At 35.8% G+C, this 72089-nt stretch overlaps 4 protein-coding genes, 1 non-coding gene and 1 pseudogene across 7 annotated transcripts in view; 5 read left to right on the top strand and 1 right to left on the bottom strand.

The window, feature by feature from the left end:
- The first annotated feature begins 13948 nt into the window (after positions 1-13948).
- LOC111368904 lies at positions 13949-15111 on the top strand (annotated as a pseudogene).
- Positions 15112-19175: 4064 nt separating this feature from the next.
- Positions 19176-25213, top strand: LOC111368456 (zinc finger MYM-type protein 1-like). The gene is made up of 3 exons (XM_022989691.1): positions 19176-19483; positions 19870-22004; positions 24379-25213. The coding sequence occupies exons 2-3, from the start codon at positions 19872-19874 to the stop codon at positions 24382-24384; spliced, it is 2139 nt and encodes a 712-aa protein (XP_022845459.1). The 5' UTR covers positions 19176-19483; positions 19870-19871; the 3' UTR covers positions 24385-25213.
- Positions 25214-27792: 2579 nt separating this feature from the next.
- Positions 27793-37352, bottom strand: LOC111368457. 2 transcript variants are annotated; one of them, XM_022989692.1, is made up of 9 exons: positions 37102-37348; positions 34043-36811; positions 33857-33960; positions 33401-33470; positions 31760-32545; positions 31332-31534; positions 30500-30623; positions 28968-29174; positions 27793-28150 (listed from the first exon to the last, which is right to left on the bottom strand). In XM_022989692.1, exons 1-9 carry the CDS (start codon positions 37255-37257, stop codon positions 28007-28009), a joined length of 4563 nt encoding a protein of 1520 aa, XP_022845460.1. In that variant the 5' UTR covers positions 37258-37348; the 3' UTR covers positions 27793-28006. The 2 variants fall into 2 exon arrangements, 1 of the variants encoding a protein (XP_022845460.1); XR_002697990.1 differs by lacking the exon at positions 27793-28150 and having other exon boundaries at positions 29031-29174; positions 31332-31542; positions 37102-37352.
- A 2036-nt stretch (positions 37353-39388) lies between these two features.
- On the top strand, positions 39389-55731 carry LOC111368905. Its single transcript, XM_022990414.1, has 9 exons — positions 39389-39816; positions 41861-42124; positions 42547-42648; positions 43592-43616; positions 43796-43851; positions 44038-44247; positions 46364-46692; positions 53495-53999; positions 54982-55731. Exons 1-9 carry the CDS (start codon positions 39669-39671, stop codon positions 55356-55358), a joined length of 2016 nt encoding a protein of 671 aa, XP_022846182.1. The 5' UTR covers positions 39389-39668; the 3' UTR covers positions 55359-55731.
- Positions 55732-56382: 651 nt separating this feature from the next.
- TRNAA-AGC lies at positions 56383-56455 on the top strand. Its single transcript has one exon. It is a non-coding gene; the product is annotated as a tRNA-Ala (tRNA).
- Positions 56456-71565: 15110 nt separating this feature from the next.
- LOC111368458 (respiratory burst oxidase homolog protein A-like) overlaps positions 71566-72089 on the top strand; it is a 12021-nt gene continuing 11497 nt past the window's right edge. Inside the window, exon 1 of one of the 2 annotated variants that reach the window (XR_002697991.1) lies at positions 71566-72089. This exon is cut by the window's right edge and continues 436 nt beyond it. Coding sequence is in view for 1 of the 2 variants with exons in the window: in XM_022989693.1 (XP_022845461.1) it covers positions 71853-72089 (237 nt within the window). In the remaining variant the exon portion in view is untranslated. The other variant, XM_022989693.1, reaches the window with a different exon arrangement.

A 72089-nucleotide genomic window follows, 5' to 3' on the forward strand; every position in this document is an offset into this window, starting at 1 on the left:
AAACCTGTCATAACCATTCGAGCGCTGAGCCTTTCCATGCTGAGCCTGTGGCCTTTCTTCATATTTGGCTTTGTAAATACATTTTATGTGTGCCAAGCATGAAGCCCTCTATAAGTTATTTACCCATAGCGCACAAATTGGCGCGTGGTAGGCCTCTGAATTTGTGTTCTTTCTTTTTAAATGCACTCTATAGAGGCATGGCTTTTCTTCAATCCCAATTGAAGAATGGTGCATCTCTCACTGGCAGTGGGCCTCTTTGGTTCACTCAAATGTGGTTGAGAGCCTATTTTCCATCGCTTGGTGCTCCATCCTTTTCCAGTCCTTCTGCTAGCTGCTATGGGCTAGACATTGATCCCCTGACTCCTATAAATATGTCCAGAAGGGACATTTTTTCATTCTTTTATACTTTGGATTCAATCCCTTCCTTTTTTCCTTTTCTTCCCTTTTTGACTCCAGATTATGTGCAACCTCCATCCACTCTGGATAGTGCGAACACCTCTCTGTTCGTTTGGATTCAGTTTTTGATCGGGAGGGAGTTGTTCCATGATATTTTGACTGGGAACAATGCCAAAGCTGGGGTTGAAATATATACTCCCCAATTTTTTGCTCGCCAACTTGGTTTTGGCCAAACTTGGCCCGTTCCCTCTTGCTATTCAAGAAATTTGATAGACCGCTTCCACACCATTAATAAGGCAGAGGCAAAAGCTATAGATGCTCGCAATATTCTTTTGACGAGCAACTTTTCATTAGCCCCTTTCAATCCTAGCCGTGCCATCCATCCTCTTTTTGAACGACTCTGGCCGTCAATGAAGCGCAGCTTGTTTGCAACTGATGCCAATCATGCTTTCCATTCACTGGACCAGCCAAACATTTCTTCCACCTCTCCTGTTTTGGTCACTCCTGTGTCCATTAGGAGTCCCTCTTTCCCTGCTCGTGCTAAACAGTCTGCTCATCCATCGACTTCTCTTCTTGTCAAGCCCACTGCAGCTAAAAGTGGCCCAAGCTGCAAACGGCCAGCCACAGCATCTCCCATTCTGGAGGATGATGATGATGATGATGATGACACCCTTTTTATCGTCAGAAGGAAGGTAATTAAATTGGTTTACTCACAAGCATACCGTTTCATACTTGAAACTTTTCTATGTGCTGATGGTTTATTTGGATTTCTCAGAAAAGTTCAGCCTCTCCTTTGAAGGCTTTGGTGTTGGCAGCTCCTGCTCCATCATCCTCTGCTGAGGCTGCTTCGTCCAAACCAGCTGATGAAGGGACTACGCTTAAAGAGAAATCTTCAGTCCCAGAATCTTCATCACAACCAATGGATGAGTCACCTTCTTCCCAGGGTGTTGACCCCCCAAACGTCGAAGCAGAAGGTAATTCATTTTTTGATACTTTACCTTTGCTTGTGCTATTGGTTTTTGATTTGTTGCTTTTTGAGTTTTGTAGATGCTCCCATGAGTCTGCCCGTTGCGGTAAGGTTTTCTTGCTTAGACAAGGGGAAGTCCTCACGAATGGTATAGCCACAGGTGGTAGATTTGGCTGGGGATATGCCACCTTCCAAGATTGCTGATGAAGTAATCTTTGCTTCACCTTTACTTTCACTTTATTTAGTGTAGTGAAAACCTTCAATGTTGGCATCTTTCTTTGCAGGATGTTGATAAAATTGTGCGTTCCATCCAAGACTTGTTCACTTCCTGGGGGCAAGTTAAGACATCTCGCCCTGCTTCAGCCAGTCGTCCTTCTGCTTTTTCAGAGGAAGATATGAAGTTCCTCAAGCAGTCGATATTTGAGTATGTGTCCTTCATGGATATGGACGTCGGTAAGGCTAGTGCTGCCAAGCATAAGGATACGCTTGAGCATTTGAATGCAAAATTGGAGCAAGCACTGACACTTCCGTCGCTCAATCTTTCTACAGATTTTAAAGCGACGTTGAAAGTTGTCCATTCCGAGGTCCTCTCCTTGCTGGCCAAAAATGTTGAACTGAAGGCCAAAAGTACTCAATATCTTCGCGCTGTATCTGAAAGAGAATCTTTGCTTCTGGAGATCAACAAAGTTGAGGACGAATTGAAAGAAATCTCTTCTGAAGTCATGATTGAAAACTCTTTGATGACCAATTTGGCTGCACAGATGAAGGAGCTTCAAACCAAGATGGACGACTGCAAGGTGAGAATGACTGCTAAAAAGCGTAATGCCTCCCAAGGTATTGAGCGAACCAAGCCTTTGGTCGAGCAGTACAAGAAGCTGGAAGTTGATGATGATGTTGTGGCTGAATTGAATATCACTTCTTCTCGGCAGAGCGAGGACTGGGGGAGACTTAGGGAAAGAATTCGTTTGGTATGGGGCGAATTGTAATTAAGACATATAATGCCTTAACTTTTTCTTTTTGTAATTTCGTATTGACTTTCCCTTTGTAACCTTGTACTGATATCCATTGCTAATTTTGATCATAACGGCAGCAATAATTGTTAATGAATAACTATTTTAACTTCTTGTGTATTTATTGACGTTTGTCTTTTAATAGTCAATCGCTCAAGCATTTAACTGCTTTATACTAAAATTTTTGCACATTTTCTCTTGGTATTTTCTGTCTCTTTCCCCAAGATTTCGGGCCATTTGATTCTAGTTACTAGGCACGAATGTGGCTATTCATATTCTGTCTCTTCACCTTCACGCCTCTATAAATGCACTTATATTCCACACTTGTCATTTTCACTTCCATTTTCTCCTTCAAAACCAATTTGCTGCCATTGTTTGGCATTTTGACAATCGATCCAAAACCTTCATCTTCCATGGAAATGGATCATTTGATCCCCCCATTTTGCCATCTTTCTTGATGTCACCTTTGGTATGGGAGATATAGGAAATATTCTTTGGCCAACGAAGTTCTTCCTATCGTCTCCATGTTCCTTACAAGGAGTTCGATAATGGAAGACAATTTTTGAGGACGCCTGCAAACCACCTTGCTTGTTGAGAGTACTTCTCAGCCTCCTTGCCCGTCATTGCAGCGATGCATTTAGGAATGCGATGCGAAGGTGCTTCATCTTCCTTTCTACTTGCTGAGAGTGCTTCTCGGCCTCTTTGGTTGCCTTTGCAGCAGTGCGATCGGGATGGCGATTAAGGCCAGTACACTCTCTTACTCAACGATCGATCGGGAGATTAGTTTGCTCTTAATTGTAGTTTATAGAGCATTTAGCATTTTGTATTTTGCAGCTTTGTAATGAACGTTTGACAATAAAGGAATTTATTTGAACGTATTTCGCTCTGGCCCTTTTTACTCTACGATCGTTCAATGCGATTTGATTACGCTTTTATATGTTCACTTTCCCATAAGGAATGAACATATTTTTTTAAATATTTGCCATTAATGAACCTCATGTGCTTGGTGCCATCTAAATCTTCCAAATGATAGGCTCCATTAGGCTACACTTTATTTACTTTATATGGTCCTTCCCAATTGGGCGATCATTTGCCATACTTTGGATCTTTGCTATCCAAAGGGAGTACTGTTTTCCAAACCAATTCGTCCAGGCTGAACGATTTGGTTATAACTTTTTTATTATAAAATTTAGCCATTCTTCGTTTTTGAACTTTCAATCTATCTAGGACGTCTAACTTTATTTCGTCCAACTCCAATAAGTTTTGAACAAGTGATTCGGTATGCTCATCACCATTTAACTTATATTGTAAACACACTCTGATTGATTGCACGTTGATTTCGATTGTCAAAACGACCTCTTGTCCATAAGTAAGTTGGAAAGGAGTAATTTTTGTACTTGACCGAGGCGATATCCTATAAGCCCATAAGGCCTTGTTTAGACATCCGTGCCAATTTCTGGCATTTTCATAATATTTTTTAGAATCTTATTAGAAGGTTCTGCTTGTCCGTTGGATTGAGCGTAATATGGTGTGGAGTTCACTAATTTAACCCCGAACTCGCTAAAGAATTTATTCACTTGATTCCCATTCAAAGATGTTTCGTGATCTACCATCAAAGTTTGTGGAATTCCAAATCTATAAATAATGTGATTGCGGATAAATTCTATGACATTCTTTTGGGTAATCTCCTTTAAAGGTACCGCCTTTACCCACTTAGTGAAATAATCAGTTGCAACTATAACAAAAGTATGTTGCTTGGACGATGGGGGATAAATCTTCCCTATCAGGTCTATCACCCAACCCTTGAACAGCCAATGTTTAATAATAGGTGTCATCTCTCGTGCTGGCGCCCTTTGTATTGGACCATACTTTTGGCATGCTAAACAACTCTTTGCATACTGAACACATAATTCTCCCATCTTTGGCAAAAAATATCCACTCTTAATAATTAACCATCTCATCCTTTGGCCAGCTTGATGAGCTCTAAATATCCCTTCGTGCACTTCAGTCATGATCGTCCTGGCTTCTTGCAAACTTACACGTTTTAGTAATATACCATCAGAGCGTTTCTTAAACAACTTTTCATCTATTAGTTTATAGTTTAGCAAACGTAGTTTTATTTTTCTACTATTTCCTTTATTAGATTTTTTAAGGAATCTTTTAATCTGTGTTCTCCAATCCATTGCATCTCCATCTTATATGCAATGAAATTCAATCATTCTCGCCCTTATTTGGATTACGGGCAATATGGTTCTATACTCATAAGTAGACTTCCAATTTAAAACCTTTGACTACCCTGAGGCCATCTGGGCCAACTCATTTGCCACGTCATTATATATCATATTAACGCATTGAAGTTCTACTTATCGAATTCTTCTAACAACTCTTGGGCGATTTCATATTGACTCATGATGGAATCACTTTGGCATTTAAAATGACCAATCAATTGGTGAATTACCAATTGAGTATCGCTTCTAATGATTACATTTTTTACCCCCATATCTATCATTAGTTCTAGGCCTACGATTAAAGCTTCATATTCGGCCTGATTGTTGGTGCACATCCTATCCAAAGTGAATGCGAACTTGTAGCAAATCCCTAAAGGATTTATCAATGTTACTCCTACTCCTGCACCTTTAAAGGTTTTTGACCCATCGAAATACAACACCCAAGGTTTTAGATCGAACGAATTGATTTCTAATTCAATTTCTTCAAGCATGTCAAGGCATGGATGATCGGCTAGAAAATTAGCCAAAGCCTGATTTTTGACTGCCTTTTGGGGTATGTTTTGTATTTCGAATTCTGATAAAGCTAACGTCCAAATGCCTACCCTTTGGTGTAAAATAGGGCGAGAGAACATATACTTAATCAAATTTACTCTAGAAATCAAATAAACGGTTAGGGCCGTAAATAAGCCCTTAATTTTGTACGTGTGAAATACAATGCAAGATATAATTTTTTGATAGCAGAGTAATTACATTCACATTTTATTAACCGTCTACTCAAGTAGTAAATCGCCCTCTCTTTGTCAAATTGGTCTTCTTGTGCGACCATTCCAGCTATTGATTCTTTTTCAGTCAATACATACACTTTTATTGGCCGTCCTTGGATTGGTGACATCAACACTGGTGGACTTGATAAATATGTCTTTAGGCTTTCAAAAGTCTTTTGATATTCTTCTTTTCAGACGAATTCGTCCTGATTTTTCAACTTTAAAAGTGGCGAAAAGACTTTAGTTCGCCCTACACAGTTAGAAATAAAGCGTCTAAAAAAGTTTATTTGGCCTAGAAACTTTTGCAATTTTTTTTTTGTTGTTCGGTGGTTTGGCCTCTAAAATTGCCTTCGCTTTATTTTTATCAAGTTCAATCCCTCTTTTGTTTACCAAGAAACCAAGAAAGTTCCCTACATTAACACCAAATACACATTTCAAGGGATTCAACTTTAACTTATATTATTTTATTCGCTCAAATGAACATCTTAACTGTTCGAAATGGTCCTCTTCTTTAATGGATTTGACCACTATATTATCTATATACACTTCAACAAACTTGCCTATCATATCATGAAAAATTAAATTCTTTGTCCTTTGATAAGTTGCTCCTGCATTTTTCAGGCCGAAAGGCATGACTACCCATTCAAAACATCCTAGAGACCCAGGGTATCTAAAGGCAGTTTTGTGTATGTCTTCCTCAACTATATAAATTTGATTGTATCCTGAATACCCATCCATGAAGGAATACATGACGTGTCCGGCAGTTGAGTCTACTAAAGAATCTACCGTGGGCATTGGATATTCATCTTTGGGTGTGGCTATGTTTAAATTCCTAAAGTCTATGCACACCCATAGTTTACCATTCTTTTTTAGTACTGGCATGATATTGGACAATCATTCGATATACCTGGCTGTTCTAATAAAGCTTGTTTTTAATAATCGCTCTATCTCTTTCTTAATCTCAGGGCGTACATTAGGAGCAAAACGTCTGGGAGGTTGCCTATGAGGTTTAAAATTAGGCTTAGTTGGTAATTTATGTTCCACCAAGTCTCTATCTAAACCAGGCATTTGTTCATATTTCCAAACAAAATAGTCTTTATACTCCTTTAACAAAGCGATTAATTTATCACCAACATCTTGATCGAGCATTTGGCTGATGAATGCTGGACGATCTTCTCATTCATTGCCAATATTCACTTTAATAAGAGGGTCTTGTGCTTGAGCCTATCCAGGCTTGATGATCCATATTACTTCATCGTCCAGTTCCCTTGTAGGCATTTCTTCTTCTAAACAATCCACCTTGTTGACTTCTCGGCCAATACTTTGTTCCAATTCGAATACTGTTAATTTGTTTTTCAACGCTTTCAGGGCTGCCTCTTCTTTCGTCTTGTCCTTGTATTCTTTATTGAAAGCCATTAATTTGGCTTTGAAGGCTTGAATATCGGTCATTTGCTTTAGTTGCTTAGAACTCATTCAAGACTCCTTGATTATTCTTTTGCCAATCGCTGGCTCTTCTAGGGCCACTATATTTGGCCTCATCTGACTGAACATTTCAATGAGTGCATTCACTGAAAATGGCTCTTCACTCTGCGAGACAATCTGAGTTTCTTCCCTATCTTGGACTACCCTGACAGGTCGAATAGTTTAGGCGCCTTAGGACGTGGCACTCCCTGTTGTTGCCTCATCATTCGTCCATAATTTCGTTGAAAACGCCTTTGTTGGGTTCTAGTCATCTCCTTGAAGGGTATTGCCTTTCCTGCATTGTACTGAAACGAATTCCATACATTTGGTTGGCGAGGTTGCGGCCTGAATGTTCTCCCATTATTTATTGGCCTGAACTGCCTCTCAAAAGGCGGTCCCTTATAGAACGATGTACCTCGCCCTCTACCAGGCTGAGCGTTTGGGAAGAAAGTAGGGCAATGGGAATGCTGCCATATCCCTGGTTTCTCCATATTCCCACTCACTTTTCTTTTACATCTTGCACACAAGACGTCTTCATCCTTTTTTGGCTCATTCCTTTTAATACACTCAAAGACACTAGGATGTGGTCCAGGGTCTTTTTCTCCATAATCTATAACCAACTTGAATTTTGGCAACTTGTTTTTGAAACCAGACGTCACCATATTCACTCCAAGTGGCTGTGGAAAAGGATTTTCTTCCATTGCCATCTTCTTCTTATCATCGAACGTAATTCGTCCTGATTCAATGGCATCCTGTAACACATGGCAAAAAACCAAGCAATTGTTAGTCAAATGTGACCATGCATTATGCCATTTACAATATTTTTTACCCTTAATTTGTTCAGGGCTTGGCAATTTATGCTTATCGCTCAGCTTTATCTGCTTATCGTTATATAATTTATCAAATATAAGGTTAGCTTTGATTACATCGAATGAGAACGTTCTAGCTTTTATGTTATCATCTTTCATAGGCTCACCATTGCCCGATGGTCTAGGCTTAACCATTATAGGACAAGTATACATGTCTCCTTTGACTAATTCGGTCAAACACATTTCGGTCGGATCGTATGCCTCGTTATTGATGGTATGAACATCAAAATTTGGGTCTCTATAATAAGTCCCCTTGCTAGAATTTTTTATCTGCTCTTCTTCTCTTAGCAATCGTTCATACCTAATCACGTTCGCACTCAATTGGAAAAGGTCAGGAAATTCATTGTCTTCGAATTTCTTTTTCAAATCAAAGTTTAAACAACCTTGAGCGATTTTGATAAACTCTTTTTTCTAGCAAAGGTACAAAACTTTTACTTTTTGCTATCTTGAACCTTTGGAGAAAACATTCTACCCATTTGTTTGGCATTTGCCGTAGATTTGTTAAATTGGCCAAAGTAATTTCAGACTCGGTCTTATAAAACTGAGCATGGAATAATTGTTCCAATTGTTGCTATATTTGAATAGAGTTCGCTGGCAAATTGATGAACCAGGAGAAAGCTACTCCTATTAACGAACTAGAGAAAAGCCTCATTTTATGATAATCAGTTACATCACCACTTTGCAGTGTGAATCGCCCTATGTGTTCTAGAGTAGACACCTCCCCTAAACCGATAAACAGTGAGAATTCTGGCACTTTATACCCTTTAGGCCATGGATATGCTTGGTCTACCAAATCAGGATATGGCTTTGTGTAAGTCGGCCTAATGACAGGACGTACCCCAAAAGACATCTGATCCTGTACGATTTCCATAATTTGTTTCCTCAACATGACGTTGGTGTCATATGAAATTCCTACAGGTTGGTTAACCGGTTGATTTGTTTGAGGCCTAATGTTTGGTCCTTGATTGGCAACAAAGTTACCATAATTTGAGTCATTGTTACCATTAGCTTGAACATTTATTCCCTCATTAACATGTGGGGTATTCTGCCCATTATTTAGAATATTATCTCTTACATTTGGATTATCCCCAAGTTAGGCGTACCACTATCATTATTCTGATTTGACATTACACCATCCCCTGGTTTGAAGTAGAGGGACCAAAAGGTAGTTCTACCCCTTGATTTGGATTTAGGACTGGGGGATTATATCCCACAATTGTCCTAGTTTGAAAGTGGTCCGCAAGAGGCATAAATGGTTGACAAATTTGGCCTACTAACTTATTCATTATTTCGTTCAAAGTATTCAGTTGTTTGGCCATGTTGTCATAATGTGCATTCCCATTCCCGATAAATCTTTCCATATTATGAATATTTCGAAGATTTACCTGTTCAACGACATCTTGTGTGAATTCTCCAAGTAGTGCACGCATAGTTCGAGAACTCAACTCTGTCATTGATTCGTAACAACTGTTACTGCTCTGATACTGTCCATCTGTTCATGGAGAGCTATGATGCTCCTTATATCGCTCGATCACAGACTGGACTCCTCCCTGACTTGTTGCTTCCTTATCGGATATTTGAGGCATATTGTTTCACCTTTTGTATTTTCAACACCAAACACCACTGTCTCACTGGGCGTGCCAAATTGTTTCGTGCGGGTTAGTCGCTAACAATTAAAAAGAGATCAGACGATTGTGTAAGGGACAAACCTCTTGAGACAAAGTCCCAAAAATGGGTGTTTTTATTGGTGATGACTTTACAATTGGAAAATAAAACAGAATGCCTCCAAGGGGCGCAAGCACACGGGTTACTGAAAAGAAGTGTTTAAATCTAAACTAAGAAATTGAAAGTTACATATTCTCTATTTGAGAGTGTTTGATTCGGGGTCCTTTACTCTATGTCTTTTCTTCCATTTATACTCCCTGGATGATCTCTTTGTGATCAACCACTTAAAAACTGCTTGATCGCTCTATAACTGTCCACTTTCTTCATAGTGGCCAACTTGTCATGGAACTGTCTTCTCTAACTGCTGCCATTACTTTTTGTCGTTCAACCGTCTTCAATTGAATTCCTTGAATCATGGAACGTGATAGAGTTACTCAATAACTGTTTCATTAACCGCACTTTTGGGTAACCATAACATCTTATGTTTGCTAAGATCCTGGGCAACTCGAAGGTTTGGGCGAGAATAGAATCATAGCTCTGGGCGACTGCATGGCAATCCATTCGTTCAAATCTTGGGCGACTTGCAAGTTTGGACGATGGTATTACAGCATTCATGGGCTTCCCTATTTAGGTCTTTATCCTGAATTGCCTGATTGGGCTATTCTTTGGGCTATCAAATTTAGGGATCCTCCAATTGAGTTTCATTCCTTGGGCTATTCGATTTGGGCTGAACTTTTTGTGTGTCAATACTTAGCTACAATTCTCGTATCTGTAACATATGTAAAAGAAGATTTGAACTTGAGAGAGTTGTGGTTCACTGGAAATACTCTAATTTCAGTCTTACATATAAAGCATTTTCTAATCAGTAATGCTCTTTACATTGTTGGTATACCAAATCTTCACGGAAAATCTAATTGTAGGACAGTCGTTACACCGTTCATGTGGATTGCTAATTACGCGACAAGGAATTTTGCTGCGAAGGCAAAAGTAATATATCAAAGTTGTCTGGAATAAAGGGATAATTAAATTTAGTTTAAGTGACTTCTAATTCTTAACCAAGCGTGCTGTTAATATTCTTCTTCCATAGGACTAGATTGTTGTAAAATTGTAGGACAATTTATTGATGATTCTTTGATCTTACTAGAATATCTAGCTAAGTCACATCTATTCCAAGAAAGTCTTTTTCACTCTAATTGTAACTCTCATTTTGAACCCTATAACATACGGGGCATTGATTCTCAGTGAAATATGTACTTGAGTTTTGACTCTCTCTACTTTCCATTTTATTCTTTTCTTATATTTCTCTCTTTTCCATTAAATTTTATAACATGTTGTCAACAAGAAGAAACTTACCCAAATATAGAGAAAAAAACAAGATCAACACTGCAGAAATTTGTAGAATCTGGACCTGTCTAACTATGATCAAAACGTTAACATTTCAACATTCCATTGTGCGGTCGTCATAAAAATTGGCAAAATGTTTAAAACTCGTTGTTCTTCAAATTTAACGATTAAAATTAAAATCCAATGGTCCATTAATGAGAAATCTGTAGTGAATAATAGTCAAATTCTTGTAAAAATAAAAAATAAAAAATCGGTGACTATAATGTCAAAATATATTTTGGAACGCGATGTATAGAATTCAATCACAAGATCATATATTCCTTTGAATTGGTACTTTAGTATAAGGATTCCATATTAGCCCAATTACACAAATTGAATGAGTAGATTAAATAGTTATTCTAGTGAATATCCATGTAGTAGGAAAAATATCGCATCATATACCAAGTTAAGGATATTATTTTAATTAAAAATTCAAATAAATGGATATTCTATGAATTATAAAGTCATATAGTATCAAACTGAGATAAAGGCAAGAAAAAGAATCTATTTGGAAATGAAAAATAGATTCTCGGTTAATAAAAATATAAAGCACCATTCAAAAATAATTCAATTTTCTTCTCTTCTCTATAGTGTAAAATTAAAATCCTCGACTTCAAACTTCTTTATAAAATAGAAATATAATGGACCATTAAAATAATTTTAATGTGTAGTTTAAAAGTAGGAACAATTTTAAATTTATGAGAAAAATATTTCTTTGTAAGAACGTGGTGTTGAAAATAATTTTCAGAAAAAAAAGTTTTAATTTTAATGGTTGTCAAACACACCCTAAATTATTTATAAATATTAAGTCAATTTTTATCTATACATGTTTGGTTAATTTACTATTCATCATCCATCACTCATTTCTATATATTTATAATGTTAACGTTTTGTAACTACTTTCCAAACTCTATTTATTACTATGTTCTACGAGCATGTTCAACAGGCTCTCTATTTTTAAAGAGCATCTATAAATTTAAAAAGCAAAAATTTTAAAGTGCTCCAATAGCCTCTGTATTTTTAACATTTAATTTTAGCATTCCCAATATGTATTTATTGTTTTTTTTTTTTCATTCTTTTATTTTTACCATCTTCCCTCCAATAATTATGCCATTTCCCTCCATTTTCTTTTTTATAACTCAACTGCTGGTCTTCATTTTCACGCCATTCTAAACAAATTCAAGGTCCATTCATTTAAGAAAAAAATTATTATATTTCTTATACAAGAAAAGAAACGCATTTGTGTTCTTTTTGAATATGTCTTCAAGTAGATTAATCAAATTAGTTCTTGATGACTCTGACTCCACTGATGATTTGGAGATGGCAATAGCATTCGTAGATGGAGAGTTGCTCAACAAAAGGAGACGGATACTACGTCAAGGCTCAATACAAGGTCATAAATACATATTCCGCAATAGAATTCTTGGTCACCACAAGCTTTTTAATGACTCTTTTGGAAAGGATCCTATGTATTCTCCAAATTTACTTCGAAGAAGGTTTCGAATGAGCCAATCCCTATTCAATCTACCATAGAAACCCATGATCCGTACTTTGTCCAAAGAAGGAGTGCAGCTGAAACTCTTTCTTTGTCTTCTCTACAAAAAATTACTGCTGCTATGAGGATGCTTGCATACGAAGTTGCAGCAGATTTTATTGATGAATACATAAGAATTGGTGAAAGCACTGCAGTTGAGAGTTTAAAAAAATTTGTTAAGACTGTGGTTTCAATCGTTTCAGATAGATACATGAGAACACCAAACAAAGAAGATGTTTCCAGATTGCTAAAAGAAGGCGAAAAACGCGAGTTTCCTGAAATGTTGGGGAGCATTGATTGTATGCACTGGAAATGAAAAAATTGTCCAGTGGCGCCGCGTGGAAAGGTATATACGTTAGGCATGCTCGTGAACCAACTATAATTCTTGAAGCTATAGCTTTCCATGATCTTTGGATAAGGCATGTAGTGGTGTGTCAGGATCACATAATGGTATAAATGTTCTAGGCAAATCATTTTTATTCAAAGACCTTATTGAAGGTCGTGCTCCCCCAGCCAACTACTCAATCAACGGTTATAACTATACAATGGGATACTACCTTGCTGATGGTATATATCTTCCATGGTCAACATTTGTGAAATCGATTCCATATCCAATAGATGACAAACATAAACAATTTGCTACAACTCAAGAATCTGCAAGAAAAGATGTTGAACGAGCATTTGGAGTGTTGCAATCACGATTTGCAATTGTATGTGGACCAGCAAGTTTTTGGCATCGTGAAACTCTAAAAGATATCATGAAAGCTTGCATCATATTACATAATATGATAGTTGAAGATGAACAACATACTACTAATATAAACTTTGATTATGATGCTGGATATTATATGAATTATAGTCATATAGTATCAAACTGAGCTAAAGGCAAGACAAAGAATCTATTTGGAAATGAAAAATAGATTCTCGGTTAATAAAAATATAAAGCACCATTCAAAAATAATTCATTTTTCTTCTCTTCTCTATAGTGTAAAATTAAAATACTCGACTTCAAACTTCTTTATAAAATAGAAATATAATGGACCATTAAAATAATTTTAATGTGTAGTTTAAAAGTAGGAACAATTTTAAATTTATGAGAAAAATATTTCTTTGTAAGAACATGGTGTTGAAAATAATTTTGAGAAAAAAAAGTTTTAATTTTAATGGTTGTCAAACACACCCTAAATTATTTATAAATATTAAGTCAATTTTTATCTATACATGTTTGATTAATTTACTATTCATCATCCATCACTCATTTTTATATATTTATAATGTTAATGTTTTATAACTACTTTCCAAACTCTATTTATTACTATGTTCTACGAGCATGTTCAACAGACTCTTTATTTTTAAAGAGCATATTCTACAATTTAAAGAGCATCTATAAATTTAAAAAGCAAAAATTTTAAAGTGCTCCAATAGCCTATGTATTTTTAACATTTAATTTTAGCATTCCCAATATGTATTTATTGTTTTTTTTTTCATTCTTTTATTTTTACCATCTTCCCTCCAATAATTATGCCATTTCCCTCCATTTTCTTTTTTATAACTCAACTGCTGGTCTTCATTTTCACGCCATTCTAAACAAATTCAAGGTCCATTCATTTTAGAAAAAAAATATTATCTTTCTTATACAAGAAAAGAAATGCACTTGTGTTCTTTTTGAATATGTCTTCAAGTAGATTAATCAAATTAGTTCTTGATGACTCTGACACCAATGATGATTTGGAGATGGCAATAGCATTCGTAGATGGAGAGTTTCTCAACAAAAGGAGACGGATACTACGTCAAAGCTCAATACAAGGTCATAAATACATATTCCGCAATAGAATTCTTGGTCACCACAAAGCACTGCAGTTGAGAGTTTAAAAAAAATTGTTAAGACTGTGGTTTCAATCGTTTCAGATAAATACATGAGAACACCAAACAAAGAAGATGTTACCAGATTGCTAAAAGAAGGCGAAAAACGCGGGTTTCCTGAAATGTTGGGGAGCATTGATTGTATGCACTGGAAATGAAAAAATCGTCCAGTGGTGTGGAAAGGTATGTACGTTAGGCATGCTCGTGAACCAACTATAATTCTTGAAGCTATAGCTTTCCATGATCTTTGGATATGGCATGCATTTTTTGGTGTGTCAGGATCACATAATGGTATAAATGTTCTAGGCAAATCATTTTTATTCAGAGACCTTGTTGAAGGTCGTGCTCCCCCAGCCAACCACTCAATCAACGGTTATAACTATACAATGGGATACTACCTTGTTGATGGTATATATCTTCCATGGTCAACATTTGTGAAATCGATTCCAAATCCAATAGATGACAAATATAAACAATTTGCTACAACTCAAGAATCTGCAAGAAAAGATGTTGAACGAGCATTTGGAGTGTTGCAATCACGATTTGCAATTGTTTGTGGAGCAGCAAGTTTTTGGCATCGTGAAACTCTAAAAGAGATCATGAAAGCTTGCATCATATTACATAATATGATAGTTGAAGATGAACAACATACTACTAATATAAACTTTGATTATGATGCGGTTTATGAAGTTCCAAACATATCGGTTTCACGTGACCATACAACATACTTTTTGAATTTATAGAGGGTCATCATCGTACTAGAGATAAAAATATTCACTCTCAGCTCCAAAGAGACCTTATGGAGCACATTTAGAATATACATGGAGCTCAAAGCATGTCTTAATCTTATGAATTAACTTCTAGAATTATATGTTATTATGTTTATCCCAATCTTAAGAGTTTCTCAAATGATTTATTTCCCTAAATCTCTTTTCTTTTATGCAAATGCTCTAAGAAATGGTTATTCCTAAGAGGGGCAGGGGAGGGGGAAACAAATGAGATTGACTCGAATTACATCCCATTCCTGCTAAGTTTCTATTTCTGATGTTGCAATAATTAATCACATCAACATAAGGAAGGCAAGAAGAAAAAGGAATTCAAGCTATATAAAGACAAATTAGTTGCTATTTTGATTAAGCTAAATTCATAGGCTAGAATATGTTGAATTTTACATAATGATGAAGATAGCAATTTCTACCATACGTCGGACTTTTACAGGAGAAAAAGAACCAGTTAACCCAAATATGTAAGCAAATACTCATGGACCTGCTTCAGCAGATTTTAATTACGCCCTTAATCAAGCTAAATTCAACGACCTACAGTTCTTTTTGCGAGAATTTCCTTCTGATATTGCATATATAAATCTGCAAGCATTTGAGGCATTCCAATTGTATCCATCATCATTATCCTTTCATCCTCTTTCATTTGTTCCAATTGAAGCTTTTCTTCCTCATAGGCAAGTCTCTTTTGTTCTTGAGCATATTGTCTTTCAAACATTTCTATTTTCTTCTTATTGAATTGTTTCTTTTCTTCTCTCATTGCTTGTAAGAAAGTCATACATGCTCTTGATGAGTCATTTCTAGTATCTTTATCCTTCATCTTCTTTCGATCTTTTTCGGCCTTTCTTCCAGGTGATCTTTCCAAGTCTACAGAGTTAGAATTTTGAATATTATCATCTCCAAGATCCACGCAAGTCCCTTGTGTTTGACCAATGGTGAAATCAGATGAAGAACTTGTGGTTTTCCTTCTTATCGGTTTTTTATTTTGGCAATCTTCCAACCACTTTGGCTGGTACCTTAGCATATTTAAGCAATGTTCAAATTTAAATGGATGCCTTTATTTAATTCTTGGTACAAGAGTTTTGCATTAGCAATCTGGAAAAAAAATAATAATAAAATATCAAACTAGAAGTGAATTATTAATGATATGTATATCAAAATAAACATGATTGTAAATATCTTATCTTGCTCGTTAACACCACTTTGGTTTCTAGATTCAATTTGGGCATAGCATCCACAAAATTTATTTGTAGCCAGTTGAATGGTTGACCAATGGTTCATCAAAGAAACTTGTGTTCCCGTAGATTCAAATTTCTTGTACTTGTGAAAGTATTCCCACAATCAGAGTCCAAAAGGCCTTTTGTTTCTGTTCATTTCCATGTTGTGCATCCAAACTAACATTGAGCCATGCTGACACAATGAGAATATCCTCTTCCACAGTAAAGTTCTCACCTCTTGATCTTTGAGAGTTGGTTCTAAAGGAGCATTTGACACATGAAATTGATCATCAAAATTGGGATATTGGGTTGAAAACTGTGGATTTTCATTTGTATCATTATATTGATTTTCATACATGCTTGTTTGAATATCCATGTTGAAGAAAAAGAATATACACACACACACAGCATAAATGAAATATATACATGTATTGCAGAAAATGGCCGTTGCAATGATTCAATAAAATGTGCATTGAAAGTTGGAATCTTTGAAGCAATAAATTATAGAGAAATGGGTTTGGCTTTCCAAATTTGGAGAGTCAAACCTACTCTTTATTTTAAAATGTTAAATTGAAGAGTCTCTTGGAATAAAATTAAAATTTTAAAGATTGACTCTTTAAAATAGAGAGCATTTCACTTTTAAAGAGGTTGTTGGAATTGCTCTAAAGGTCTACCAATTGCTAAGTATGCCTAAGCGCGGGACAGAGAGAAATGCCTCGCCTAGTGCCTGGGTAGGAAAAATGTGGTCAACGTAGATAAACTAAGGTGTGACAATGCAACAACCATGCTAGATATCCAGGTTTAGTGACAAATTTTCATTTCCATAAAATATTTGGCAATTTATCATTGGAAGTTGGAAAAAGAGAGAAAAACACTCAATCACAATTTGCCAAATCACCCTACTTTCTGCAGTCTATTTCCAATCCTTGTCCAACCAGCTTATTTGACTATGCAAAATTGGTGTGCACCTTTTTATTTGGCAAGATATATTTTTTAATTTTGAAGTTGAGTTTAAAAAAAAAATGTTTAATAATTTTAAAACAAAAAATGAAAATAATTCCAATAAAAAGTATATTCTAGTCCAGACCTAGACCACGAATAATATAGTTTTTGCTTACCAACAAAACATAATTGATATGTTTTCGTTGGAATTTTGAAAAATATTTTTACATTTCCTATATTCAAGGTATAAATTATTTTATATATTCATTGATTTAAAATACTTAAAATTATATAAAAATAGGTATAATGTCTTCTTACGCTTTGACTGTATCTGACTTCTTAGGTCCTGTTTGAAGCCCATCATTTGAAAAATTAAAGAATTTTGAATAATATTTTTAGCGAATGCATGGTTAAATAATAAGGAAACTTTATTAGTTTATGTGTAGAATATTTTATAGTATGAATGTATGGTGTGGAATGATACTATAACAAATAATTTAATTTTTTAAAGGTTGCCAAATAGGGGCTCAAAGCTTGAGGCTTGAACTTCGTGCCTTGTCCCTTCTTACAATTTTAAGAACTGCTTAAAATCTTAACAAACATGGTTTCTTAAGAGGATATTATTTAAACCATATTTGTATAAATTAAAATCTAAATTTTAATTTAAGTCAAATTCAACAATTAATTTTGACTACGTATTTTATGGGACTTACAATTGTTCAACAACTTTTATCAAAACTTCTAAAATTTTAATTTTAATCCCACCAAATAGGATTTTAATTATAGCCATGCCACACGAGCTATACAATTTTCAATTATCTTAGGTGTATAATATTTGTACATAGCAATTCATACAACCCTATCATGTGAAGGGACAGGGCCATGTGAAACTTGCTGATGCAACAAGCATCCAAACCCTGCAATTTTTTCCATTTCCCGATTTGCATCAAAAAGTCAAAAACCAAATCCCTCCCTATTCCACATAGTGCATAGCTCAATGCCTCAATCCAAAAGGCTATGGCGAATTTAATCTAGGGAAAATTGTAGTAGAGATTTCAAATCTTTAAAACATTAGCAAACTTTATCCAAACCTTTTATTTGTTGCGTCATCCAAAACTTTTCGAAACGTTGCGGCAGAGGCCCTTTTTGACGATTTTCATTCAAATGTCTCTTAGTTAACTAAAAAATTTGATTTTGACCATATTTTTAATATTTCTGAAAGGGTAAAATAGTAACTTTTCATTTATTACATTAAAATAAGTTAGAAATTAAATTTAAAAAAATAAGAAATTAGAAAATAAAGACCAATCATCCACCCCACCCAAAATTAGTTCCCGACCACCTCCACCTCCAAAACGATCCCCAACCATAAAAATCCAAACCAAAATGCATCCCATGGAAATATAAAGACAAATAAACCAAAATGTAACCCACAGATCTATGGTTCAAATAAAATGGATTTTCTGTAGGTCACCTCCAATATTAAGGATGTATGGTAAAATCATTGGAATGTTTCACAATCATAGATGCCGCTTCCTCTGTAATTTTTCAAGGGTTGTTGATTTTTTGTTGCTAGTAATGGGGTAAAATCAATGGAATGTTTCACAATCATAGATGTTGCTTCCTCTGTAATTTTTCAAGGGCTGTTGATTTTTCAAGGGCTTCCAGAAGACGATTGATTTTTATTTTCTAATTTCTTATTTTTTTTAAATTTAATTTCTAACTTATTTTAATGTAATAAATGAAAAGTAGCTATTTTACCCTTTCAAAAACATTAAAAGTATGGTTAAAGTCAAATTTTTTAGTCAACTAATAGCCATTTGAATGAAAATCCTTAAAAAGGACCTCTGTCGCAATGTTTCAAAAGATTTAGAATGACGATTACAATAAATTAAAAATTTGAAAAAAATATACTAATACTTTAAAGGTTTAGAACTTTCACTGCAATTTTCCGTTTAATCTACTATACAACTCCAATTCCACATAAATTCACGGGCGGACCGGGGGTCTTATAGGGTCACTTGACCCCTAGTTTTTGTAATTTTTTTTAAGTTTTAGGTCAAAGTTGCAAAAAATCAAAAGCCCTAAAATATAAATTGAAAACTGGAAGCAAGGGCACAACAGCAGCCAGCAGGCCTCCGTCTCCCACTCCCACTCCCACTCCCACTCCCGCACGCTGTATCTCTTTTCCACTCCCAGGGCAAGTCGGCAACTGACCAACGGTGGCAACTGGCAAGCCGCCTGTGCACTGCGACCGTGCGACGACTGCAGCTTTCCACGGTCTGTCGGTCCATCCCTGACGCCATGCAAGTTGCGACTGCGTGCGTCCGCCCTTAACTTCCGGCCGTCTCCAAACTCCAATCCATTCACAATCCACTCGACTGCCGTCTTCTTGAATCTTGAAGGTGTGTCACAACTCACATGTTCATCTGATTTTAGTTAATTTCTTCCAATTCCATTTTAGTGCTGTGTTACCCCTGATTTAGTGATTGACTGATTTCAATTCCATTTCTAATTTATATGCAACTCATTCCTTATTTATTTGGTTTCCCCTGAGTTAGTGATTTGCTATTAATTGTGTTTTCTAATTTTTGGTTTAGTTTTGTGTTTTTCGATTAAGGGATTTTTGATTTTAGGAATTTAGGGATTTCGATTTAGGGCTTTCTTATTTATATTCATATGTGAATTGATTTAGGAAGATTGGAACTTTGTTTGAATTTTGGTAGGTATGATTTAGAAGAAGAAACTGATTTGAGGATTTCTAATGTTGTTGATTTTTTGTTTGTATCAGTTATGGACAAATACTTTAAACGAAAATCTACGCATTCCTGTGACGATCAAAATATCATTGAAAGGAACGTTCGAGAGAAAAGGGATCAAAATAATGTTGATGTTGATATTGATGTTGATGTTGGAGATGTTGGGGATGTTGATGTTGCACAGCTTCCTTTGGATCCTGGATTAAGAGTTCCAATACAGAATTATGATGTTAACGTTCAAGACGTGATTCGAACAGCATATATGCAAAGGGGTCCTTGTCAGCCTCGCAGTCATGCATTTCCATCCACAAGAATGGGTAACAAAGATAGGCGGTTTTGTGTTTCGTGGTATAATGAGCATCCTACTTGGTTGGAATATAGTATAGCAAAAGATGCAGTGTTTTGCTTTTACTGCTATCTTTTCAGTTTGAGTGGTGGTTCATTTGTTAAAGAAGGATTTTCGAATTGGAAAAAGAAAGAATATATTAGAAAACACGTTGGGGCTTCAAGTAGTGCACACAATCAAGCTCGGGTGAAATATGAATTGTTCAAGAATCAAAAACAAAGTAGTCGAACCTGTCTGGTTAAGCAATCTCATCAAGCTCGAACTGATTTTCAAATTCGATTGAATGCATCAATTGATTGTGTTAGATTTCTTCTACGTCAAGGGATGGCATTTCGTGGATACGATGAATCCGAAGATTCAAACAATCAAGGAAATTTTCTTAAACTATTGCATTGGCTGTGTGATCATAATGCTGAGATTAAGGCCGTTGCTTTATTGAATGCGCCCGAGAATTTCAAATTAACATCACCAAGAGTGCAAAAAGATATTGTGAGTGCTATTGCTTCTGAATGTCTACATGTGATTATCAAAGATGTTCGTGACAGTTTCTTCTCAATTTTAGTTGATGAATCTCGAGACATTTCAATGAAGGAGCAAATGTCAGTTATCATTCGTTATGTGAAGAATGGGTGTGTATTGGAACATTTTATTGGTGTCATTCATGTTTTGAGTATCACGGCCGCCTCACTTAAGGTTGCAATTGATCAATTATTCTCAACGCACAACTTAAGCATATCTAATTTGAGAGGTCAGGGATATAATGGAGCTAGTAACATGCGAGGTGAATATAATGGCCTCAAAGCACTTATTTTGAAAGAAAACCCAAGTGCTTACTACATTCATTGCTTTGCTCATCAACTTCAACTAGCTCTTGTAGTTGTGGCACAGAAACATCCAAATATTGAAACTTTCTTCACTATAGTACACAAATTGGTGAATATTGTTGGGGGATCAGCTAAACGGAATGACCTTATTCAAGAGAACCAAAGATTGAAAATTCTTGAATCACTTAGTATTAGTGAAATATCAAGCAGATGGGGTCTCAATCAAGAAATTACACTTCAGCGTCCTGGTGATACACGTTGGGGCTCTCACTATAGTTGTTTAATTAACTTAATTGTCATGTTTCCAACTATAGTCGACGTTATTGAGATGATTGCTACCGACACTACAAGTACCGGAACAAGAGGTGATGCATGTATTTCGTTGGAGTTGATGTTAAGATTTGAATTTGCATTTAATCTACATCTCATGAAAATAATTTTAGGGATTTCAAACGAATTGTCAAGAGTATTGCAAAGAAAAGATCAAGATATTGTTAATGCTATGAGATTGGTGCAAATATGTAAAGCCCAGCTTCAAGCTATGAGGGATGATGGATGGGATTCCTTTTTTGAATTGGTTTGTTCGTTCTGTGAAACTCACTCGATCAATGTTCCCAATATGAATGATATGTTCATAACTTTAGGTCGTTCACAGCGTGAGACAGTGACAAATTTGCATCATTTTCGTGTGGAAATGTTTTATGCCGTCATCGATATGCAACTTCAAGAGTTGAATGATCGTTTTTCTGAGATAAACAATGACTTGCTCCTTTGTGTTGCGTGCTTGTCTCCAAATGATTCATTTACTGCCTTTGACAAGACCAAAGTGTTGCGACTATGTCAGTATTATCCAGTAGATTTTGATGCAGTAGATATCTTAAAACTTGAAGATCAACTAGATACATATATTCTTGATATGCGCACTTTCGGAGAGTTTGAAGGATTACAAGGCATTAGTGATCTTGCACAGAAGTTGGTTGCAAAAAATAAACATAAGGTATATCCATTAGTCTACAAGCTTGTGACATTAGCTTTAGTTCTTCCGGTGGCTACTGCTACAGTTGAGAGAGCATTTTCTGCAATGACTTACGTCAAAAATCGTCTATGCAATCAAATCGGAGATCAGTGGTTGAATGATAGTTTGATTGCATATATTGAGAAAAATGTTTTTGACAAGATTGAAAATGATGTAATTATGGAACGTTATCAAAGTATGAGAACACGTAAAGAACAATTGTAATAAGATATCTTTTACTTTAATTTTTTGTCACTTTTTTTTAAAGTTTGATTGTGAACCTAATCCAAAATGTCTACGTCCGTCCCTGCATAAATTCCTATCCAAATTACACCGCCAGCACAAACCATATAGCACAAGCTTTACAGGGAACTCGATAATGCTCTCTCTAATATTTGCAGCAAGAAACTCCTTGTCGTCGGTGCCATTGGCTACCAACGCAGTGGAAGCTGAGGCTCAGAAGTCTTCCATGACTCCAGCCAAATTGCTTCAGTTTTGTGTTGGCCAAGGTTTTGATTTGCACCAGCTTGAGTCGGGTTATCGGCTCATCATTGGTGTTATCAATATTCCTCATGATCGAGGTTGTGAAGCTCACTCCGATGGTAATCTATAACATCTATACATGCTTATGTGCGTGTTTATAAAAAATAATTCATTTTGGTATTTGCATTTTTATTGTTTGACTTTAATTTCATATTTTTTGATAAATTCAATTATGATGAATCTCAGTCCCAAATTTAGAGCAATGTTACAAACTACACACACGCTGTGTGCATTGTTATGTTGACTTTCTGCAACAAATTCCTCATCCCATTTGACTTTTATGTTTTGAAACTGAAACTGCACCGTTGTTGGATTGGTTCGTGATGCTGTTGTTCTTTAAAAAGATGTGAGAACTTAGTTTTCTGCAGTTGATCAGAATGCATAAAGTCACTGGTTTATGTATTACTGCTACCATTGATGAAAATTGTAGATGTGATGTCTCAAGTCCTTGATGATAAATCATAGAAGAATCCAACCTATATGTAAGGAAGCTTGTTAAAGATTCATTAGAAAAAAATAAACGTGTTGCTTCAGTGAAAGTTTAAGCTTTTAGATTAGGTGATTCTACTAACTTTGTAAAGTTGTCCATGCATGGTAAAGGAAAATGACATCAATGTTCCTCTTAAAAGGAGTAGGCATTCAGTAGAGAAAATTCTAGATTCGTCTGTGTTTGGGATTAGAGTAAGCACTAGAAGAAATTCGCTGTTGTTATTTCTCAATCTTAGCCTCTTTAGGTATAATTCTGTTATAGCCTGAATCTTGCAGTTTTTACCACCTTCCTTTTGATTTAGTGCTGAGAGAGGTTAAAGCTTGAGCTCACGTTGATGTAGGTGAATTAGCAGCTAACCACAATAAATCTTGAGTGTTCTTGCTGTTGTGATTGAATTTCTTTTGGTTGAATTGGGAAGATAACAGAGTCAGTCTAAGATAATGCACTTAACATACATATTATATTTAACATACATATTACATTTTCCCTCTTCCCAAGTCCCATATGAAAATGTGTCTTGTTTGGTCGAGTGATTTGTATAATGCTAGTTTACTTCTCAAAAGCATAGGCTTTCTATAATATTTTCTACGAATAGTGGAAATATTATGGAATATAACTTCAAAAAAGTAGCATACGGTTTGGACACTGTAATATTACAAAAATTGATAGAACATATTATTCCTGTTGCTTTTCTTGAGAGGTACAGTTTACTCTCATGTTTTCATAATGCATGTTAACCCTTATCAGGAATTTGAAAATGTGGAGATTGCATAGAACAAACACAACTGTGATTAAACAAAAATTTTTATCACTTGTAATAAGAGTCGATAAACAGCAAAGTCATGTGCAATTTTTCGAAAATGATTGTCAAAAAATTATTATTGAGGTTGATATAATTCTTGTTTTTCTAGGTGATGTATTGGTACATTGTGTAGTTGATGCTGTATTGGGGGCATTGGGACTTCCAGATATGCGGGAAATCTTTCCAGACAATGATTCTAAATGGAAAGGCGCGGCATCTTCCGTATTCATCAAAAGGAGCTTACAGCTTCTTTACTTTTTCTTTCTTATTTCTTAATTATAGTATATGGTGTCTTTTACACTGTTTACAATATTTATATTTAGATAATTTTTTTACTAGATTGCTTTGTTGTGCTAAGTATTCACCTTTTCTTAGCAAATTTGTTAGTATATTGTGTTTCAAGACTTTGACACCTTAATCTATATGTGAATTGGAGGTCTTGTGGATTTCTTTATTTGTCATTCACAAATTTTTTGCCTCGTTGATGCATAGTTTGCTGACTGAAACTATCTGCTTCTTAGATGTAGTACCAGGGGATAGATCTTGTTAATACTCATTGCAGTCACACGAGGTTGGATGGATCAAGACTATTAAGAAATCTGTTGAAGAATTCGTTGGAAATTACCAATGCAGTTTGTTTATAAGAACCCTTGTGACAAATGGGGTGCAAGCAAGTATGCAGTTGCAAAACCTTCACACACGCCCCTTGTCAAGCTCTTAGCTACTTTTATTATCAACTAATTGCTATTTTCTGATTTCATTTTTTTTTTTTTTTTAACGGTTTACATGTAAGAGCATTGAGATTATATTGACCACTTGATTTTTGTATATATTCCCCTTTACAATCTAAATTATTCTTGCGACATGGTTCATATTAGGTCCGGTTAATGCACGAGTCAGGTTATGAGCTTGGAAACTTAGATGCCACTTTGATTCTGCAAAGAACTAAAGTAAGCCCGCACAAGGAGGCGATCTGGGCTAATTCGTGCGAGTTACTTGGTGCAGACCCTTAAGTTGTAAACCTGAAAGCGAAAACTCACGAGAAAGTTGACAGTCTTGGGGACAATGGGAGTGTTGCAGCACATACGGTGGTTCTCCTTACGAGGAAGTATTAGGCAGGTTTGAAGTCACAATGTTAGGATTGTATGTGTTACTGCTAGTGGATATTCAATTGCGTAGTTCTTACAGTTGACCTAAAAGATGCAATTGATAGTCCAAATGTACGAGAAATTGTACTGATAATGAATCACAATATAATTAAGACTGTGTGCATAGATTTTACCGGTTGTGTCACATACACAATGATTTTACATAACAGTTTACATACATGTGATGTGGAAAGATATGATTGGATTAGAATTTCTTCAACTAGAAAAAAAAATTCTCCACTTTCTTTTTGATACCTCATTTGTATGTAAATTATTATCGAACTATTTGTACAAGTAACATTATTTCTTATTCACTTCTCTCGCTAGTAGTTCAACTACCCTCAAACCTTCTGCTGCTTAGAGAAATTCTGCCTTTAGTTAAAAGCTGCGGGGGCTGGAGTGGGAAACTTAACTAGCTCGAATGCCTATGTAACACCCAAATTTTCATAGACTCTAGAGTGTTACAAAGGATTTACCCTCTTTTTTTTTATTGTATTAAAGGCATGAAAATGAAATAAAATTCTTTATAAAAAAATATCTAGAACATTCATAAATTAAAATTAAAATTAAAATTTGAAAATTGTATCTTTGAAAATAAATATAATCAACTAACTATTAAATAGACATGTCTTTGAACATTAATTAAAAATTAATTAATAATCAATGAAAAGATTTAAAACTTAAGCTGCGTTTGATTGGAGGTGGAATTCCATGGAAAATGGAATTGGAATTTTACATTCCAATTTAATCTTATTTGATAGCATTTTTTTAGCCAAGAATTGAATTTCCATTTTGAGTTCACATAAGCTAAATTCCACCAATTCAAGGAATTGGAATTCTCACCAAAATGGTGAGAATTAGAATTCCCGATGATTGTAGCATTTATTTTTTTATTTTTGCAATGGAAACAAATTCTAAACCTTGTTTGGTCCCCATTAATTTTCATTACATTATATTTCATTTTTCTCTCTTATTTTCAACTACACAATCTTCCATAAAATAATATTATACGTAAATAGAAAATTTTTCTTTCTTTTTCAACCACTTATTTTTCAAAAAAATACTATTCCACTCATTAATGTTTCCATAAAGTGGGGGTCAAACAGGAGCTAAAAATTATTGTAAAAAAATATTTTCCTTTAATTAACAATTTTCATATAAAAACAAAGTCAAACGAACACCGAAAGATAGATGATTTTCTTAAAAAAATTTTTGGGCAATGGAAACAAATTTCATCCCCAATACCAATAAATTCTATCCTTTTAATTGACAATTTTCATGTAAAATAACGCGAAACGAATACCAAAAAATATTTTCATTTCAACATTTTTCACGTAGAAAATTATACCAATTAAATACAATAGTTTACAATTCACGGGAAAACAATTTCATGGCAATTCAATTCATTGGAATTCATTTTCTAGACAATTCAATTCCATCTCTGCAATCAAATGGATCCTTAATGTTTTTTGTTTTCGAATCCTATTGGCAGTCCACATCGTCTTACCACAATTCCAATAAACCTGAACTAACCTGAAAAATTACTGTAAGAGTGAGCATTTAAAAATACTTAATAAGATATGTGTAGTTTAAATAGAAAAATATATAACAATAAAATAAGTAATTCATACCACATATGTTTTGAGGTATATTGATGACCAAGTGAAACACCCATCAGTAGTATTTTGAATTCTCGAAAGATTTTACATTTCATTATAAAGAACTCAATAGAGCTTCATTTCATTAGGTCGAACCAGAAAGTCCACTGACAATTCATGTATATTTAATTAATTATAAAAATATACGAAAATAAATCGCTTGCACAAAAATATGTTACCCCATTATTGAAAGGTCGTAAAAAGAAAATAAAATCTTGCACATGAAAATTCTCCTATTATTTATCTATACTTTTCCTTTCTTTCTCTATCTCTCTACCATGACTCTCTTTATTCGCTGTGGTAAAATAATGAGAATTCCTATAATATTTATAGTGAAAATTCTCAATTGAATTTGTATTCAACTAGAATTGGAAAACTGTGTAATACAAAAAATTTGAATAAGAATTTATTTCAAATAATAGAATTATGATTACTATTAAAATTTATCAAAACCAATTTAAGATTACTATTAAACTTTATCCAAATCACCAAAAGATTACCACTATCAAAATCAACATTTCTCATCTCACAGGAGGATACCATAAATTAAATCATAAACTAAGTTTAATTAATTACCAATTAAAGATGACTTTTTTTTTTTTTTTTGTAAATTTTATATCCTAACTTATTTGAATTAATTTTTCTCGAGTTCATAATGCGTTATTTAATACGAACTATAAAACAAGTCCAATATTGATATGCTAAATCTCGCTCTATCAAAATTTAATTACTTGTCCCAAATAAAATTAAAATTAATACTATTTCGCTTTACCCCCTCAACTTTCAAAATATAGTATATAAAACATAAATTTTAGAGCTGTACTACCTGTACAGGCCCATTTGCACTGAGATTGTCACATGGGAGTGGATCCCACAATGCAAATGGGCCTGTGCAGGAAGCATTTTTCTAAATTTTATTCTATAAAATTTTCGGGGGGCGTTAGAGTCTTATGCTGACTATTCATGCCTGAAATGAATTCATGAACAGGTAAGGATTTGACGTGAAGATGTTGTTTCCTTTTTTTTCTTGGGGGAGCGGAGTTATCTTGCTCAATTCAACTCTTATGTTGAATGGAAACCGTCCAAATAAATATTTTTCCATGAAATTTCAAGGTTGAAGATTTAAATGTACAAAGAAAAAGGTCGAGCATTCAATTTGCAATTGATCCCATACTTTGGAAGACTATAACTGCAATTTTTTGTTGTTGTATGCATGCAAGTACAAGAGTTAAATTCCAAATAAATTTGGACATCACATCTCACACAAAAAGATTTCATCATGATAAAGAACAGCTAACTGGAATAGTCAAACAAAAATGTTCATCCTATGCAAAATCTTATAACTATAGCTGGAAGGTTCCCAACTCTTGGCCATGACGCGTAAGCTTAACTTTTCTTTCGCCAACCCACTCGAGCCTATAGGACAAATCAAGATTATGAATCAAGAGCATCAATCTGTCCATTTCACTCGAATCCTGGCCATTCCCCTGCAACATAATAAAGTGATGAATATGTACATTTGGTATTCAGGATGGAAAAAACTTTTCCTTGCCATGCCATGCCATGCCAATGAAGGAATTACTAAACGAAAAAAATAACAGAACGTAAAATTGAACTAGGCTAATGAGAAAACTTGATAAAGAGATTTTTAGCTAAGCTTCAAAATAGTGAAAGTTATTTTTAAGTAACCTTTTGTTTCCAAACATGTATGTGTACATTACTTTCTCTTACCTTTTATTAACTTACATTGAGAGTACCTCTTATTTCACTCTCAAAATAAAAACATATTTCCTACTTCGACCAAAATAAAATCAATTTATCTTTTAAAAATACTTATTTACCTATAAGTAAACTTTTTAAGCTTCCCCAAATGTATTAAAATATCAATGCCAATTATAAAAAGAAGTCAGGAAACGATGAGAGGCATTACATATATAGCCTTGACAGTGTACTGTTAGCCATTAAGAAGACATCTAGTTCAGAAAATAACCTACCGGATGAGGAGTTCTTAAATTAGTGGAAATCACTTATAAAAACTAAATATTTACATATGGTAATGTGAATCCTAGAACTTGACAAAATTGAAACAATCTATCAAATGCTCATGCATCACTAATTGCATTATAGATCAAAATATATTCTGTATTTCCTTCGTCATGCTCATTCATTTATATATTTGTTTTGGTTTAATTTCTCCTCTATTGTAGTCGTCCATCAGAAAAAATATTTTCCTAACCTACATGATGCATGAATACGCATGGATCGAAACATATAAAATGAAGCCAGAACCATATAAAATATTACCGGTGAATTGGCTTGCCTATCATTATCCAATGCACTCGCCATTATGCTGGATCTAGTAGAATTAGGTGAAAATCCCTCCCATGGGGGAACAAAGATCAGTTTCGTGCACTGTACAGGCACGGGATTTCGGCTAAGTTTCTCCCACCAAACAGATCCCAATGACCACCATCTGATCATCAAACCATTCTCAGAAAATGCAACTAGCCCCTGCAAGAGAACTGATCCTTAAAGAATTTCTAATGATCAACTTTAAATCCTTATAGAGCTTATCAACTTCAAGCATGTCTTTTTCTGGAAAGTAAGAATAGACTTATTTTTAGAATAGCAAGACTTTAAACTAAAAGTACCCCTCCCTATGCGTAAAAACTTGTAAGAAAGCCCAACTGTGTTTTGACAAAAAAATATTTTCTTTAGGCTTAACCAAAAGTGCTTGAGTCATTTCAGAAGTTTCATACAAGTACTGCAGAAGGTGTCACAAGTGAGCATTATAATGCGAAGAAATAAAATTAAAAATCCTATAAAAGGTCTACTAGGCACAAAAGCTTGTAAGCCCTAAGAACAATCTAACAAGGTCAATGCGAATTACCCTAAAGGATAATCGAAAATGAGTAAACAAAGATCTCTGAAGAGGAAAAGCATCAGCTTGGCGATATCGAAGGCAGAGACACAAATCTCTACAAGCAATCGAAGCAGAAAATGTTTGAATTAGGAAGAATCAATTGAATTAGTTTACTGATTGATACACACTTTTACTGGCCAATAGAATAAAGTAGGAATATGAAGTTTAATTTCAGATTCATTTTCGAACATACAAAATATTAAATGCCCTTCTATTAGAACGTTTAAAAAAGAAAAGAACACAAAAAATAATATAAAGCTGGTGTGAGGGAATGTGTAGGAAAAGTATTTGAGCAATTAAGGAAAAAAATGATTTCAGACGCGAAGTAAGAACTAAAATAAACTACTGACCTATGTCTGTGTACAAAATATGCATGCATGGAGGCACCATCGTTTATCAATCATATGGGTGTAAAACTAATGCTGACTTAAGATGATGTATGCAAATATCATATCCTTACAACAATACTAAACATTAAATACTAGAATCACCTTGCAACATATGGTGCAATATGTGAGACATGCTTTGCTTGAATTGCAATCTACTTATAGGCAAATTCAAATCCGTAGGGACTTACTGTAAAACAAATCTGTCGAACTTATAAAAGATAGAATGCTAGAACTTCCTAGACAGCATGTAACAAAGATAAATTACGAGCTTGTTTTATAGCAATAGTAATTAATCGTTGTTTTTTCAAGGTCATTTTTGAATTGAAAATAAGTTCGACTCTTGAAGAATGTGTTGGTTGCTTAAGTGTTGTGCACCGCATCAAATCTATTTAGTAGGGTGTTTTAATTGGAGTATCACAGTCGAACAAGTCCTGGTTGGAGCCAAGACAGGTATGCATGTCTCAAACAATTAGAGACAAACGAGCAAACGAAAAAAGAGTTCATAGTATATCGATCAGTGGTACCTCTCCATCCGGTGAAAAGCTTAGAGCTGTTATTGCAGTTGTTACAGCCATTTCCAAGGCCCCTCCAAGCAAACTTGGAAGTCCCGGAGGTCCACTTGCATCCAAGATCTTTATCTTGCTCATGCTACATGAAAGTTGCAAGTGACAAGAAGTTCAAATTGAGAAACTGGGTGAAAATCACATCTCCATGTCTACAAAAAAACATTTTGTGACATACATCCTTGCTAACATATACCTCATCATGGTCAGGCCTTTGAAGACCATTAAACAAAATAACAGTCACATACTACAGAAATAAGCACACAAAATGCTATATAGAGCTCAAGAAGGTATGAGTCAGCATCTTAGGCATAAAGAAGAAAGGGGAATCCAGAGAAGTTTTTTTATTTTGATCTCGGGCCTATATACAACACACACACACACACAAATAGGTTATTGTACGACAATCATTGCAATTGGTCATACCATCACCCTTATGTTTATGAAGGGTAGTAGCATGTCCATATTAGCCAAATTTCATGCATATTGGAAGGGTAGAATGTAACGATATATGTGCAAATTGGCAAACCCTATATCTCCAGTCCATAATTCTACTCCAGACATTATGAATCCATAATAATGCCATATATGTATATGTGTGTGTATATATATATATATATACACACACATATATATACATACGTATGTACGTACGTATACGTGTATACGTACGTATATATATATATATATATATACCTATATATATATATATATGTATGTATGTATGTATGTATGTATGTAGTTATGTATACATATATGTGTGTGTGTGTGCGCGCGCGCGCGCGCGTATTACCTTTGCATTTCATACACCCGAATACTCGAATTATTGATATCTCCAATTGCATCCCCAACAGCCAACCGGGTTGAATTATCATTTAGGGCTACCATAGGGAACATACGCACAACTTCCTTCAATGCAGCCATGGAAGTCAGAATGCAAGTTTTGCGCATGACTAGATTTCCAGGATCCATAGTCTGCAAAATGAAAGTGACCACCTGCAAACCTGTCTAGGTGTTAGAAATATAAAAAATTGATATTACTTCAATTTAAGCAGACTAAAGTATTGTAATAAAAATGCATCAATAGTATTGAACATCCTTTTTACAAGGTGAGATACCAGAGATCTGGGACTGCTGAACCAGATAAACAATAAGAGAAATTTGTGAGAGAACGATAATAAATATAATCATGTGAGTGATCAAATATTTGTTTCTACAAACCTTATCAAGGTATGGAGCTAAGCTTCTAGGCGAACCACGGACGACCCTTATCAAAGTCATGAGAGAAACCACGTGAACAGGTGAATCAGATGCAGTCGACCAGATTTGGCTTTCTATCACATGAAGAAATCCAGGTATGTCAGCCATTGCTAAACTAGGAAGAAGAATCCCAACCAAAGTTTCCCTAATGTTAAGAGATGCAGCTGAGTTTTGTGCTGATGCACCACTAACACACTCTACTTGAAAGAATATATCCCCAATAAGGCGAGGTATTTCAGAAGCGATACATGCTTTCCATGTACTCTCCATGCCTTCAGCCAGAATCTCTGCTGCAGTGCAACTATAACTTTCATTCGTGGCCATGACCAATTTCATCAACGGATGAACAACCACAATGGCAAGCCTTTGTTTCACAAGGCTAGAGTACCAGACAGCCAATGCAGCAGCAACAATTATTTGGGAAGCCCTTGCATCTTGACATGTTCCCCTTACGCAAGAAATCCAGTCTAGCATTTCATATGATTCTATCCATAAAGTTATTTCATAATCTTCTGCCTGAAACTCCCCTTGAGTTTCTATTTTCCCATCAGATATCAAAGATACAGTGGTTGGATCTTTATGTTCACTCTCTGCTATTCCAATGGGACAACTGACAAAGTTTGTGTGCTCAGTGATTTTTGGACAGCATAGTGGAAGTGGAATCGCCCGGGAAGCAGCACAGTAAAAGAGAGAGCGTGCAGCCATTTTCACATGTTCGAACTCATCTTGCCAAAAGCTTACCAGAAGCTATTGAAAAAGGAAGGGGGGGGGGTGACCATCCAATCAAAAAATATTAATCAGCAGGTATGAATTATTCTTTCCGTATCAAATCACAGATTCTCTATCAATGATATCACCCATCAGGTGTAAATTCCAACATGATGCAATGTACACAGAGTAGACAACCCACAGCTGAATGATCTAAAAAACTATAATGAATACATAAGCTAGACAGCCCAATGCTGGATGATGTAAGAAACTGTCTAAAGAGTGAATTTTGCTGGAGAAGATTTTACATATTGCATTGTTTGGATTCAAAGCATTTTATACAGTACACATTACACAACAAGCTTTTATTGTTTTTTCCCCCCCTCTTTTTGTGTTTCATTTATTGGAGTATGTTTGTGGGGCCCCCCAAAGAAAGAACAGCTTAGTGGAAACTTTATTGAGGAAACAGAATTAATACCTTGTTGAGTATTCCATTTGGCAAAATTTATAAACAGTCAAACTTAATTTTCAATCATATATTCCAATGGACACACAAATATTATCCACTTATCCACCCTCTAGTTTCTGTCTATTTATAAATTAAACCATTTATAAATTCTTCCCGAGCAGAGGCTAATACATATAACGATAGAGAAGAAAATATTTATTTACTGTAGATGTAGGCACCGTACATAGAAGGAAGATTTTTTCTTTTCTTTTATTTTCTCTAAGCATGACAACAATCAATGTTGGATTAAAGTAAATCTCAAGACATTTGAGTAATGCACTGACCACTCTTCCAGAATTTTATGATTTCACAGGAAAAGAATGGTTAAAACCAACTAAAGCCAATCATCAACAAGAATAACCAAAATCATATACATAATGTGTTACCTGAAGCAAAGGGGGCTTTATATCTGGGATCTTCTCTGCAAATTTCCTTGTATAAAATGCAGCTAATGCACTGCAGATAGGCATTACATAAATAGCCCCAGTTACCAGATGAAAATGGATGAGAGTTTGGAAGTAAAAGGTGCAAGAACCTTGCTTGTATTCCTGCGCCTCAAACGCATCTTCGAATCAAGCATATAAATAAACTCATTATGCAAGATCTTTTTAAGGTGTAAAACAATCCTTATGAATGTGGATGTGAACCCTAAGAAATTGTGTACAGACTCTATAGTGGCACCAGACAACTTTTGAGCAAAAGAATGAACTCAGCTACTCAATATATTCACCTGTGTAGCCAATTCCAAATTTACCTCAAACATAATAACAATGAAGGAAATAAGTTCACATTGAAATGTAACATCTCAAATACAATTTCAAAAAGTTCAAAACCTATCATACCTGCTGGCTGATGAACACGAGTGGGATAAGCTAATCAAGTGCTGGGCAAGGGATACCATCGTTAGTGATCTCATTGCGGAGTACACTGGTGATGATTTCCATAGCTGCAATAATAATATATCATGTCTAAGATGCAAATTGGAAAAATCAAGAACAACGCCAAACTCAATAAATTGATCGAAGTACCTCAAGAGTTGACGTTGAACCTGGAAATGTCAGTGTCAGAGATCCCCTGTCTCCGAGCAACCCAGAAGCTACAATAAAACAATCTGGTCTCTTTAGCTTCATTTCAGTAACTAACAAGTTGTCAAGCTCATGATCCACATTCCACAAGTGCAAAAATGACAAGCTAAATTGAAGTAGGCCTTCCTCAAGCAAGCGAACCCACTCATGATGTTCTATTGTAGGGGCCGAAGTCCCATCTAAAACAGAAATACTTTGCTGATTCACATGATAGGTGTTGTGCACCTCAGATCCCAGTTCCTTCAGAGGAACACTCTCTCTCATATGAGCATCATCTATGGGTGCATCAGTTCCAGCTTCTTTCACATGAGTTTTCTCTCTGATATTACTGCCACCTTTGAACAACTCAGGCTTTAAACAAAGAGACATCAAAGAAGTAAGATCAAAACACAAAGTGGCAATGCCAGGAAAAGGGCAAGAGCTTTTAATTAGGTGCTTGGCACGTTGGAAGACTGACAACGTAGGTTGAACTGATTTTGCAGCAGTTCCTTTTCTAGCATTAGATGCCGCTGAAGTACTGGGTTCAGTTCTGCTTGTAGTAACAGGGGAGATGTTTCGTGAAGAACTTGCATTTCCAAAATATTTTGAATAAGACTCTGAAAACTTTTCTTCCTCAGTTATTGGAAAATGTAAAGAGGAAGCTGAAGTATTTACATTCATCACAATGCCAGAAGGTTCATTTTTGTTGATAACCATACAGAAATGATCAAACATAGAATGAGCAGCAGCTCCGCGAAGCACTCGCTCCCGAGCACCTGTCTTTACATCCCAAATGTATAGCATGTCAAGTGCGTCCGACGTTTCTAAAGAGTTAGGGCAGAAACAGGCCACATATCCTCTTATGCCATCCCACATGACTTTTGCAGGATAGGAAGGGTGTCCAGGAAACATTCTCTCAACCCGCAAAGTCTCAAGTGAAGCAAGGGTAACAGATGAGTCATCTCCAACAGTGAGAAAGCAGTCACTCCATGGGTGTGCCGTTCGATGTGGGGGAAGAATTATTTGGCGTACTGGAGCTACATGCTGGTGCATTACCAAAATGGGATTACAAGTGTCAAGATCCCATATACGAACTGTGCAATCAATGCTTCCTGACAATAGAACATGATTCAAGCTGCATCCCCCAGATCTACTCATTATAGGGTGAGAAGCTAAACATAGAACTGCTCCTGTATGCCCTATGAGAGATTGTTTGGGTGCACATGCATCTGCTTCCTGGGATGGACTTTCATCATTTGAATCCAATCTCATAGAAAACATATTGAAACGTACCATTTCAATATCACCATTGAAGAACCCATACACGATGGCACATGGTACGAGGTAGGAATCAGATATGACCATTGAAGATGATACTGGCTGCCCTTCTTGTTGAGTACCATATCTCCAATTGCTTGTGCAAGCTCTATCTACATCGCTTGAAGAAAGAGAAGAACTTCGTAAGGTGGTCATATCATCATTCACACTTATTTCTCTTTGGCCAGCATTGATGTTTGGACCCTTAATTTCACATGAAGTGGAACTCATATCCCACACATCAAATAAACTGCCTTCACCAATCATTTCACACTCTCGACAGAGCTTCCCGTAACGTTGAGGCAATTGCCAGGCAGTAACATGAGGTTTCCAGAGTGAAGGTTCCTCACTGGAAAAGCAAATTGATTCAATGCGCAGCAGATACTTCTTGAAAGGAATAAATAAAATGGATAATCTCAAATCAGGAGGATACAATGCGGCAGGGATGGCAGCTAGACGCTCAAACACGAACATATTACATGAGTATGATATCCTGTATATAACAGCTGAACCTCTGTCATTCCATGCAGCAAATTCCTCCATAAAATCATAATTGGAATTCCAAGACTTAACTCTCATATTGGCTTCATCATCTCCGATAAACATACCACCTATTACATGCGACTTGTCTTCAAGACAAAGTTGGTCATCTGAAAAAGAAATCTTGCCAATAATAGTATCATCATCCATCAGCCTGAACGTGCAAAATGTTCTATATACAAGTGCTATCACCTGCCCACATTTTGCAAATGTCACTAGGAGTCCCTTTTCTTTTGACCCATTTACACAATTCATCAATTCCAAATGAGCAAAATCTTGTAGTGTGCCAGACTCGTTGTCCCCCTTCGATTCAAAGTTCTTCATTATAGGTAGATACTGTACCTTACCAAATGAATCAATCATCATCACTGACAATTTTTCCAACTCTCCAATGGGCACAATTATTGCCATAGACTTCAAAGGTCCAATAGACAAATTCCCATGAAAAACTGTCTGGACAATTGTAAGAGTGTACGAGTCGACGATTAGAACTGTATTCTTAGATGGTTTTCCCTGCTGTGATTCTTTGTCCTCCGAAGTCTCAGACTCTCCAACAGGATGGTCATAGTCACCAAAACAGCAGGCTATACATACAAATCTACTATCTTCAGGCAATGGTTGGAGCATGGACGGACTACCCACCCAAGGAGGCAGTTTTCTTCTACGTCTACAGTGTCCCATGGCTCTGCTCCAAACGCACAATACACCATCGGTGCATGCACTAATTAATGCACCATAGTCAACTGAGTTAGAGTTTGATAGCAAAGTACTCGGGTAATCTAACTTTCCAGTTCCCGCACTTGCAGCAGGAAAACAGATCGCTAGATCAGCTATGGAGGCAGCGTGACCGCACAATATAGCAATTGGTTTTATTTCCTGATCAGTAAGAGATAAATTAATCAAATGTCAGGCACTCCATGTGGGCAACAGACGAAATGCCACCTCCAGAAAACGAAATTGGACCGAAAAATATATAATTGCAAACTTCCACTCGTTAACTAATGTTGATACTATTAAACGCGCAATGTACAATGAATTAAGTATACATCATTCAATCCATGTGCAGAGGCCATATCGCGCAGATACCAACTTACATAACTAAAGGGCTGAATTAAGTGTACAGCATTCTATATATTTAAAATTTTATCAATTTTAATTTAGTTTACCTGTTTCTCGTGGGAGGAAATAAGGTTCCACCAGATGACGGAGCCATCGGATCCGCCGGTGTAGAGTGTCGGCGGCTGATCAAGTACGGTGGCGGCGGTGACTCTGTGAACCGGCGGCGAGGCAGACCATATGCAAGCCACCGATTTACACTTCATTACATATATGAAATTGGGAAGTAAGAATTCGATAAATTGGGACTTAGGGAGAAGGATCGAACCTGGAAGTTGAAAACGAATTTCGAGTTGTTTTTCTTGAACTAACGATTTTTATGATGTTATAACGCTTTTAGTTAAAATATTTTATGCTTAGACCCGTATGTGAGTGATTTTTCACCCAAAAATTGATTTTGTTATCGTTATTTCATTATTTCAACGGTAATTTTTTACTTCTTTTTTCACATCTGGTCCCTACTTTTTTACAAACGATCAAAAAATCAATTCTCAAAATCACTACCGAACAAGCCTTTAGTAATAAGCTAATTGCTGAAGTTTAAAAGCAGTGGACGCGTCCAATAAGGTGTCGCAAAAAAAAAAAAATTGTCAAAATCGATATTTGTAGGGACTCGTCTCGAGCGTGGCAAGGATTACACGTTTAATCTGGTATTCGAGTGGGAGGGGGAAAGGGATTTCGCCTCAATCGGATATGGGTAACAAGGACCCATCCTGTCCCATTTAACCTCCTCGTTTTATTTTTTATTAAGAATTTAATGCTGTAAATGAATAACTCCAAGAAATTTTATTAATTTTAATATAATATGACAATTAAAATTATTTAAAAAATATAATAAATAATAAAAATATTAGTTTACCAAATATATTTCAATAATTTAACTTTTAAAAATAACTAAATTGATTAAAAATTTTAATAACTATATTATTATTCCACTTTAATGAATGGGAGTAATAAAATAAATTATCGCCTCGCCATCCTGCTCGCCTCGTCTCGTCTTAAACGGATAACGTGACGGGTACGAGGGGAGGTTGTCCCGCCTCGAATCCATTATGTTGCCATCCCTAGTGCCCGTCGAATCCTTAACATGTGTTGTCATATTTTATTTTTTCAATTAATTCTAAGCTCTTGTTTGAGCTCCATTCTTTAAAAAAAAAAAAAAATATTTTGAATATTGTTTTGACATTATTTTAACTATATGTTTTTTAATAAAATAATATTACACGTAAATTCAAAATTTTTCTTTATTTTTAACTATACATTTTTCATCAATATATAATTCAAAATTATATTTTTTTTTTCTACAAAATGGATCCAAACAAGGGCTAAGTAATAAATAAATATTTCATATTTTGAAATTTATGAAATTTTAATTATAAACTTTATTGGATAGATTCATAAAAGTTATCCATTGTACAAAGAAGGTGTGCCAAAGGCATTCTAGAATCCCATATAACAGAACTCACTTTTACGGGGGTATTAATGACCCTTCATTGCCCTGAGAAATTTTACAAACTTCAGGCGCATTACTGACACGTGGTGGATTTCCAATGGCTATATCTATGGACTACGTAAGCGATTATTGCAGGTGAAAGTAACTCAGCTGACTAAATCCACGTGGGCTAAAACTATTCAGAGGGATCACGCGTACGCCATCCACACTGGAAAATACCCCACCGACGACAATACTTCGTAAAAATCATCGCAGGTCAACCCAACTTTGAGCAAAGTCTTATTTTAACCACACATTTTTAAAATTCAATTCATAATTCATCCTATGTTTAAAAACTCTCAATTCACTTTTTGTTCATATATTTCGAGGTATTCACAAATACAAATCCTTTATCAACAACTCATTTTTTTTAATTCATAATTTAAACCCTTTTTAAATAATTTCCAAACATGCTCTAATAAGAATTTATTCCAGAAATTAATGTAATTTCTTACATGACAAAGATTTTCTTGCATGAATACAATAGATGTTAATGAGACTTGTTAAATGTTTAGTTATGTAATAATCATATAATTTGATATTATGACAGTTCACATTTTAGTGTAATGTGATTCGTATTAAAATTGAGCTTGCATTGTTGTCCAATTTACCCACAAATAATGTCAAAAGGAGTCCACTAAGAAACTCTTTTGCTACATAGAAAATGAGGTTAAATTTGTGATTGAATGCTATTAGTGGCCAAACTCAAAAATAGGGTAATCGTGTTAGAATGAAAAATGATGTTTAGTGACTAAAATTAACTTTCAATGAAAGTTGGGTGACCTCCTGTGTTCTAACCAAGTCTACTCATTTTCTTCATTTCCCGAAAACTATAAATACTCTCCCTTCTGCCCCTTAATTTTTTGCCCTAGACTCTCTCTCCTCAGCCGCAACCACCTGAATTCCCTGATTTACCCCTCGAATCCTCTTCAACCTCCTCCATACCCGTGGTTATTCCGTCATTTCAGTGCCGACCAAGCTCGATAATTTCGACCCAGCAGAATTTTGATATGAATTGTTGAAAATTTGGGTTTCTTTTTTGTGTATTGTGGAGTTGAGATGAGATTAGTAAAAATTGTTTGGTTGAATTTGTGCGCGTTTGCGCGGTGGTGCTATCTGCGGTGAATGGAAGCGGCAGTGGAGGTGGTTCAGCGGGCGGCGGTGGCAAAGCTGATGGGATCGGTTGAGGGTTTTGGTGGTGCTAGGGGTGTTGTGGTGGACAAAGCCGAGGGTCCGCATAAGGAGATTGCTAGCAGTTTTGGGGTCCAAAAAGGTGGTTGCTTGAAAATAAGTGGTCGATTTTTTAGAGTATTTGTACTATTGTGTTTCTTTTAATGTGTGTCTATGATCATAGTTAAATGTGTTTTCTGGTGTATTTTCTGATATTTATTTCTTTTTTTCTTTTTTTTAGCTATTATTATTATTATTATTATTATTATTATTATTATTATTATTATTATTATTATTATTATTCTGTTTCTAGGAGATGACTTTTGAAGTTCAGGTATTCCCTTTACTTTTTTAAATTTTTAGGTAATATTATAATTTTCTTATTATAATTTTTTTTTTCTTTTCTCTTCTTTTATTAGATGACTTTTGAAGTTCAGGTATTCCCTTTACTTTTTTAAATTTTTAGGTAATATTATAATTTTCTTATTATAATTTTTTTTTTTCTTTTCTCTTCTTTTATTAGATGTCTTTTGAAGTTCAGGTATTCCCTTAACTTTTTAAAATTTTTAGTTAATATTATAATTTTCTTATTTTCTTTTCTTTTCTTTTCTTTTATCTTATCTTATTATTTTCCTTTAAAAAATTTGGGTTCTTCAGCTGTACTTGTGCGTATAGTGAAAATGTTACTCGATGATTGATTTTATGTTACCTTGCTAATTAATGTTTTAAATTGATTGCATTGTTCTATTCTGAATCTCTATTTATTGTTTGAGTTTTTTATTTTATTTTATTTTCTTTTGAAGTTCAGATATTCCCTTAACTTTTTAAAATTTTTAGTTAATATTATAATTTTCTTATTTTCTTTTCTTTTCTTTTCTTTTCTTTTATCTTATCTTATTATTTTCCTTTAAAAAATTTGGGTTCTTCAGCTGTACTTGTGCGTATAGTGAAAATGTTACTCGATGATTGATTTTATGTTAACTTGCTAATTAATGTTTTAAATTGATTGCATTGTTCTATTCTGAATCTCTATTTATTGTTTGAGTTTTTTATTTTATTTTATTTTATTTTTTGGAGACATTGGATGATTTGCCAAGCATGATACTTTGAGATAAAACTTTAAAAATATGTATAGCATTTCTTAGTTTTTCATTGGGCTAGTGGTAGGAATTCCAGTTAATGACTACAATATGATGCTTGTATTGTAAGTTTATCATTGAAGAAAACTGAAGATGACTGTCAAATGTAGAATGTTAGCCTTGCTAATGGTTGTATCGGCTCCGAGAAAGTTGCTTGAAGATTGTATTCACGTAACTGTATTAGTATGATAAGGTTTTAACTTTGAGGACTGGAGAAACTGCAACGGATTTAAACATTTGGGAGCTAAGAACTAGTACTAGAAGGAGCTTAAATAGTAGCCTTTTTTTTTGTCATGCTCTTTATGTTGTTCGTCACGTCAATATTAGCTGAAATTTATAACATAAGAGTCCTTTAACCTTTTTTTATTTCTTTTTCTTTTTCTGAGCTTCATCTGCCATAATGTTGGAATGCTTTACCTTCTATTAATTGTTATTTAATGTGAAAATTGTGACAAGAAAAGATGAAGATATGCATGAGCAATGAGTGAGCCGTTGACTTTATCTGTTTTCCCAAGTCGGTATCATCTTACTGCTATTTTCTTCATTCTTAATCACTCTTCTTGGAGCATAAACTACAGAATTTTAATAAAAATTGTAGTGGGTAAAGCCTTATTTCCTTAAAATTTTGCTTAATTAATTTCTTTTTTTTTTTTAGAGGAGAACGGGTAGTATTTAGATTCATGGGGTGGCTACCTTTAAATGTGAATGATTGTATATCATGAATGGTTTGACAATGTCTACTGGGGACCATGATGTAGCTCATTTTAATTCTTTTTCTGTCCTTTCTTTTCTTGGTTGTTCTCTTGATTTTCTCATCTTAAGATGTTGATATAGAAATTGCTTTTATTACTTTTGAATTTGTGTGTAATGCATTTCCCTGAACTCATTGTTTTCATGGAAGCAATATAGTTAAACCATCCGAAGTCTACCAATCCATATATGATTATACGCTAACTTTTGTAACTCATGGTTTCTTAAAATATGATTATGTCAATGAAATTCGTGCAGTTAATGCATCTACACCAGTTCTTTGGACCAAGGTGCCTGATTCTGAACTTCATAGGCAGGCCAGTCCAGTTTCAGGCTTTCCCAGTGATGACACCCCAAAAGACTCTGGGTTTAGGAGCATAACTTCTCTTTCTTTGAAGTCAGAGCCAGAGGATAAACTTTTGTCACGGAAATCAGGGAAAATATCAAGAAATAACAGTGGGTGCACTAAGAGATCCCGGATGGCACGGATAGAAGAAATCATTCATGTGGTGATGTGCAAAGGTTCTTGAGCTTTCTGTTTTACTTCCATTCATAGCTGCATTTTCAGTTTTCTTAATACAATGTGTTCAAGTTTGTACCCATTTGTTGCATTTCAACGTTCAACCTAGATTTGCATAATATTTCTCTAAATTTATGGGTCGGTCCTTCAAGTTTCGAAGTGCAGCCTGAACTTGCAATTTGAAGCAAGTGCATTTAATTCAGGTAAGAAAGCAATGCGCCTATTTTGCTTCCCTTTTTTTTTTTTTTTTTTTGGCATATCTCCTCACTAATTGATTAGTAAGAACTGGTAATTTCTACTCATTCACCAGATATTGATTACAGATAGGAATTTTTTTTTACTGTTCATCCCGCAAAAACATTTCAAGTTCTTTTCATTCGCTTGAGAGACTGCTAAAAGAGATCGCCTTTAAAGCATTTTCTAGGTGGGAATTCTAAGTTTGTTGGTTTGAGCTTTCAGTTAGTGTCTATACTAAATATAAATGCTGAGAGGAAAATGTTAATGCTCTTTCTAAGTATCAGCGGAGGTTTTCCAAACAAAATAGGCAAAAGTCTTGCATTCGAATTTCCTAAGGACGCTGGAATGTTGGAATCTGGAGCCCCTTTCACATTAAGGGGAGGAAAAATGAAAAACACTAAGGATTGATATCTCCTCCCTTTTCCGCACATCATTGCCATTCTCATATTCTTTCAGTTAAGCTCTCAGAAGAATAACATACTTCCCAGATCTTGAGTCCTGTTTAGACAGAAGTATCACCATAGATACCTGACGAGTCTAAATCTTGTCATCTTTTCTCTTTCTTTTTTTAAATTGTTTTAATTTCAGGTTTCTTGTGCCTGTCAAAAGCAATAATTAGACTTTGTGCAACTGCAAACTGATTTGACGACATCCATTACCACTTTCCTATATTTGCACAAGTTTTGGTAGCTCCATTCACAAGTTTTGTCTAAATTGTGGGGATTCATTTGGTACTCAATCTATTTAATTCAAAACTTTCTATTTTCTCTAAAACGCTTAATAAAAAACTAAGCAGAGGACTAATTTGCTGGTTATGTGACCATGCCTGTACTGGAAAAATCTTAAACTACAAGTTAAAGGCACATGCATATTATGAAAAGATAAGATCTAAACAATGGAACCAATAGGAGCTGTTTCCTGTTGCACTCTATTTTCTTTCCATTTAAAACCTTAATTTTATCGGTTCGCATCAGAAATATCATTAATAATATTTGAAATGTTAAATTATTTGGTTGAAGGACAAAAAGTTTAAAAATATAAGAGAGAAGATTTTTAAGCATCTACTATACCGGGAATGTCGATTTTATTGCTATTGCTTAGGATACCCTTTTTTAACTTTAGAATTCTCATGGAATTTTACTTTCTAGTAAGGGTCTCAAATGTCTCTTTTAATCATTAAAGCCCTGAGTGTTGACCAGAGTTTGCTTGATTTGAGTACTAATGCTTAATAGTTCCTGGAAAACTTGAGAGCTCAAAGTAACTTCAAGTATGGTGTTCTGCCAAATGAGTCAAATCTGCTCATTCATTAATTGATACTGCTTATGCTTAGTTGTCATCAAATCTCATTACAAGAAATTAAAGTTTTGCATTTTCATCAGCTTTCGCTCCAGGTTTCTTAATTTTAGATTCTGGTAATCTGCTTTCGTTTATGAAAGCAATTTGTTGTTGTCAGTAACAATGATGTATCCCGTCCATAAGTTGGTGAGTACAGGTTTGAATAATGCTAGATATAGCTAAAAAAACATTTCATTGGTGCACTTTCAACTTAGCTGGAGTTCATAGCAACGATATGTCGGAGAAAAAAAGAGTATTTTGTATTGTGCTAGTGATTCTGCTTCACATTTGTGAAATTTGGCATTAAAACCTGTTTGACTTGTGTATTTTGTGTTTTGAAAAGCTAGAAACTCTCTCGGCTCATGCACTTATAGTATTTTTATTCCCATTCCTGTCATAGAGAAAACTCAAGTGGCCAAGCAAAAGAACGGTTCAAATGGCAAACGTGGGAACAAAAGAAATAGGATGGTTCCCAAGAGTAGATGTGATCCATTGTCTCTGAAGAATGGCTTTATTAACTTCAATTATGCTGCTGGAGGCAACAACTTTTTTGGTAATTAGCGACTAAGCTTTAGCATTTTTCTTCTTGGAATTTTCATTTCAATGAACATGCAAAAAGATCATTTATTTTTGGCCATTGTTTTAAAAGTTTCAAGTGTCATCACTGTAAGAATTAATGTGAATAACTGGAATAGTAAATATGGGGAATCCTTTGCAATGAGGTTTGATAGAATCCGATTTTTAATCTGGATGAAGATCTTCTTTCGGAAAAATTGAAAATAAGTCAACTGTCATTCATTGAAGTTATCATGTACGCTTCAAAGCAAGACACGACAAGTTAATGCTTATACCCAATACATTTGGAGTTGACCCTAAATCCATTTTCCCATATATGTTTCAAATATATGACTGTTTGACAACTTGAAAAAGAAATTTGCATGCAAAGAATCTCATGTAACCCCACAATCCGAAATGAAACAAACAACTGAAAGAGAACTAGAGAAAATAAATATCAAGCAAATTGTTGCCAAAATATGTGTTTATTCATGCCAAAGCATCCTGCTAGAGAGAAATTTATTTTCCAACCAACATCTCTTTCTGTGGATTTTCAAATTTATCATAGAACCAAGCACCCAGCATTTAATCAAGAGAGGAACAGATCCAAGAGGCGTTCGAAATAAGCATGCACTTTTTTTTTTTTTTTTTTACCTAGATAATGAAGGAGTATGTCAAAATTGTCCGTTTTAATCAAGTTTACGTTTTTTTTTTTTTTTTTTTCAAAAGAAAATGCCATTCTTGTAAGATTCGAAATTTTGCCCCCTTACTGCAATGTTGGAGATAACTTTATAAATTGTTCAGGTTAAAGAGTTCTTTTCTTATTGTACGGAAATGATGGATATAGTTCACAATGTTTCTGGTGGCAGTTGGGCCTAAATTCATTTTATGTGATAGAATGAGGCCTCATTGATGGTTGAAGCAATTAAGTGAATTTTTTCAAGGAATTATCACGAAATCATGTTAAAGCATATATTTTGTCACCAAAAAGATAAAATAATAAATAAATAAATAAATCTGCCTTCAATAATCGGAACTTCTTTATGTATATCTACAGTATCTCTTTTTGTTTAAAGAAGTTGATATGCATATCATTCTTTTTGGGGTTGTGGAACTGTTCCTAGTTATGAGAGAGAAATGTTGTCGTGAACTCAGTTGGGTAAACTGCATTGTTTGATAGATTCTCATTTCGCAGTAGAAATGGTTATATTCTTAATAACTCTGCAAAACTTATCAAGTCAGTTTCTTCCATTTAGTTTTCACCTTTCCAACATAATTTTAATATGATGCATCATCTCTATAAGATGTTTCAGTATTGCAACATTTTACTTTCTTATTTCAGCCTGTTAATGGTATGCATTATGGTGGACACGGCGCACTGGTTGTAATGCTTTTGAAACTGGTCTCAAAATGTATTTCACTTGTGCTGCTGCATTTCCATGGATACTGATTACCGTCTTCCCCAAGTTGCCAAATTCTAATTTAAAGTTGGACTGGTTTATCAAGTCATTTTTTTCTTTCAGCATGGTCTTCTGCAGATGTTCGACCTTTTAATAGCTGATTCAACATATAGTAATAACAGTCCTGTTATGAAAATATTGCAATAGCTGATTCAACTAAACAATGGCACGTTTACATTTTGGAGACTTCATGCATCAATTTATGTTCTCAAGTGGATTTATTAACAAGAAGTTTCCAGAATTTGGCAACAATGCTAAGATTTTAATTCGACATGCTCAATCTTAAATATGATTTTGGATTATTTATTTATTTATTATTATTATTTTTTTTGAGGCCGCCTGAAATTGTTATGATGTGGTGTTCTATTGATTACCCTCGCATAATATAGAGTATGTAATCTGATTTTTTCAGCTAATGACAGTTTCAAGTTTCTGGTTCAATGATATAATAACGTTCAGTGGATAGTTTTTGCACGTCCAGAATGGCATTTTCTTTTGTTTGCATTGTCTCTAATATGTTCTCTTTTATCACTAATAGAAAATTTTGTAGTCTGATTTACATGTGTGTGTGTGCATTATCAGATTTTAAGCAGTTAATATTTGGTTGAAGACTATTTGTGAAATGAATGATCTGACTACAGACAATTTATTCAGGTCTATATGGTTTAAAACCTGATGCTTTTGATATCACAAAACATGTCAATGAGCTGTCTTTGAATGAGCTCCTTGATGGCAGTTATAACTGCCCTAGTATTACCAAAGACAAGGGAAAGAAAGCTGCGAATTTGAATAATAATCTTTTGGATTCGGTGAGAAATGCCTGTTCTGTCCTTCGGCTCCAAAAGGCGGTTCTTGCCCAGAAATGTGTTGAAAGTGACAACAGTAACAGTTCAACAGGATTGCCGATTGCTGGCTCTACAGCTAGCCAGTCTGATGGTGATAAAGAAGATTCTTGTACTGCAGATTTGACATCCTCTGACAAGGTTAGTTTGAACTCTTGATATACGTGGAACTATGCTTAGCTGGTGAGGAGCACCTAAAGATGGGGTAATAGTAAATGGATGACCAAGGTTATGCAGATCAATAGAAGCATAATCTTGTTGATCAACTTGACCCTCTATTAATTGTTTGGCAGGATTTCTTAAACTTTACAGTCTGCCGATATTCCTGTTTATACCTAGTAAGCCTATTGGTTTCTGCACTATGCTTCACAGTAGGTAAAAAGGCTGTAGGATAATTTTTTAGCTGCAGTTTGGCTGAATTCCTTGAGTCCATGAATTCTTACCATTGAATATTCTTTGACTTCATGTACCGCAAGCATCATTTGTAAGTGATCATAGCCAAAATCTTATGTATATCTTCAATTCGGGATAAACATCAAATGTAAAGCTATTGTTGCTGTCATTGTGATGATGTTTGAGTAATGCCCATAATATGTGAAGGAACAGTGGCATATTCATATATTGTGGAGCATAGAATATCAAATGTGATGGTATTGTTGCTGGCATTATGAGTGTTTGAACAGTGATGCCTAGAATATACAAAAGAAGCCAGTGGCATACTCACGCACTTTGAAGGATTAACACTTCTAGGGTGGAAAGTCCTGTCCGACACATATTGGGCAACCACAGTCTGCAGATACTCCTGAAGGTGGCGTCTTGCGTCCTGTATTCCATACAGATTCCCATGTGTCCTTTACCCACTTCTTTTTTCAAAAGTTGTGTCGAAATGTCCATGTCCCACATCCGTGTCCGTGACTCCTAGCTCAAAAGGTATAAGTTCGTAATTGATTTTGACATTTTGAATAACCAATTAGCTTTGATTGTTTATAAAGGTTTAGGGATCTTGCTGCCAGAAAGAGATTCTTCCGATATTGCTGCATTAAGATTTCGTAGAGGGTAGTAGCTCCCGAAGGAAGAACCCGCACCTGTGTGATGGAGCTCCCCTCCCTAATATCCAAATCCACCACCCATCATGCTGTTGTCGTTGGCGATGACAACATAATGTCGCCCGGTGAACCCAAAAAAATCGGCCTCACGCCACATAACGAACCACAATCGCAGGCGACGACCCTGGGTGTAAACCTTAGCACCGTCGCCCGATCTATTGTTTTACCTGATGATCCAGCCACATTTGAAGCAGGTGACGATGACTTTGGCGGATGGCGAGTGTTCAACGGCAGAAACTGACCTGGGATTCGAGCCCAGATGCCTCTAGATCCTCCACATTTCCGGCCCACGCGCCTGATAGGAGAGCGGGTCAGGTCATTTTGACCATGCGGGAGAGGCGGCGTGGTGGACACGACGATCTGGGCACGCGCTTGTTGGCGCATGGCGCCCACGCGCCGTCGCCGATGAAGGCTCAGATCGTGCAGACTTCACCCAGGACTATTAACTATCCTATTTCTTCGTATGATGCTTCGGTTGCATGGAATCTAGGGAGACAGAGGGTTCCTAATGGCATGTTGGTGTTCAGCTCCAGTTTCAGAATTGAGAGAAAACAGATTGTTGTGTCTGTCATTGATTCGGGCATGTTTAAGATGTCACAATGGGGATCTAAGATCTCCAGTGCTATTCACATGGGAAGATTTGGGCTGTTTGGATGATTAATATGATGGATAAGTTAAGGATGGCTAGTGTGTCGGAGGATTTTGTAGCCAAATTTAATGAGACCCCCCGAGCGTTTTTGGCACAAGGATGTACTAACAGTCGTGAAAGGTATCTCATAATAGTGCAGTATAAGGAGCGACGTTGAAAGGGTGTAGTGATGGTACCTGAAGGGTGTAATGGAGAGGGATGGGCAACGATCTCACGCGTGTTTCAAGCAGTTATAGAATCATTTGTTGCCGAAGATAAGGCCAAGCATCTAGTAGTGGAAGATCAGAGCCTGCAAGGGATGGCCTATGCTGTAGTTACAGCACATGCCTCTTAGAATGCTGATCAATGGGTACGGATGCAGAAGGATAAAGCGGTAAATGAGAGGAGTGATCCACGCGGGTGAAACTGGGGACCAAACAAGGAAAGCCATTTAACGGCGCATAAGGACAGCAATAAGACTACAGAAGGAACGTCTGATATTTCTGCAAACTATGCTGACATAAGGGTAGACATAAAGGCATTGAAAGGGGAATTGGATGAACTGATGAGGTTATTGGATAGCAGGAAGACAATGGGTTATAGGCAAACGTATTGTAATGCGTGTGGAGTGGGCTTAGATGATGTGTCTAAGGAGTTGAAATCGAAGAGGGCCCACATTACAGAGGTGATGGCTGAGCCAAGTGGCGTGGCCCAAGTACAAAGCAGAGGGGCGGAGGTGGAAGTAAGGGATAAGGAAGGGGAACCGAGTTTGATGAATTTGGAGTCAGAGAGACCGGATGTGGCAATTGAGAAACAACAAGGGGCAACAGGTTTGGCAACGATGGTCACGAATACCTACTGTAGGAGATATTCTAAGTCTAACAGGTTTGGCAACGATGGTCACGAATACCTACTGTAGGAGATATTCTAAGTCTATAAATGAGGGGGAATCAGGGACTGATAAAGCGCTGGTTGGGTGGGTGGAGGGCGCCTGAAAGGAGGATATAAATAGGGATGTAGTTCGGGTGGAGGAAGAGGACTTACAATATGATCAGTTTTCCTCTGGGGAGGTAGTGGAAATAAGTGAGCTTGTCATTAGACCACCACCATCGAGCTGGGCTCTTCAAAAAATTTTGGACTTGAGCAAAATGGTGGGGGTATCCCGCAACGGGTATGAACATAAGCTCTTGCAATTATTTGAGGAGTTGGAGGCGAGCAAGGGACAAAAGAAGGATACACCAGGAGGTAAGACAAGAAGAAAGGGTGACCGTGAGCTTAAAAGGCTTGATTGCTTGGTTAATTATGACATAAGGAGTGGTGAGTCAAGAAGAGGATTGATGGGGAGGGATGACGGTGCGTCAAAATGATCCAAAAAATAGTTAGCTGGAATGCGAGGGGGCTTAATGAAGCTGGTAAAAGGTTAGGTGTTCGAAATCTCTTAAGGGGTTTGAAGGTTGACATTGTTTGCTTACAGGAGACAAAGTTGGAGACCGTTTCGAAGGGTGTTGTAAGTAGCCTATGGGGGGACAGCATGTTGGGTATCAATTTGGGGGGTCATTGGGGGCTTTAGGAGGGGTGCTAATTATGTGGGATACTAGAGTCTTTCAGTTGGAGGAGGTTAGTGAAGGGCTATTTTCCCTATCCCTTTCATTTACAAATATTGGGGACAGATTTCGTTGGATGTTTATAGGAGTTTATGGGCCTAATGTCAGTGAAAGTAGATGCGGATTGTGGGATGAATTGGCAGGTATGATGGCTTGGTGGAACCTCCCAACATGCATAGGGGGTGACTTTAATGTGGTCCGCTTTCCTAGTAAAAGGTCTAGCGGCGGGAGACTAACGGGGGCTATGGAGGACTTCTCGGATTTTATCAGGGAGAATATGTTGGTGGATATGCTTTTGATGGGGGGAGATTTTACTTGGTCATCTAATTGGGAGCTACCTATTCATTCTAGAATTGATCGGTTTTTGATTAGTGTGGAGTGGGAGGCTAAGTACCCAGACGTCGCTCAGAGGAGATTAGGGAGGGTGTATTCAGATCATTTCCCAATTTCATTATTTGGGGATGTGGGATATAGCGGGAGAAGGCCTTTTAGGTTTGAAAAGATGTGGCTTAAAGCGGACGGTTTTGGGGAGCGAGTATGGACTTGGTGGGCCTCTTACAAGTTTAGGGGGTCCCACAGTTATGTGTCGGGTCAGAAATTAAAGGCTTTAAAAGGAGACCTCAAAAGGTGGGATGAGAAGAAGGTGGGGGATGTTAACTGGCGTAAAAATCAATGCACCTCAGAAATAGAAGAATTGGATAGGAAGGAGGAAAGTCGAGGATTGGGAGGGGACGAGAGGGAGCGACGTCAAGAATTAAGGGGAGAGTTGGAGAGGTTGGTGGAGATAGAAGAGATTTCTTGGTGCCAGAAATCTAGGGTCAAGTGGTTGAGAGAAGGAGATAAGTGTACACGGTTTTTCCATAGGGTGGCCAATTCAAACAGGCGCAACAATCGTATCTCTATGCTGGAGGTGGATGGGGTAACTTATGAGGACCCACAGGATATTGGTACCCAAATGGTGAGTTTCTACCAAAACCTTTATAAGGAGCAGTTTGATTGGAGGCCAGAGCTTGAGAGGCTAGAGTTTTCCACTATTTCTGAGGAGGATGTCAGTTGGTTAGAAAGACTTGGGGAGGACGAGATTAGGGAGGTGGTATTCAGTATGAATGATGACAAGGCCCTAATACCGAACGGATTTTCCTTCGCATTCTACAAGGCTTGTTGGGATGTGATATGATCGAACATTGTGGATGTTTTTGCTTACTTTTTCCAGTGTAACAGATTCTTGAAAAGCTCTAATACCACATTTATTGTGCTGATCCCAAAAAAATCAGGAGCGACAGACATTAAGGACTTTCGACCTATCAGTTTAGTAAGTGGGGTGTATAAGATTATTGGAAAGGTTTTGACTAATAGATTAAAGGAGGTGCTGGAAAAGGTGGTATCTAAATATCATAATGCTTTTGTCAAAGGGCGACAAATCTTGGATTCTGTTCTCATAGCAAATGAATGCATTGATTCAAGACTGCGTTAAGGGGGATGCTATGTAAACTTGATATTCAAAAGGCCTATGATCACGTGAACTGGGGTTTCCTATTGTATATGCTCAGACGATGTGATTTCGGGGCCAAGTGGTGCCAGTGGATTCAATTTTGTATTTCTACTCTCTTTTTCAATTCTAGTAAACGGCACTCCTGAAGGTCATTTTCGGAGTAGTAGGGGTTTGCAACAAGGGGATCCTTTGTCTCCATTACTATTTGTTATTGTAATAGAGGCATTCAGTAAAATTGTTGAAAAGGCTGTGGGGGAAAGTTTGTTAAAGGGCTTTAGGATTGGTCAACTGCAGATATCTCATTTGTTATTTGCAGATGATACTCTGATCTTTTGTGATGCAGACGTTGAGCACTTCAGGAACTTGCGTGGTTTGCTTCTGTGCTTCAAAGCCATATCTGGAATGAAGATAAATTTGGGGAAATCTGAGGTCATCACTGTTGGAGAGGTCGATAATGTGGAAAGGATGGCTGCTACATTGGGCTGTAGGGTTGCGTAGTTGCCTATGACATATCTTGGGCTCCCATTAGGAGCAAGGTTCAAAAGTACACACATCTGGGACAGTATAATGGAAAGGGTGGAGAGAAGATTAGCAAGTTGGAAGCATATGTACCTTTCAAATGGAGGTCGCTTTACTCTTATCAAGTTTACTATCTCGAATCTCCCCACTTATTTCTTGTCTTTGTTTCCCATTCTTGTTACAGTGGCTAAGAGACTAGAGAGGGTCCAAAGGGAGTTCCTTTGGGGAGGGTTAGGAGAGGAGAGGAAATTTCATTTGGTAAATTGGGATGCAGTTTGCTCTCCCACAAGGGTCGGGGGACTCGGATTGAGGAGCCTTGTATTGTTTAATAAGGCCTTGTTGGATAAGTGGTTATGGCGGTTTGGAATGGAGAGGGAGAGTTTCTGGAGAGAAATTATAGAAGAGAAATATGGCATTTTGGAGGGTGGATGGTGTTCAGTTGAGAGCCGTGATACCTACGGGGTGAGTTTATGACGGTATATTCGACAAGGGTAGAGTGACTTTCGGAATAGAGTGACCTTCGATGTGAGGAATGGCAATACTATCAGCTTTTAGGATGATTGTTGGTGTACTGATCAACTGTTAAGGGAGTGATTTCCTTCTTTGTATCGTATTGCCGTGATGCCATCTGCTATAGTGAATGATGTATTAGATACACATAACGGGAGATCAGCTGGAACATTGTTTTTAGGAGGGGACTACAAGATTGGGAAGTGGATGATTATGCAGTTCTTTTGACCTCTTTGTATGAAGTGCATATCAAGGTAGGAGAGAGTGACCTCATCAGGTGGATGTCGACAAGGGATGGCATTTTCTCAGTTAGCACTTATTTTAGATCCTTATTTGGATCTGTGGAGAATTTATTTCCTTGGAAGATGGTATGGAAGTGTAAACTGCCTCCAAAGGTGGCGTTTTTACTATGGACGGTAGTGAGGGGACAAGTATTAACGGCGGACAATCTTCGATTGAGGGGGTTTTATATTACAAATTGGTGTCATATGTGCAAAACGGATGGGGAAACGATTGACCATTTGTTCCTGCATTGTGATGGCGCTCGTTTGCTGTGGAATGATATTCTGGCTTCTCAACATATGGATTGGGTGATGCCATGGCGTATGGAAGATATGTTGAAGGCATGGAGGAGAAAGTTTCGTGACAAGAACAGTGAACTTATTTGGGACATTATTCCAGGCTGGATTGTTTGGTGCACATGGAGAGAGAAACGGGCGCTTTTTTGATGATCAGATAAAGACTTTAGAGCAGTTTAAAGAATTATTTTATTTGACATTATATAATTAGTTTAATGCTCAGCTTCTAGTCACATAGATGGATTGTCTAATTTCATGACGTTTATTTCTTGTTTAAGCATATAATACACTTCCTGTGTATCACCTTTTGATTAATAAAACATTTGATTACTTATCAAAAAGGGATCTTGCTGCCAGATCATAACGTTAGCAGTTGTATTGTTGGCATTATTTGATCTTTTGACAGTGCATACAACATGCCTAAGAACCTGGTGGAATACTTGTATGCAAAAATAACTTCTAATTGGTCTTGAAATTTTAAGTAATTAATTGAGCTCCTTGCAAAGGTTCAGGAATCTTGTGAAGAGAAGATCAAAACATCCACTTTAACTGTCGAATCACCACTATATAATCCAAAAGAAGTCTTGGAGCGCCTTGCACTTCCTCCACCAAAGGATTTACATTCTTTACTTCTTGATGCTGCCAAGCCTTCTTCAAGAAACAATACTGATCCCCGTTTAGGCAAGTCAGTTTGTCACAGGACTGGCTTACCACCTTTTCCATGGTCACATACTTTCTCAGGGCACAATAAATCAGTTACTGATGCAGCTAAAGTGTCCTCCAGTCGGACCATATGCCAAGGTAGATGGGTAATAGTAAAACATATTTCCTCTCTTCAAGAAGATTCCACTGGCTTCCTCAAGGGCTTGGAATCACTCACATACAATCACAGTTTAGTTCCTACAGTAAATCTCAAGTCAGGACTTCCAGAAAATGAAGTTGCTCAAATTACGTCCTCTGAACGAGTTTCATCCATGTCTGAAGCATGCTCAAGTTCCAATGTTTTTCCAGGTAAATTTTATTCAAGGTCTAGTTGCAATTAGTTGACTTCCTATTTTGAGTTTCAATATGTTCACTTATATTGTTTGCTTTTTCTTCACAATAGACGACTTTTTTTAAAGGAATTGTTTCAGATAAATATGTTGAACCAAACAAGTGGAATCATCGAGAACAGTGTATTACCATCATAATATACGTGTACCATGTTTGTTTAAGCTTAAAAGTTTACTTACACAAATTTATAATTAAAGAAGTTTTAAAATAAATAAGTTTTTTTGATAGGTCAAAGCATTTTGATTGTCATGTTAGATGAGCATGTTTCGGAGTTTTTTAATTTATACACACTTTAGGTCAAACCTACTTTTTATTCATACATTTTGTGGAATCCACGACTCGTTTTTATCTATTTATAATTTAAATCGTTTATAATCACCTCCAAACGCGAGCTTCCTTTCATATTAACATTTGTTTACATAAAGAAAAAAGTTTACTAATAACTTTTTCAAATAATTTTTTTATTGGTCAATGTTGGAAATTAGTTGTGTATTTTGAATCTTGATGGAAAGGTAACAGTTACTTATTTAACTTTTCTTTTTTTTTTTTTATATAATTTTTTTATTGGTCAATGTTGGAAATTAGTTGTGTATTTTGAATCTTGATGGAAAGGTAACAGTTACTTATTTAACTTTTCTTTTTTTTTTTTTTTATATAATTTTTTTATTGGTCAAGGTTGGAAATATTAACTGTGTTTTGAGTCTTGACGGGAACGTAAGAGTTACTTTCAAATTGATGTTTTTTACTCGAAAGTAAGAAAAAGTAAGTTCTCCAAATATGTTCCTTTATTTTGCAAGCTCTAGCCCAACATGCCTCATTTTTATGTGACCAACTGTTTGGACAGCTGAGTTTCTATTGTCATAACTGAATGTTTTAGATTCTTGAACTGACTGATTGTCGAAAACATTTTTGTTCTTTTCTCTATTTGCCATATTTTCAGCAGTTACAGATGAGCACCCTCCATCACACCTAGCTGCTGCTCAGATGCTGTGTGAGATGGCAACTCATTCCTTTAAGCAAAATACATGTGGAGTGACAAAATCACTGAAAAAGCCTTCTCAAATGTCCAAGAAAACTTGCAAGTTGAAATCTGTCAAATCTGAAATATTATTTGCAGCACCAAAACCAAAGACGGGACTCGACAATTTGGTCAAGGTCAAAGGCACTGATTATGGGTTTCCCTCGAAGAAGCTTAGGCTCTCAGCAGATGTAAAGAATGAGTATATTGGTCGTACAATGTCAGGAAGCAAAGAACCGTTAAACTGGTCTGCTCTACGGTCTATCAAATCCTCACCTAGCAAGCTATGTAGGAAGTAAGCTGCAGAAACAAAAAATTACAATCCCAACTTTGTAAAGAAATCATGTGGGATTTCACCACTCTTGGGTCGTGGACAAACCTCGTAGTAGTAGAGGAAGGTGGACCAGCGGAGTGGAATTGGGCAGATGGCAAGATGGAATACTCAAATAGTGTTAATTCGTAAAGTTGTTGCTGTTACAGTTAATATTAAACTGTTAGGTTTGTATATATTGTCACATGTAGGGTATGATTTGATGTCACTTGATGGGATTTAGGTTTTAATGTTGTAACATTACTTGCCTTTGTGTAGATCATTTGATGAGGCAAATGGAAGAATATATATGTTCGCAATTGTCTTCTCTTGTATAAACTTCCCCGTTTTGATTCTCTTTATTTCTTATTTTCAATCATAAATTATTTTGTATGTAAATTCAAATTTATTTATTTTTTGACCTTTTAACTACACGTTTTTCGAAAATTTACTATTGAAAACATTTTTTTTCCTTGAATTTTCTTTTTAATGACCATCAAACAGGTATATTTTCAGTTAGATAGGCAAACGAGCTAGAGATCAATGGATGAACTATGTTATGGCTGTAGGATACATTTTGTGTTACAAACAATGAGGTTATTTTATGTTTTCCAAATTACACGCAAGGAAAAGTTGTAAAAAAATGCTAAATGGCCCAGGCCCTATGAGATTTATACTGTTCATATTAGTTTTTTATTTTTTATTTTTATAATTGAAGTATGTTTATCATGGATTTGTCCCTACTCATATAAAAAATTGTGGCTGTAACTGCATTTACTATGTTAAGGCCTTGATTGTTTTTAAAAATTCATTTTCAACCACTCGACAATTTTTATCAATTTTTCAGTCACACATTTCATGAAATTTTTAAACAAGGATTAAGTAAACAGTGAACACGAGAATTTGTCAAAAAATTGATTGTCGATATATAAGCATTCTAGATGTATTCTTGGTCAGCTAATTAGACAAATGACACTAAATAAATAGAATAAAAATTACAAAGTTCATAAATTGGGGATGTAGCTCAGATGGTAGAGCGCTCGCTTAGCATGCGAGAGGTACGGGGATCGATACCCCGCATCTCCACTTTTTTGGGTATTTTCCAAAAAAATTTATCAGCCAACCACAAAATTAATGGTATTTCCAATTTTCGCCCATTATTTCGTGAAACTTTAGAAATTAAGTCCAAAATGAAAACATTTTTATATTGGTTGCCTGATCAATTGGTCTACATTAAAAATGTATGTCATATCCATGCCCAAATTATCTGTTATAAAATCTTATAATTTTTTAAACATTTTGTCCATAAAATACAGTACTCCATACGTATTTTCTTTTCTTCCCATTGAAAAAAAAAATAAAAAATAGTGAAACCGTAAAAGCGCCTTAGCAACAATGATGTAGACTAATAAAACGGCACTAATAAAAAAACAGATTGAAACTTGAAAGCTAAATAAAAAGATGAAAAATAAAACAATTGCTTAATTAAGAAAATTTACACAAAAATCCGTTAACGAACCAATTCTTATAAATAAACTATTGATTAAAGCATATTACATCAAGTTAAAATCAGCCAAATAATCATGAAATTGCGTGCACAGCTAGAAAATTTTTGTTAACACTGAGTCTTGACTCTTGAAGGTTTTTTTTTTGGGTGTGTCTGTGTAGACTGTAGAGTAGCATCTGGTGTCAATGCCTATTTTAGAAAACTTGTTGCCTATTGAAAAGGAAACTTCCAGTGAGCTTCGCAAACTAGGATTGCGAATGGAGATCGGACATTTTTAAAGTATGAAAATTTGTAGCAGCAATTGTAAAAACTTGTTTCATAAATTATAACAAAAAAGCCAAATGGGCAGAGTCAAAAATCGACCCAAAATCAGGGCGCTTGCTCAATACGAATTATTTCATCCTAAGTTCTAACCCAGAGACGGATTTGGGGGGGGGGGGGGCTAGGCTGTAGCCTCCCTACTCAGGCCCAATAGCTTCTTTTTAAGGTATTTTTTATTTTATTTTTTTGGTAAAAAACCAGTTTTTTACGTGTAAAATTTTTTTCTCACATAGTAGCCCGATTTGAAATTTTGTAACCTGATCTTGTATCCAGTTTTGAATCTGTCCCTGTTCTAACCGGATCTTTCTGTATATTTTTTGTCTGCAAAATATTTTTGTTAAGAAAATAGTCAAATTGTGAATTTAATTTGAAGTTCATTGAAAACCATCAAATCATGGTCATCTTTAAAATCCAAAAGACACCCACAAAACTGGCTTACTGAAGAAAGATGAATAGATTCGAAGAAATAATGTATTTGCTCATTGAATAATGTATGTGTCAATTTGTGCCAAATAAAAAACAAACAAAAATTTTACTTTAAGCTTTTCCCGAAATTGCATCTGAATTAGTCCTAAAGTGGTCGTAATAACGAATGCCGTGTTCTGACCTTTTCCTACATTACAAGTTTACAATTCTTCTTGGGGATTCCAATTGCAAAATTTAAACAAAACAAGAGCAGTCAAAAGCTTGACAGAATGCATCATGCATGATCCTACATTGGACAAAAATGAATATAATTTAAGAAGAAATGTGAATTAAGTTTGTCGATTATTATGTCAAGTTCAACTTATGAGGATACTCTCGTGTGCCCATTGATGAGACCAAGGAGTTGTTTCAAATATCAATCCCGCTACAATGTTCGAATTTTTTTTGACAGAGGGGTGATTGGCTCTCACAATGGCAAGGCTCCACTTTTTTTTGGACTTTTATTCATGCGAGACTCATGGCATATGAAAGGATGTCAACCATTCGAGTAAAAAAATTCTAGCAAAGTAGCAAAATTCTTCAGATATTGTTTATTGATCTAAACTTGTGAGTAGGATGGTTCATGAAAGGAAATTACTAAGAAAAGTTGTGAGGAGTAAACTGGTGCGTTGAAAGCGGAAACACAAAATGGTTCGAGAAAATGATTCCTTAAATATTAAGTATTTGTTAAATCAAGTTGAGTGATACATGAAATGGATGGATTAATTAACCAAAAAGCAGCATTCAATATGTTTGTGCGATGTCGATTCATTATAATTTCGCTTCTAAACTCTGTTTAAGTTATATATTTAAATAATAATAATAATAAAAAAGATTGAAACTTGAAACCTAAATAAAAAGATGAAAAATAAAACAATTGCTTAATTAAGAAAAATTATACAAAAATCAGTTAACGCCAATTCTTATAAATAAACTATTGATTAAAGCATATTACATCAAGTTAAAATCAGCCAAATAATCATAAAATTGCATTCACAACTAGGAAAAAATGTACGCAATTAAGGTATATTCGTTACATTTGACTGTATGGACTTAATTTAATTAAGAAAAAAGGCATGCAATTTAATTTGTCAGTTGACTTCTTCAGTTGCCCAATCTATCAAAATTGCAATCTCTACAAGTGTTCGCGAAATTATTTATTCCGATTTAAAATCTACCGCAAGTGTACGGTTCGTTAACAAGGAGTAAAATGGACTGGAAGTCCAAGTATCGATCCCACGAGGATTGACTTAGTTCAAATTAATCTAGTACGACCTTAACTGAAACACGACAACCAAATTGAGGTTTTGTACTTTAACTAACAAAATGTAACCATTGACGCAATTATGAATGAAGAATTATACTAAGTGCAAAATAACTTGGATGCAATTTAATTAGAATTTTATAGAATTAATGGATGTACTAACGCACTAGGATCACGAATCCCCAAGGAATACCCGTTCAATTGTCAATTATGCAAATTGGACACACAATTCCATAAAAGATGAATCGATATTCCTATTTTAATTTAGCAATCTCTCTCGAGCAATACCAAACCTATCCCAATATATGATTCGACTATATTTCTATGACGAATACTAATATACCGACATGCATTATAAATTCACGAATATCCAATGATTCACACAAGGCATAGAGGCATATTTTTATCCCCTATCGGACCCTATGATGATTTATAATATGTCGAACCTATTTTTGTTCTTTCGAATACATAAAACAGGCCACCACAATCATATAATTACGTGCATAATAATCATATGAAAATAAAAACGAAATAAATCAATTAAATCCGAAACTAGTGTTCAAATACGTCAAAAATTCAAAACAAAAATTAAACGTAGTATTACAAGGTTCATCGATCTCCTAGCAGTGATAAATCTAGCCTAACATGCTAAAAAGAACAAACCATAAAAATATTTGAAGAAACGACATCACCCGAATCAATCTTCAATTCGATCTTCATTTGGCGCGATGTTGTTCTCTTATTCTATCCTTCGTTTCTCCTTCAAAATCTCCTAAAAACATGTAAAAACGGCGTCCCTTACGTTTTGATCGAGTTTTTGTATTTATAGGATCCTAAAAATATTGTTTCCATAAGAGTTTCAGAAGAAAAAAGAAACTAAATTTTTCCTCGATAATTGCTCTATGCGACCGCATAGAGTAAAATTTTGGGGCATCTTTGTTTGCGGTATGCTACTATGCGACCGCATAGAGGACAGTACTATGCGGTTGCATAGTACTATCTACTATAGCAGATGTGTGTTTTGGTCCTCCCACTTGCATTCTTCACTTCTTGGCATCCTTGTTCATTCTTTTCATTTCACCAACCCACGATATCGTCAATTGGTAATTGGCTAAATCGATTTCTCGATTTGTTCATCAGATCAACTTTTGGATTTTTGCACTTTTGGTCCCTGAACTTTCACTTTGCGTCACTTTAGTCCTTTTTCATGTCTTTTCTCCTAAATTTCACCATGTTCATCGTTGTTCCCTACAATTCACAAATGTACAAGATTAAGTCACAATTCAATCATTTTGCTCGTTTTTAAGTCATGTTTGTGACCTAAATAAGTGTGTAAAAACACACTTATCAAATCCCCCAAACTTGAACTATTATTTGTCCTCAAATAAGATAGTGACTTAATTCTGAACAAACATGACTTAATACCCTGTTGTGGCTCAGGATTGGACTGAGTATTTAAAAATTTATCTGTGCAAACATGACATCAACCTTTACTTGTTTAATGCAAATTGACATGCGTGTGTGAATTCATGCCAACATATCAGGTTTATGATGAATTTGAGTCCCGACCCCAAGTGGTCAAATATATCCTTACTAGCTTGAGAAATACACAACCCCCAAACTTATTCTTTTCACTCAATTATCCCATGGTTGTGTTTTAAGATTAGGAATTTATATAGTTGTAGTCCTCACCCTCTCGTAGTTCGGATTTAGCATTACTATCACAAGTCTACATTTCAAAAAGTGAAGGCTCTCCTAAATTTGATTGCTTTGACACTCAAGATCAAACTAGATTACTTGTCTTGCCTCAGAGGTACAGTCTCTTCAACCAAATGTCTAAGGGCTTTTCGTCATGTTATGTCTCTCTTTTATTTTTCTCACCTTTCTTTAACTTCTGATTGATTGTCATTTTCTCATTTGCTTTCTATATAACCCATGTAACGAGCTTTAGGCTGGTAACTTCCAAACTAGTTGGCTTTAGGGCACCAGGTTTTAAACTCTTGCAGGTTTATTCACTCGAGTTATAAAGGTTCGATAAGATGACTTTTTATTAACTTCTTTTCCTTTTACTTTCTATATGACCCATGTATCGAGTTTTGGGCCGGTGACTCCCAAACCAGTTGACTTTAGGGCACCAGATTTTGTAATATCCTTACAAGCTTACTTGCTCGAGTCATAAAGGCATGAAAAGAAGTGTTTTATTCTCACATATTAGAATTGTGCCCTTTATCATTTTTCTAGACATTTAGTTTCCAAAACCTACCCCCAATTGAAGATTTTCACCTACTCTTCATCCCACTGGTCTAGGAAATCCACATAATAAATTTCATGCACGGAGCCCCCGCTCATCTCAATGCATTCCTATAATAGCTCAACTATCACCAAACTGTCTTAAGGCAGTTCATGGGCTAATTTAATAGAGGGTTATCATTCTTTTCCTATGTTATGCCCAAAATCCAGTCATTCTTCTAATATATCAAGCATGAATAGCGTGCATAGATAAAGTCAAGTATTGCATCAACAAGTATCAGGTAGTCTAATTAGCACTAGATCCAAAGTTTTTGCAGTTTAAACTAGTTCAATAATATCATCATAGCTAATAAGGTTATCAAACCCACACAAGCATGCATGAAGAAAATGTAAAATAACTGAATAAAATGTAAAATTATTTTTTTTATTTTTTTAAACACGCATCATGCACACATTATGCAGTAATGGAAAGTAGTGAAAAATAGATAATGATGAACACAGATAGAGACTTAAAATTATGTCAACCCCCCAAACTTAGTTAATACATTGTCCTCAATGTAAGATTAACAAAAGATTAAAGACATAATTTGAAGGACAAAATGAAAACGACAAATTAAAATGGGGAAAACAGTACTCCCCTCATCACAACGGTGGTTGGGATGGAAAGTTGGGCCCGGCATCATCATCGCTAGAAGGGGAGGAAAGGTAGGACAAGATCTCTCTCAACATGGCAGACTGCTGGGTCTGCTCCATTTGAATGGCCTGAACCCTCGTCTCCAAACTCCCTAGACGATCCCAAGACTCGTTTACCTGCCACTGTATACCGTCCATCCAGCCAACGTACATGCCCAGACGCCCGTCAAAGGTACTCATCTGTCAGCATGCTGCGATGGATTCAATGCTGGCAGTGGACGTGAAGTTTTGTGCAGATGCCATATCCATCTGCACCTGCTGGATGGTGGTAGTCAGTGCCCCAAAGGATTGCTGAAGCTGCTGCATGTCTCGACTGTGTCCAGTCATAGTAGCAAACATCTGCTGTAATAACTGGGTGTCCACATCAGCCGGTGGTGGTGGAGCTTGTGGCATTTCAAAGTCCTCAGCTGCTGGCCCCTCTACAGCCTGTTGCTGTCGTCGGCGCTCATTTTTCAATTTCTGTTGATATTTAATCTTGGCGCGGTCCTGGGCCTCGAGTGTGAGGCATTTGATAAATGGACTTGGTTTCTCCGGTGCCTCCCCTGGCTGAACTTGTATGCCGGCAGCTCGACAAATTTCACTTATCTGGCTCGCGAAAATCAGTGATGTGTGCCTGTCACCCCATGCGCCTATAACGTGTATCTGATTGTAAATGTAAGTGGCCAAGTCAATCTTGTTTCCCCGAACTAGTTGGTAGATGAAACCCGCCTTCTGATCTGTGAAGTTCGTCCGATGGGAGATTGGCTCGATGTTGGTGGTAGATGAACAACCATAGGATGGCTATAGATAGAGTGAGGTCAATCTGATACCAATCAGCAGTAGGAAGCGGCCAAGCATTTTCCCGTCCCAATAAAACTTCTCCAACTTCAACACAGTTGAAATTATGCGGGACTGAGACTACATTTGTCCAGGTGAGTTGATAGTAATCATGTATTACCTCAGGTGAAAACATGATCCATTTGCCCCGAACCTAAGTTTGATGTAGATGCTCGGATCCCGATGTGTCTATTTCAACATAGAAATTTACATAGAATTCCAGTACCAAATTTTCATAGACGGGGTGTGGTTTTCCAATCGCCTTCTCCCACCCGCAGTTGTGGACTAGATAAACCAATTCAAAACCCGAGAAATCATCCAACTTAACTGGTCTCTCGGGGATGAGCGCCCATTCCCGGACAACATTGGCATAGCGGGCTGCGTGGTCGGAAGAAAGAAAACGTCGGACTCTCCCTACGGGTTTCCCAGTCCAGGCCATGTCAGATGTGGAACCAACTTTCTCCTTTCCTTTTGATGTACACTTTGGGGGCATCCTGCAAAGGTAAAGAAATAATAGTCAGTAAACTGCAATTTTTTAAAAAAACGATAGGGGGAATGAGATAAGCGAGACAAATAGTTCACAAATCTCCCAAACTTGCTTCAACATGCATATAGAACACCTTGGTGTGCACTTATCAAAATATGACAAAGAGGGTAGTGTAAAGAGAAAGCCAAGGTGAAAAATTGGAAATTTAGGCCAAAACAAGCATATTTGAAAAAAAATTGGATCCATGACCGAGTGCGCATATTCGGCCCCGGATATCGTTGAAAAATATCAAAATTTCCCCGGGCAAGCTCTAGGTATATGAGAGTATTCAATGAGATCTACCACATATTCAAATTTCAAAACAAATGGATTTCGTTTGGTATGTCAAATAATGGTGGAAAGTAGGGGACGTAGGGTGCCGTGGCATGCCGTGACCTAACCATGTGCCTACGTGTTGCAAAATGGATGTGATGTGATACATGGCTTTTCAAGTGGTTGTGAATGTGGTAACATGCAAAGGTTAAGAAGACATGCTCAAGAACATCTAAGGAAGGCAAAATAATAAATTACACACAAACGGAGATCCAAACAACCAAAATGAATCAAGTAACTCGATGATTAAGTGTACATGTTCGCCCCCGGACATCATCAAGAAAACTTGAAGTTTTCCCGAGCAACCTCCGAGCATATGAAAGTATGTAGTGTGGAGTAGCACATATTCAAATTTCACGCACATTGGATGTCGTACGGGTATTTAAAGCAAGGGACAAAGTGGGTGCGGTGAAGTGAAGTGAGCCTAACACATGTGCCTCAATGTGGGTAAGTGAGTGGGTCGAGCTCAATTACTATGCATTTGACCACTATGTATACGGGAACGCATATAGGTAGATTGTCCAATGCGAGATTGGTCAAAATGCACAACAAATATCACTTAGGCAATGCATCGAACACGTTGTGTGCAATAAAAATTCATCTTCATTAGAAAAACACTTGGCAAATGGTAATCATCCAAAGAACAAAAACACAAATGAAAGCACGACCCTAGCAAACTGACACCCATTCAACCGAACTCACAAGTGGAAAAGAGGAGGAACTACAACCCAAATTCAAAATGTAAGGAGGGAAGAAAAAAAAACATACATTTTGTGCCTTGAAGACAAGTAATGAATGTGGGATCGATTGATGAAATGAATTAGGGGTAGGAATGGTAGTGGGTGTGGGAGTGGTCGACCGAGGGTAGTAAGCCCTAAGGGTGAGAGAGAGGTGTGCTATGAAGATGGGTGATTGCCCTTCAAATGAGCCAGTCTTGGACTTAAGTCCATGACCGGTTATAACTATGCGGCCGCATAGTTAAATTCTATGCGGTCGCATAGTGAAGAGAAATTTTCCCCAAATTACTTTCGGTATATGTCTATGCGGTCACATAGACCAAATTTTTTTTTAACACACTGAAATCCAAAAAGATATTTCTCTCGTAATTTTTTTATTAATGTTCTTTTACCTAGAAATACGTGAATCATACTCCCAAACACCCAAAATCATTTCAAACTAACCGACCAATGTTGGTAATGCCCAGAAAATTATGGAGATGATAATTCGATCCTATTAACATGCATGTACGACCGATGACCTAGAAAAATGTAAATGTGAAAATGAAATAATTCTAGAAATAATGCAAAAAGTAAGCGAATAAAAGGATACAGTGGGTTGCCTCCCACCCAGCGCTAGATTATAGTCGATAGCTCGACTCTACCATATTGTGTCATTCTGGTGATTGAAAATGAACGGTAGACTTTTCTTTTGAAAAATCGCCGCCCCAATAGTGCTTCAAACGCTGTCCATTGACCTTGAATGTTCCCTTGCTGTCGTGAGTGATCTCAATGCCCTATATGGAAAAACCTGTGTAATGGTATATGGACCAGACCATCTTGATCGCAGTTTTCCTGAAAACATCTTAAGCCTAAAGTTGTAGAGTAACACTTTCTGCCCCATCGTAAATTCACGCCTCTGAATGTGCATATCATGTCATTTCTTTGTGTGCTCTTTGTAGAGTCTTGAATTCTCGTAGGCTTCCATTCTGAGCTCGTCCAGCTCATTAAGTTGTAGTAGACATTTTTCACCCGCAGCCTTCAAATCCAAATTCAATTTCTTCATTACCCAATAAGCATGATATTCTATCTCAAGAGGTAAGTGGCATACCTTCCCGAAAACCAGTTGATATGGTGACATTCCTATAGGGGTCTTGAATGCAGTCTTATAGGCCCATAAGGCGTCGACCAGTTTCTTAGACCAATCCTTTTGTGACGAGCTTATTGTGACCTCAAGTATTCGCTTCAATTGTCTATTGGACACTTCGACCTGTCCGCTGGTTTGGGGATGATAAGCAGTGGCTACATGATGTTTAACATCATATTTAACCAACAATTGTTCAAACTGACGATTGCAGAAATGTTTGCCCCCGTCACTGATTATAGCTCTCGGTGTTCCAAAACGGGTATTCTCTCAAATAGCTCCCATGCTCTGTCAATTGTTCTTGTGGAGATAGACCCGTCAGATGATGAATCCACCATGTTCTTGAAGGATAGAAGTAGTCCAGTGTAGAAAAATTGGATCTGTGTCTTCTTATCAAAACCATGTTGCGAGCACTTCCTTAACATATTTTTGAAAAGATTCCATGCCTCTTCAAATGATTCGGACTCACATTGGTTAAATATAGAGATATCATGCCGCATTTTAGCTACCTTAGCTGGCAAGAAGAACTTGGTACAAAATTTGTGAGTTAGCTCGTTCCAAGTGGTGATGCTTGCGACAGGAAGTGAATCCAGTCATTCAAGTGCTTTATCCCGCAAGGTGTGTGAAAACAACCGCAGTCTTATAGCATCATCCGAGATACCTTAATACCTAAAGTTTTGGCACATATCCAGAAATCGGGATATGTGTGTATACGGATTTTCACTAGCCATCTCGTAGTATTGATGCCCATTCTGAAAAAGTTGAATCACATTTGTTTTCAGCTGGAAATTCAGTTGCCCAAATGGAGGATATACAATGCTAGATTGACTTTGGACCACCAATGGAGCCACGAAGTCCCCGAGTACTGTATTCCCATCATCTTCAACTGCCATGCCTTCGTTCAGTGGAATTACTGGTCAATTTTGCTCGTTAGCCATTTGTTGTGCCGCTCTTGCTTCTCTTTGCCTATGATGAAATGTGCATTCGATTTCTGGATCTATGGGAACCAAATCTTGATCAGGTGCTCCTTGCATACAAGCACTGAGATTGCAAAATCAATACAAAATTAAATTGAAGTAATAACAACTAAACCTAGTAAGCTAACTATTACTAATCTAGATAAGTTCGAATTAGTGTCACAAAAGATAAAATTAAAACTAAATTTCAATCCCCAGCAACGGCGCCAAAAACTTATTCGCGAAATTATTTATTCCGATTTAAAATCCACTGCAAGTGTACGATTCGTTAAAAAGTAGTAAAATGGACTATGAATCCAAGTATCGATCCCACGAGGATTGACTTAGTTCAAATTAATTTAGTACGACCTTAACCAAAACACAACAACCAAATTTAGATTTTGTACTTTAACTAACAAAATGTAACCATTGATGCAATTATGAATGAAGAATTATACTAAGTGCAAAATAACTTGGATGCAATTTAACTAGAATTTTATAGAATTAATGGATGTACTAACGCACTAGGATCACGAATCCCCAAGCAATACCCGTTTAATTGTCACTTATGCAAATTTGACATACAATTCCACAAAAGATGAATCAATATTCCTATTTTAATTTAGCAATCTCTCTCGAGCAATGTCAAACATATCCCAATATATGATTCAACTATATTTCTATGACGAATACTAATATACCGACATGCATTATAAATTCACGAATATTCAATGATTCACACAAGGCATAGAGGTATATTTCTATCCCCTATTGGACCCTATGATGATTTATACTATGTCGAACCTATTTTCCTTCTTTCGAATGCATAAAACAGGCCACCACAATCATATAATTATGTGCACAATAATCATATGAAAATAAAAACGAAATAAATCAATCAAATCTGAAACTAGTGTTCAAATACGTCAAAAATCCAAAACAACAATTAAATGTAGTATTACAAGGTTCATCGATCTCCTAGTAGTGGTAAATCTAGCCTAAATGTTAAAAAGAACAAAACATAAAAATATTTGAAGAAACGACATCACCCGAATCAATCTTCAATCCAATCTTTACTGGCGCGATATTGTTCTCTTGTTCTATCATTCGTTTCTCCTTCAAAATCTCCTAAAAACATGTAAAAACGGTGTCTCTTACGTTCTGGTCGAGTTTTTTTTTATATTTATAAGATCCTAAAAATATTATTTCCATAAGAGTTTTGGAAGAAAAAGGAAACTAAATTTTTCCTCGATAATTGCTCGCGGTCGTATAGAGTAGAATTTTGGGGCATCTTTGTTTGCGGTATGCTACTATGCGACCGCATAGAGGACAGTACTATGCGGTCACATAGTACTATCTACTATGACAGATGTGCGCTTTGGTCCTCCCACTTGCATCCTTCACTTCTTGGCATCCTCGTTTCATTCTTTTCATTTCATCAACCCGCGATATCTTCAATTGGTAATTGGCTAAATCGATTTCTCAATTTGTTCATCGAATCAACTTTTGGATATTTTCACTTATGGTCCCTGAACTTTCACTTTGCGTCACTTTAGTCCATTTTCGCGTCTTTTCTACTGAATTTCACCATGTTCATCGTTGTTCCCTACAATTCACAAATATACAAGATTAAGTCACAATTCAATCATTTTGCTCGTTTTTAAGTCATATTTGTGACCTAAATAAATGTGCAAAAACACACTTATCAACATGTTTGGGAAGTTACATTATATTGAACAATTTAATTGTATTATCTAGTACAGGTTAATATGGGTGAGCAAATATGTAATTAAGCTTCAAGGATCTTTTTTATTTTTATTTATATTTTTTTTGGGTGTTTGTTTACATAAAATAAATTGACAACTCGATCGTTGTTGTTAGAGATTAGTTGAGATGTTAATTTTCAAAAGAAAAATGAAAACTATATGCTTCTTTGACTGAAAAAAAAAAATAAATAAATAAAATAGTTTGTCTGAGTGGTTTTTAAAGGCAGATGCAGGTCAATCAAAACAAGAAATGGGCATTGTCCTCATAAATTTTGAACTAATCATATCGATTTTTACTTTAAAAGAATTAACTATATAGTCGATCTTTTATGCACGTTGATAAAAGTTTTGGTGAAATCTATCTTAGAAAATTCACTTTCCATGCTCATTGAACATGAATTTACTTCTAACAGATTAGGGATTTTCGACCAATTACCATCAGAATTAAAATGAGATTATCTTAAATTAAAGTCGAAACGAATAATAAGACTTCTATATTAGCAAATAAATAAATAATATCCATATCTTCCGTGTTAGAAGATTTTGATGTTATTGTGTACATTTTGCCTTGATACCCTTTTGGTTGTTAGATAACACAAGTCAAGTTGACCTAGTTTTCAAGACTATCTTAACGGACAAGTTATTTACTTAGGTTGGATCAATTTTTCTACATAATATATATATATAATAGAACTGTAGATGCATGATGTTTTAATTTATTTATTCCTTAATTTAGCTTGAATGAATAAGGCATATTTTTTATGGTTATTTTTTATTCTCTATACTTATTTTTGAACACGACATTACAAGATTGTCATATGACAATACGATATTATAAGATTACATATGACAAAATTTTGATTTGCTAAATGGTAGAATTTCATTTAGTGTCACGTACATAAACATATTCCTTGCTAAGTATTCAAATTAATTCGCATATGTTTTATAAATTGCGATAAGATATTTTTTTAGTGTCACGTATACGTAAACATATTCCTTGATAAGTGTTGAAATTAATTCGTATATATATCTAATAGACTACTATATGACATGCAAATAACATATAGGTTTCATGTCAAAACAAACAACCAATTATTGAGGTAAATTATTTTTTATGAAACAAAACATTCTTACTCTATGTATATCGTGTAATTATAAGCCCACGTTTGGTTCAGCTAAAAATGTAAATTTTATGAAATTCACGACTTTTCACTTACACATTACATCAATTTTTATCAAAAACTACTAAAATTTTGATTTTTATCTAAACCAAAGATGGCCTAAGTGATTTGGAAGGTGTCACGCCTAGTATGAGAGAGCTTTATTGTAATTTTCACATACTACCAACAATTAACCTAAATGTAACATAAAGTTGAGGTCTTTTTGTTAATGCACTTCACAACTTAAAAGCTAAAGATATCTGCAGAGACATTTGGTGATTGTTTGGTAAAGATTTTGATAATATATTTTTTTACGGTTAGAGATAAAGTGAGTTCTACATGTGAGAGAATAACTCAAAAATGATGACTGGAATAGTGAAATAAAGATAAAAAAAATTGATTTTAATTGACTAAAAATCTGTACCAAACAAGTACTTGATGGGGGAAAAAATGTTTTGTTCTAATTTTTCTTTGATCACGAGGTGAGAAAAATTGCATTGTTACTTTTTCATTATTTTGTCTGGTCACGTTATCAAGTGAAAGTGACCTCAATGTAGAAAAACTTTAATAGATTCACACTTTGCGTTTCTATTGGAGGCTCGTATGACCAATTGAATTGAAAATATTTTACTTACTGAAAAAATGTGTTTTTCTTTTTCCTTTCCACAGAAATTTGAGATTAATATATAGTAAAGTAATTATTTATTTGTGTAGAAATATTACTGATCAGTTGACCGACAAAAATATAAAGTTAACTTGCAAGGGATGGTTAGTTGACCTATTGATACAAGTCTCTATGTTTGGTTGAAAGTTATATATTTTCTTTTAACTCTATGAAAAATAAAAAAGAAAAAAAATATATGTATAGAAGAACGTTTAATTGTGTAAAAAATTACTTATCTAAAATGTAAATTCAAATTTAATAGAAAGAATAATTTTATAGATCATACCGGACAAAATAGTCGTCTTGATTACATCAATCAACGATTTGGCTTTGGGTCGATGTTATGCCAAATGGAGATATATGCTTTGGCATTAAAGTCAAGTATTTTGCTATAATTCTAAATACTGTTCTGAATTAGAAATAATAGTTTATCGAAGAGAAATGTTCTTTATTGTAATTGAACTCAAGATCAAGAGTACACAATTAGAAGAATAGATGCCAAATGAAATTTTTAATTACATATTTGGTATACTTTACTGACTTCGTATAATAATAAACAAAATTTTAATTTATTATTTTGATATCAAAACATTTCATAATTGTAAGAAAAATTATTGAATGATAAACTCATATTGTGTAGCCTACAACATTTCTTTTTTCTTTTTTCTAGGCACGTTGCGTTGGTTCATTTTTCTTAGTCGTTTTTTGTCCTAAATTCCCTATAGAAAGTGGGTAACAGCTCGACGTTGACTCCCATGATTCTCTGTCCCAATGGCACTTCAATTATTTGAAATTTTGGAAAATCCGGATTCCATTTTAAGGAGAATTTTTCAAACTTCGATTTTACTTTATTTTTTTAAGTAAAAATATTACTATTAATATTTCTTGGGTTGTGCTATGTGTACACTGGGGGTGCATCCTTATGACACTGCCAATGTATAAGGAGAATAATCCAATATATAGTCCATTGTCACAGGTTAAATTCTTATTTAACTTTATTTAAAATAAAATTCATATTCTTCCACACTCTTAATTCTTTTTCGTATTGTGCCATGTTTTGGCCTCTTCTCTTTCTCTTTCTCTCTTCCCACTTTCTTTTCTACACCAGAATAAATCAAGTAATAGGAGATTAAGAAAGGAGACGCAGCACTGTTGAGGAGGGCGAGGTCGGTCAAGATAAGTGCTACTTCCCTACTTGCAAAGTGGGAAGATGAGAAATGGGGATAAGGAAAGGTACTTGAAAGGTGGGAAAGTGGTTTTTTTTCTTTCTTTCTTTTTAATGAGAAAGTGCTTCAAAAAACCTGATTAAAAAAGGCGGCTATTCCGAAAAGGAAAATGTCCGCTTGTACAGAAAAATCATCAACAGAAATCTTACAGACATTCACATGGGGGTGGGCCCATGTGAATTAAAATATTTTAAAAAATAACCCATCCACACCTGTATGTGTGTATTTTGTACCGCTTCTGTAGAGGATTTTTCTGTATGTATAGCTTTATTACTCTGAAAAACAGTTTTGCTTCACTAACAGGGCCGATTTGCCCTATTAGGGCTATTTTTAAATTTCCCATTCCAACTTGGTCATACATGATAAATTTCCTCTTAGTTATACATTATGACAAGTTAGTGTCTGTATATATGCCATGTATGGTGTGTACATATTTATATCGAGAGTTGGTCTGTGATAATCCAAATATCTGCGGGAGAGAAAAAAGAAAATCTCTCTTCTTTCACATGTGTTTTTCCTCGGATTCTTGACGCGTAATACTATCGTCCAAATTTCTGTCCGTGTAGAATTTCGTCAAAAAGGGAGCTTCAAACTCAGTGAAATACAGAATAATTAACTCATGTTGAGACCATATTTGTTTCAAAATTGTCTATGATTTCTTCTCTGGGAGGATTAAATGGAAGAGTTCGGAAAACATGAACGCCGGTGGTCATTCTCAGACACGATGGCCGCCAGAAAATCGGTTTATAGTGAAGGATCATCGCCGGGAACGGATTCAGGAGGTTCTGTAATTCCGGCAGAGGAGTTTGTTGAAGTTACGCTTGATCTCCAGGATGATGATACAATAATACTACGTAGTGTTGAACCGGCAACGTTCATTAACATAGATTCCGGCAATGACGTTGTTTCTGGA

Source organism: Olea europaea, chromosome 19 (genome assembly GCF_002742605.1).
Source record: "Olea europaea var. sylvestris chromosome 19, O_europaea_v1, whole genome shotgun sequence".
Lineage (NCBI taxonomy): Eukaryota > Viridiplantae > Streptophyta > Magnoliopsida > Lamiales > Oleaceae > Olea > Olea europaea.

Excerpts from the sequence above, each read along its gene's own strand:
- LOC111368456 (XM_022989691.1), top strand. The coding sequence starts at position 19,872 with ATGGACAAATACTTTAAACGAAAATCTACGCATTCCTGTGACGATCAA.
- LOC111368905 (XM_022990414.1), top strand. The coding sequence starts at position 39,669 with ATGGAAGCGGCAGTGGAGGTGGTTCAGCGGGCGGCGGTGGCAAAGCTG. Across the intron at positions 42,649-43,591 it reads CTTTCTAAGTATCAGCGGAG|TTCCTGGAAAACTTGAGAGC; the intron begins GTTTTCCAAACA and ends AATGCTTAATAG. Across the intron at positions 44,248-46,363 it reads TGGAGGCAACAACTTTTTTG|GTCTATATGGTTTAAAACCT; the intron begins GTAATTAGCGAC and ends CAATTTATTCAG.
- LOC111368457 (XM_022989692.1), bottom strand. The coding sequence starts at position 37,257 with ATGAAGTGTAAATCGGTGGCTTGCATATGGTCTGCCTCGCCGCCGGTT. Across the intron at positions 36,812-37,101 it reads TTTCCTCCCACGAGAAACAG|GAAATAAAACCAATTGCTAT; the intron begins GTAAACTAAATT and ends CTTACTGATCAG. Across the intron at positions 28,151-28,967 it reads ATAGGCAAGCCAATTCACCG|GGGAATGGCCAGGATTCGAG; the intron begins GTAATATTTTAT and ends ATTATGTTGCAG.